Source organism: Mus caroli, unplaced genomic scaffold (assembly GCF_978045245.1).
Source record: "Mus caroli unplaced genomic scaffold, Mus_caroli_1 scaffold_18, whole genome shotgun sequence".
Classification (NCBI taxonomy): Eukaryota; Metazoa; Chordata; class Mammalia; order Rodentia; family Muridae; genus Mus; species Mus caroli.
Window position 1 is genome coordinate 71,169,615 of NW_028227273.1, and position 62,335 is coordinate 71,231,949.

Here is a 62,335-nt window from a genome sequence, read left to right on the forward strand (position 1 = left end):
TCTCTGCCAGATGTTGATATTGTGATTTTCCTGAGTCAGAAATAAGATTGCTATCTTGGAAGTATGCCAAAGGACTTCACATATGACAAACAGAACATTCCTGTTAAAAACTCTGTGGTTTGTGGAGAAGCTTGTGGCTTTCTAAGATGTGGAAATAAGCAGTGTATTTTTTTTTTTTTGGCACAGCATTAATGAATGCAGTTACAAACTATGCTCACAAACACATAGAAAATGAACACTTCTATGTAGAATTAAAACACGTCAATACAAAAGTGAAAAAATAAACTAAAACTGGAGAGATGTCATAGTAGCAATGGAGCAGCACAACTGAAAACTCCTCACAAAAAAGTAATCAGGGCCAAGAAGAGTAGACAGCAAAAAATAATCTTACTCAGGGTTGAAATATAAGGAATCAATGAAATAAAGAGTTGGATTTTTGACAAAATTAACAAGATAGATAAACCTGTAACCAAACTAACTAAAAGTTGAAGCGAGGGTATCCAAATTAACTAAATCAGAAATAAAAATGGGGATGTAATAACAGACACTCAGAAAAGCCAGAGAATCTTAAGACATACTTTAAAAGCCTCTACTCCACAGAATTGGAGAAATCAAGAGGAAATGGATAATTTTATCAATAGCTATCACATTCCAAATTTAAATCAATATCAGATAAATATATAGATATATTTAACCACCAGTGGAATTAAAACAGTCATTAATTATCTGCAAACTACAAAAAACCCAGTGCCAGATGGTTTTAGAGAAAATTCTAGAACTTTCAAAGAACAGTTAAAATTAATAGTCGCCAATTATTCCACAAAAGAGAAAAGGAAGGAACATCGCCTGTCTTAGGGTTTTACTGCTGTGAACAAACACCATGATCAATGCAAGGAAAACATTTATTTGGGGCTGGCTTACAGGTTCAGAGGTTCAGTCCATTATCATCAATGCAGGAGCATGGCAGGATCCTTGCAGGCATGATGCAGGCCGAGCTGAGAGTTCCATATCTTTATCTGAAGGCTGCTAGTGGAAGACTGACTTCCAGGAAGCTAGAAAGAGGGTCTTAAGCCCATGCCCACAGTGACACACCTGCTCTAACAAGGCCAAACCTCCTAATAATACGATTCCCTGGGTCAAGCAAATACAAACCATCACATCGCCTAATTCATTTTATTAGGCAACAGTTATCCTAATACCCAACCATAAAAACATACCAAAAAGAGTATTACAGATCAAATGTCCTTATGAGTATACATGGAAAATACTCATAAAATATTTGCAAAGAGAATCCAAGAACACATGGAAAAGATCAGCAAACATGATCAAGTAGCTTTGGCTCAGAGATGAACGGATCATTCAAGATAGAAAAATCAATAAATACAATCTACCACACAACAAACTGAAAACAAGGCATGATCATTTCATTACATGCTGAAAAGGCCTTCGACAATAATGAACATTCCTTCCCTATAAAAGTCCTATGCAGATAAAAGATATGAGGTAAATACATAAACATAATACAGGCATCTTGCAGCAGGCCTAGGATCAAGATCAAATTCGATGGAGAGAAACTCAAAGCAATTCCACTAAAATCAGGAACAAGCTGATGATATCCACTCTCTCCATATCTATTTAATAAAATAATTGAAGTCTTGGTTAAAGTAGTAAGATAACCATAGGAGATCAAGAAGATACATATTGGATTGGAAAGAAGAAGTCAATATCCTTATTTGTAAATGATAAGATTACTATCATTTATTTATTTATTTATTACATAAGTGATCCAAAAGTTTCCACCAGGGAACTTCATTCCCCAAAGTAGCTAAATAACAAATTAATGCACAATGAGATTTTTCTATATACAGAAGGACGAAGGGGGAAAAAAAAATCAGGAAAACAACACTTTTCACAATTGCCTCAAAAATATGTTGGTATTATCTGTATGCTCTTGAGGCTTCCTTTTTGTTTTTATTTTAATGCTAAATAGTGGCCCCAAGGCCAAGTTGCCCCTAGGAATCAGAGCACCTGCAGGCACCCAAGTGAAGCTCTTTAACCTTGCTTCCCAAGATAACCCCAACTGGCAAATCAACATGCTTACAGCCAATAACTGGCAGATGAGAGATAGGCTTGGGAGAGGGAAACAAAGAATAGCTGTGGGGAGGAAGAAAAAGGTGGAGACTGAGGAAAACTTATGGGCTAAGAGTCTTAGAATAATGGCCATGTTGGCTGGCTAATTGGAGTTAAAAGCAGCCCAGATAAAACATGGGAAAATATAACAGGATTAATAGCTGTGAAATAGACTTAATAATGTCATAGAGAATAGATAACTTCCCAGCTCTGGTGCTGATAATGCTTATTATAAAGATTATGAGTTCTTTTATCCAGGAAGTTTATCCAGGAAGTGAATAATCAAAGGCTGGGTAGAAACTAAGGTTGGGATTAAATATTTTGCACAACACTATGCAAGCAACTGAAAGACTTTCATGATAAAACCCCCAGTCTTTGAAGAAATAAATTGAAGAAGATATTTAAACTTGAAGGGATCTCCCGTGCTCATGAATCAGGAGGATTAACATAGTAAAAATGTCCATCCTACCCAAAGAAATTTATACATTCAACACATTCTTTATCCAAATTCCAGCCTGTATGTTATAGACAAGAGGGATAAAGTGATGTGCCAGGCACAAATGCCCTTTCCCTTGAAAATTCATGCAGCTCTATGTCCATTTTCTTTACCATCCTGATCCTGACCCTGAATCCCCTGTACATAGAATTGTATATGTTGTAAAATGTATGATATCATTTTATTTTTCTGGCTATCAAAATTTCTGTGCTATCACTATATTTTCTCTAATATGAACTGGGACTTATGCTGATGCTCTCTTTCGTAATATGATTGTTAGACTATTTACACAAAAATATTCTTGAAAAACTATTTGCATTTTCTATTCTCTTTGCTACTGTGGCCAGGACAATGCTGCTGAGTTTGACTTTATCCATGCTTTCCCCACTGCCCTGTTCTACTGGTTGCACTTTCTATAGTCACCTTTGTCCCCGGAGCTCCACAGCTCCCCTCTCACCATTCTCTCTCCCAAATCTTTTAATCCACATTTTCATATGATTAGTCCTTCTTATACTTCATGTATATTTTGAGTCAGGTTTTCGGAGGGAGCCAGACTTTTTATTTTTTTATTTTTTTAGTATTTTGTGTTGGGAATGGAAGAAAGGAAAACGGAATTTAGGGTGCTGGTTATATTTTGTTGTGCGGTTTTTAGCCCAGGAAGCTTGTATTCCAAGCTAACAAATGAGGCTGCCTATCTATTACCTGAGAGGTTTAGAACTATCAGATATTAGGATGATGCATGCCTGACAGCTGGAGCAGTGTGGCTGGAAGCCTGAGATGAAGTGGAAGGAACCAGAATCCCGAGGCGGGGGTAGGGGAGTCAGGGGGGGTGTCACTGGAACGACCCGGAAAGTGACAGCGAAAAGAAAGAAGGTGGGTGGATCCTACAAAAACAACTAGGTGTTGATACTCTTCAGAGGAGGTACGTCACCGGAACCAGGGTGTGGTGGGCGGGTCTAAGAGAGCTGCTCCAAAGACTGACAAAAGATTTCCTGCCCGGAGTGACAAGAAAATCCTCACGCCCCTTCCTACGTGAATGCTTTACGCGGCGCCTAACCGTGGGCTGGTTTCCCAGAGAGAACCGGTGTCCTAGATCTCTCTGGACCCCGGGAAACTCTCCTCAGACCCGGTTTCCTGGCAGTGGGCCTGGGAGAGTCAGCAGTGAGCAGCGCAGCGGTGGGCACCGCAGCCTGGCTTCCCTGGAACTTCCCAGGTCAGATGAGCTGCCGGGTGGGAGTGGAGAGGGGTGTGTGCAGCTGCTTAAGGAAGCAGCTCTCAATGATTCTATTGTGGATATCCTACAGTTGTGGGGCAGTTTGAGATCTTATGAACTGCAATTTATAGTGTTCTTTTCATTTATCCTACACTTACCCGAATAATCAGTCATAAAGTAACACGTTAAAAATCTGGTAAATTAGATCTGCTGTTTGCTTTCGTGTCAGTTATAAAGCTCCGGGACAATAAATTCATTCATGCTTTCTTACTCCCTTCTTTTACTCACTGGTTATTCAAGAGAATGCCTTTGGCTCCTGTTAACAGGTATCCACATAGATAACTTTGTGTACAATAATTATATGAGGAAATAGTGCAGTTTTTATTGAACCAGAAAATTTACTTCATTGAGCGAAACTGTTATTGCTGTAAACATTAACATTTATAGGCAGATTTTTTTTTTAGTGGCCATGATTTTTTCATCTGGGTTGTATGCAGTTTAGGATGTAAGTAAAGCATTCAGAAATGCGTCTTCATATGCTGAATTTTTAATGTTATACCTTAGTTCCAGGGAAGCCCAGTATTGCTGTGTGAGTGTATCAGACCACACCATTAAAGTAGAAAACCCTCTATAGATTAAAATAAAGTGTTAGGAAGCATCTTTTGAATAATTACGATCTTTCACCTTTATAGGAAATTTGTCTCCTTGGTTGAAGAAAAGCACTCTGCCCTTACATACGTGGTCAAACAATTGTTTGGGTTTTTTTGTTTGGTTGGTTTTTTAATTTCATGGTTTGTTAACATGTAGTGCTGTGACTGTGAACTTCTCGTAGGAGGAGTAGGAATGCCTAGACCCTGCTGACAGGGCTTTGTGCAGAGATCTCCCTTTGGACAAGTGCAGCAGTCTGGTTTCTGTGGGTGACAATAGTTTTCTTGCAGTCTCCCCAGCTCCTCCCCAGGATTCCTGGGAGAATGACTCTGCTTGTGTCTGAGCTGTGTGTGACTGAGTCTCACATCTTACATTCAAATCCTTACAGGAAAGGAGCCATTTTTAGTTGTGATATTTTCTCTTTCCTTCATATTTATCTTTTTGGAAGTGTCATGTATTTTCCTTCCATGAAAAGTTCTGGGGTGCTTTCTGAAGAATCTCTTTCCCACACACAGGTGTCACACTCCTCAGCCAGTTCTGCTCACCTGTGAGTTTGAACTAAGAGCCCTGGATGGTGAAGAGAAGAAGCTGTAGCAAAGGATCCAGGTATGGTAGAGGGATTAAGGAAAGAATGTTGAGGGGCTCAATTCACAGTAGAAAGAGAACATGAAATTGGTTTGGCCAGATTCTGTTTCATTCCAAATGTTTCTAGATAATTGTACTGAGAATAATGTCAGAATGTTCCCATGGTAGGTATTAGAAGACTCTCTTTGTGAGAATTAATACACAGAGGCAAACGTAATTTAATTTGGTTTTGTATGTGAGGGATGTTGTCCACCTCCCACTCACATCCACTGATCACATCATCTTACCAATATTAAATATTTTCATTATTATATCTTAATATACTGTTTAGTCAGAACAGTTGATGCCTCCGTTTTTCCTGCTCTTAGACTTTTAGAGCATTTTGCATTTCCTTTGTGTTCTGTATCTTTTATGCTTAATTTCTCCATTTCCTAATATAGTGCTCACAGAATGTTGATAATATTTGCTTGCTTAATATCTCTGCATAGTATTAAACTCTTGTCTATATTACCTTCCCATTGATATCTACTCTTATTAGTCTTCCTATCTATTCTCAATGCTTTGCACTGCTATAGTTTTAATATCTTTTGAAGTCACCCTTCCATTTGATGCTTTTGTCCTAGTTTTAAAAATCCTTTTTGGTTTCTCAATGTTTCAAAATGTCAGTATGTTTTTTGGTATTTTGAATCTTAAAAACATCCTTTAATATTTCTTCACATGCTTGCAGTGACTCAATATTCATGTCTTTTATGTGTTCCAGGTTCTTAGAGAAGACATTTTTTAAACTGTAATCTTTACTAGGCTTGAAGACTTTTATATTGTTGTTACTACATATTTAGACATATTGTCTAGGTAGTCTTGGCAGTTCTGAAACTCTTTGTAGATAGGCTTCTCTTGAACATAGAGATCTGCTACCCTAGTCTGTTGAGTGCTGCTGGAATAGAAGGCTTGCATCACCAACCCAAGGTGACTCCTTTCATGGCCACATTGGAGAGCGGTGCATGGCATTTGAGAATATTGTGCTTCTTCTGCTGTTATATGGCTGGTTTTCTATTGACATCCTACTCATTACTGCCTCTTTGTGCTATTCATGGTTGCCTTTCTCAAAGGTGGACTTTGTTTATTTGTTTATTTAGTTATTTTCTTTCTTTTATTCTATTTTCCCTTTTTTAAATTAGATATTTTATTTGTTTACATTTCAAATGTTATCCCCTTTACCTGTTTCCCCTCTGCAAACCCTGTATCCTATCCCCCTTACCCTGCTTCTATGAGGGTGCTTCCATACCCACCCACCCACCCACTCCTGCTTCACCGTCCTAGCATGCCTCTACATTGGGGCATCCAGCCTTCACAGGACCAAGGACCTTCCCTCCCATTGATGCTAACCAAGGCCCTTTCAGCTCCTTTAGTCCTTCCCCTAACTTCTGGGGTCCCTGCGCTCAGTTCAATGGTTGGCTGCAAGCATCCACATCTGTATTGGTCAAGATCTGGCAGAACCTGTCAGGAGACAGCTGTATTAGGCTCCTGTCAGCAAGCACTTCTTGGCATCTGCAGGCAGAATGGATCCCCAGGTGGGGCAGTCTCTGGATGGCTTTTCTTTCCGTCTCTGTTCCACTCTTTGTCCCTTCCACTCTTTTGTCCTTTAGACAGGAGTAATTCTGGGTGAAAATTTTGCAGGTGGGTAGGTGGCCCCATCCCTCAACAGGGGTGGGAGGGCATGACTAACCACTGGATATGGTCTCTACAGGTCAGCTAATGTCATCCCTGTGGGATCCTGGGAAGTCCTTGCTTTCCTGGCTTTTGGGTCTTTTTGGTGCTACTCCTAGTTCCCCATCCCCCATTGCTACATACCTCTATTCAATTTCCTCTACACTGGGGCATCCAGCCTTCACAGGTCCAAGGGCCTCCCCTCTCATTGATGCTAAACAAGGCCCTTTCAGCTCCTTCAGACCTTCCCCTAACTCCTGGGGTCCCTGTGCACAGTCTAATGGTTGGCTGCAAGCATCCACAGCTGTATTGGTCAGGATCTGGCAGAGAATGTCTGTACATCTCCTCCATCTCCTCCCATACCTGATTCTTCCCCTCTTTTCCCCTCCCCCTTCTCTTTTCCTCCCAAGTCCCTCCAACCTTCTACTTCCCTTGATCATATTGTTCCCCCTTCTAAGTAGAACTGAAGTATCCATTCTTTGGTCTTCCTTCCTCTTGAGCTTCATGTGTTCCATGTCTAGTGGGTATTCCATGATGCTCTTTGCCTAATTTGGTGACTGAATTACCTCACTCAACATGATACTTTCTAGATCCATCCATTTGCCTGCGAATTTCATGAAGTCATTGTTTTTTAATAGCTAAGTAGTACTCCATTGTGTAAATGTACCACATTTTCTGTATCCATTCCTCTGGTGAGGAGCATGTGGGCTGTTTCCTCTTCTGGCTATTATGAATATGGCTGCTATGACTACAGTGGAGCATGTGCCCTTATTACATGTTGGAGCATCTTCTGGGTATATGCTCAAGAGTGGTATAGCTGGGTCTTCTGGTAATAATACTGTGTCCAATTTTCTCAGAAACTGCCAGACTGATTTCCACAGTGGTTGTACCAGCTTGCAATCCCACGAGCAATGGAGGAGTGTTCCTCTTTCTCCACATCCTCGCCAGCAACTGCTGTCACCTGAGGTTTTGATCTTAGCCATTATGACTGGTGTGAGGTGGAATCTCAGAGTTGTTTTGATTTGCATTTCCACAATGACTAAGGATGCTGAACATTTCCTTAGGTGCTTCTATTAAGGAATAGTGACCATTGCTTCCTGTTATTTTTGTTGTTAGAGGTGGGACTATGTTTGTGTCGCTATCTTCTTTTGGGTTTGCTAAAAGAAGATTACTTTCTTGCTTTTTCTTGCACTAAGATTCCCTCCTTATGTTGGAATTTTCCATCTATTATCCTTTACAGTGCTGGATTTGTGGAAAGATACTGTGTAAATTTTTTTCTTTTGTCATGGAATCTATTGGTTTCTCCATCTATGGTAATTGAGTTTTGCTGGGTATAGTAGCCTGGGCTGGCATTTTTGTTCTCTTATGGTCTGTACAACATCTGCTCAGGATCTTCTAGCTTTCATAGTCTCTGGTGAGAAGTCTGGTGTAGTTCTGATAGCTCTGCCTTTATATGTTACTTGACCTTTTTCCCTTACTGCTTTTAACGTTCTTTCTTTGTTTTGTGCATTTAGTGTTTTGATTATTATGTGATGAGAGGAATTTCTATTTTGGTCCAATCTATTTGGAGTTCTGTAGGCTTCTCATGTGTTTATGGGCATCTCTTACTTTAGGTTAGGGAGGTTTTTGCTTATAATTTTGTTGCTATTTACTGGCCTTTTAAGTTGGGATTCTTCTCTCTCTTCTATACCTATTATCCTTAGGTTTCATCTTCTCATTGTGTCCTGGATTTCCTGAATGTTTGGATTAGGAGCTTTTTGCAGTTTGCATTTTCTTTGACTGTTGTGTCAATGTTTTCTATGGTATCTTCTGCACCTGAGATTCTCTCTTCTATCTTGCATTCTGTTGGTGATGCTTACATCTATGACTCCTGATCTCTTTCCTAGGTTTTCTATCTCCAGAGTTGTCTCCCTTTGTGATTTCTTTGTTGTTTTTATTTCCATTTTTACATCCTGGATGGTTTTGTTCAATTCCTTCACCTGTTTGGATGTGTTTTCCTGTAATTCTTTAAGGGATTTTTTTGTTTCCTCTTTAAGGATTTCTACCTGTTTACCTGTGTTCGCCTGTATTTCTTCAAGGGAGTTATATATGTCCTTCTTAAAGACCTCTATCATCACTCTGTGATTTAAAAATCGGAGTCTTGCTTTTCTGCTGTATTGGAGTATCCAGTGCTTGCTGTAGTGGGAGTACTGGGTTCTGATGATGCCAAGTAGCCTTGGTTTCTGTTGCTTATGTTCTTGTACTTGCCTCTCGTCATCTGGTTATCTGTGGTGTTAGCTGGTCTTGCTATCTCTGACTGTGGCTTGTGCCTCCTGCAAGCCTCTATGTCAGTACTCCTGGGAGACCAGCTCTCTCCATGTGGAATTTGGATATGGATAGCTGTGGCACAGGGTCAACTCCAGGGTATAGATGGAAACCAGAAGCATCCTATCCCTGGCTATTCCTTGGTTCCCGTGTCCTGAAGACTCTGAGTGAGTCCCTTTTGTGCCAGGAATTTGAGCAGAAGTAGTGATCTCACCTGTGCTATCAGGTGTGTCAGCACTCCTGGGAGACCAGCTCTCTCCTGGCTGGATTTGGGTATGGAGAGCTGTGGCACAGGGTCAGCTCTGGGGGTGCAGAAGGAAATCAGAAGGATCCTGTCCCTGGCTGTTCCTCCATTGCTATGTCCTGATGGCTCTGGACGGGTTCCTCTTGGGTCTGGACTTTGAGAAGAAGTGGTGGTCTCACCTGTTCTCTCAGGTGGCACACAGTCTCTACCAGAGAAGAGCCAGGTAGTCAAAGGAGTGTCCCATGAGCAAACTGCATTTAGAGGCACCCTTGAACAAGAGGTTAGGGTTTGTTTTTCTGTGTGTGCTGAAACTAGTGTTGGTCAATCTGGCTCTCAGCCAGACTGATCCTGAAGCAAATATCTCAGGGAACTGATCAGGGATGATTTAAAGAGCCTGGTAACAACAGTGAGATTCCAGGATTCCCTTCAGTTGACTCATTTTCCTCCCCCCGACTCCCACAGTTTCTGAGGTTTAGTCCATTATCATCATGGCAAAAAGTATGGTGGCATACAGGCTGACAGGGCATTTGAGGACAGCAAAGACTCTCAATGGTGGACTTTCAAGCTTACCTGTATCACCATCTATCTGCTTTCTAAACTTCTGTCATTGATTGCTTCATGAGCTTGAAAACATGTGTAATGCATGTTTTGTGAAATGCATTCATGTTCATCATATAGTTTTCTGGAATTTGATACCATTTGATCATTTGTTAATAGTCTTTGCTTTATAAGTTGATAGATTTTTCTTTTTCTCTTACCTGCTGAAATTGTGACCAACTATTTTGGAAGGAAATCTTTAAACAATTTCCTTGAGTCTTAGCAGGTTTTATTCTTTTTTATATTTTTAATAAAGTTGGTGGCATTGTAATGGGCCAGCTTAATAGGCATCGGTGGCTCTGAAGACATGAACCATTATGTCAGGTTTTTAAAATAACTGAGTAGTATTCCATTGTGTAAAGGTACCACATTTTCTTTATTCTTCTCTTGAGGGTCTTCTAGGTCCATTCTAATTCCTGTCTATTTTGCACAAAGTTGCAATGAACAAGCAAGGGCCCTTGGGGTAGGTTGGAGTGTTCTTTGGGGTAGATACCGTAGAGTGGTATGAGTGGATCTTGAAGTAGTTTGATTCCCATCAATTTGAGGAATGATCACAATGATTCTCTTAGTGGCTATACAAGTTTGCACTCCCAGCAGCAATGGAGGAATATTTCTGTTGCTCCACATCGCTCTCCAGCATGAGCTCTCATGTGAATCATTGATTTTAGCTATTCTGACAAGGATAAGATGGGCTCTCAAAGTAGTTTTGATTTGCATTTCCCTGAAGGATAAGGGTGTTGAAAATTTTTTAGATGTTTCTTGACTATCTTGAGGTTTCTCCATTTAAAATTTTCTGCTTATATTTGTAACCCATTTTAATTGGATTATTTGTTTATTTTTAACATCCAGTTTATTGAGTTATTTTATATTTTGGATATTAGGTCTCTATTGGATGTGGAATGTGTAAGATCTTTTCCCACACTGTAGGCTACTGCTTTGTCCAAATGATAGTGTCATTTGCATTATAGAAGCTTTTCGGTTTTCTGAGGTCCCATTTATTAGTTGTTCTGTGTGCCTGTGCTATTGATGGTTTTTTTTTTTTCTTTTCCTTTAAAGAAAGTCATCTCCTGTGACAATATGTTCACTTTTCTTTCCTACTCTATTTTCTGTTAGATTCATAGTGCTTGATTTTATACTGAGGTCCTTATTCCATTTGCACTTGAATTTTGTGCTAGGTGATAAGATTGGATCCACTTGCATTATTCTAGATGCAGACACCCAGTTAGACCAGCACTATTTGTTGAAGATGGTATCTTTTTTCAGTTTGTATTCCTGGATTCTTTGTCAAAAATTAGATGGCCATATGTATTTATGCCTAGGTCTTCAGTTCATTTTCATCGATCAACATGTCTGCTTTTCTGCCAATATTTTGAGGTTTTTGGACTAGTTTTGAAGAAAACTTGAAATTGGGAATGGTGAGAACACCAGAAGTTCTCTTATTCTTTATGATTGTTTGAGCTATTTTACAGGTTTTTTTTTTTTTGCTTATTTATATAAGTGTGAATTTACCAATTTAAAATCTGTGAAAAGTTGTGTTGGAATTTGGATGAGGAATTCCTTGAATCTGTAGATCTCTTGTTGTAGTCTTAGTATCTTAATCCTCTTGATCCACAAGCATGGAAGTCTTTCCAACTTTTAATATCTTCTTCAATTTTTTCAAAGTCTTGACACTTTTATTGTACAAGTTTTTCACTTGTTGCATAGAGTTACCATCAACATTTGTATATTATTTGAGGCCATTGTATAATGTGTTATTTTCTTGATTTTTATTTTTTAAATCAGTTTGTATCTCTTATATATGAAGGTTATTGATTTTTGTGCATTGATTTTCTTTCAGCTATCTGGGAGAAAGTTTTTATCAGTTGTAGAAGTTCCCTGGTGGAATTTTTTGGGTCACTTATATATACTGTCATATCATTTGCAAATAAGAATATTTTGACCTCTTCCTTTGTAATCCAGTATCTACTTGATCTCTTTCTGTTGTCTTATTGCTCTAGGTAAGAATAAATGTATTATTTTGAAGAGACATGGAGAGAGTGAACAGCCTAGTTTGTTCCTGATTTTAGTGAAATTGCTTTGAGTTCCTCTCTATTTAATTTGATCTTGATTCTAGGTTTGCTGTAAGCTGTCTTTATGATATTTAAGTATGTGCTTTGTATTTTTTTTTTCTACAGGATTTTATGGTGAAATGGTGTTACATTTTTCTAAGGCCTTTTCTGTATGTATTGATACAATCATGTCTTATTTTTTCCAGTTTGTTTTGCATGGTGAATTATATTTATTGATTTTTGTATACTGTAGTATTCTTTCATCTCTATTACAAAGCCTGGTTGGTCATGTTTGGTGTTCTTCCTGATGTGTTCTTAGATTCTCTTTGCAAGTATTTTGTGAGTATTTTTGCATGTATGTTCATTGAGGAAACTGGTCTGTAATTCCCCTTTTTAGTTGCATCTTTATGTGGTTTTTGTTGTGTCTGTATGTGGTTTGGTTATCAGGATAACGTGGCCTGTTAAAATATTCCACTGTTTCTTATGAAGTAATTTGAGGAGTATTAATTTTAACTCTTCTTTGTTCTTTGAAAGTAGTATAATTCTGGGCTAAAACCATCTCTTCCTTGGTGGTGGTGGTGGTGGTTGGGAGACTTTTAATGACCCCTATTTCGCTAGGGGTTAGATAATTCTATTTGCTTATATGATGTTGATATCACATTAGAATGTGGTACCTACTGATAAAATTATCCATTTCTTTTACATCTTTCATTTTGGTTGAGTAGAAGTTTTTCATATTTTACGATTCTCTGGATTTCCTCAGTTTCTGTTTTGTTTCTGATTTTGCTTATTTAGATGCTTTCTCTCAACCTTTTAGTTAGTTTGAATAAGGTTTTATCAATCTTGTTGACTATGTCAAAGAAGCAACTCTTTGTTTCATTGATTCCTGTATTGGTTTCTATATTTCTATTTCATTGATTGTAGCCTTGTCTTTGATTTTTTAAATTTATTTGTTTATTTATTTATTTATTTATTTATTATGCTATCTGTGCTCTTTGTTGGGCTTGATTGCTCTTTGTATGTAGAGGTTTTCAGGCCTGCTGCTTAGTTGCTAGGATGACATCTCTGCAGATTTAGTTTGTTCCTTTCTTGTCTTAACCCATTTGTAATGCACTAAGGTTGTTCACTTTCCATTTGTTTGTGAGCATGGCCTAACTGAATTCTTCAAGACAGCTCCAAATGCACTGCTTATTTCTGTACCTTAGATGGCCACAAACTTCTCCATAAACAACTACATTTTCAAAAGGGATTTTCGGTTTGGCATATTAGAGGGCCTTTAGCATTCTTCCCAGAAGACAAAATTATTCATGACTTAGCACTATCACAATATCACCATCTAGTGAGGAAAGCTACAGCACAGGATGAATTCAGCAGTAGGGTTGAATTGGCTGAGAGACCACTGACTTCCTGATATAGAGGTACAGTTTCCCACAATTAGACTCAGCTTAGGCCTAGGCTGTCGGGAAACATATGTGGATGCTGTACAGAGCATGTCCAAGGCAGCATAGCAGTTTGAGCTATGAGCTTGTATATGAGTGAGAGGGACCAGTCTTTATGGGGCAGGGATAGTACGAAGACTAGGAGTGTGAGGTGGGGGGAAACTAGTGGAATAGACTCTACAAAGGTAATTAAGGAAGAAAAAGCACCTGGTCTGAAAGGGTTTAAGGTACCAGGTATATGAACAGAGCTGTGATGGACTGCTGGAAAAGCAGAAGGTACTCTTAACCAGTGAACCATCTCTCTAGCCCCAACTGCACTTGAAAAGATATTACATAATCTGAACTGGAGAGAAATCTAAACGGTAGTGATAATGGCAAATCCTTTCTGCTACTCAAAAAATTTGTGGTGGAAAAAGACCAGAATTTATGTCATGTAATAAGCCATTGTGTACATTGTATATTGAAGGACTGCAGTGCCTAACTGCTGAGAATCCTTTGTAGCACTTTTGGAAAACTTTAGTCTTTGAAATACTGCCATACCTCACCTATATCACAAAAGTGTCACTAATATCTTTGGTCTTTTTTACCTCAGGAAAAATTTTGTCCCACAGCATATAATAAATGAGTAATTGTCAATTGCAGGGTCTGTTAATAGTCATGAATGTGGCTGTGGAATGCCCATAGGAGGAATGGGAGTATTTAGACTGTGCTCAGAGGATATTGTACATATATGTGATGCTGGAGAATTATAGCCACCTATTTTTGTGTAGCTAAGGATGCTCTTCTTATAGACTGTCTGATACATCCTTTGTATTTACTTGCTTTGTATATGTAAACTCTCTGTACTGTCTAATGATCCCCAGAAATGATGGGTATTCTGGTTTTCAACATAACCCTATCATGATGCTTTCTTTACCTGTGTGTGTGTGTGTGTGTGTGTGTGTGTGTGTGTGTGTGTGTCTGTCTGTGTATGTCTGTATGTGTGTGTCTGTGTGTGTGTATATGTGTGTTCTCTGGAAGTATGACAAGTGTTATATTCTGAATGTTCTCTCCATCTCTCTTATTTTCTCTTTAAGTAAAAGGCAGCAATACTTTGTAAGCATACTAGATACAGCAGTGATATGAACAATGGAGAGAGCTCAGGTGGTATGCTGGTACAAGCCATGTGAAGCAGGCCAATCAAGAAGACCTCTCCAAGACCTGTGTGTCATCTACCGCCTCTAGGATCCTTACAGAGCATTTTCAGTAGTTTTACACTACAGGATAGTTAGGGAATCATTTGTAGAATTCTCTTTGTCTACTGGCACTGTAATGTCTTAGAAATTCAGATGAATTCTGAAGAATTTTTTTCTTAATATTGAAGTCTAAGTCATACACCAAACCTGTTCCACTGTGAAGCAGAAGAAAGAATCCAGTAAGGGGGAGAGAAAATCTATAGCAGTGAGATCATTGAATATTTTGGAGAAACGGAAGTAAGATTAGTGAGGATTTTAAGTGAGAGTGGAAATGAGATGGAGAGGGGAATGGAAGAGACGTCCCAGTAGTAAATAGCACTTGCTTGTCTTAAAAACGTGGATTATTTCTCAGCACCTCATGATTTTTTAAGTTCCAGGAAATCTGATGACTTCTTTCGAGCTCAGTAGGCACCATGCACAAACACAGAGCTTGTACATACCTGGTGTATAACACTACTACCCATACACTAAAATAAAAATGTAACAAAAGTTTTTGAAAGCAATGAGACTAAATGGGACATGAGATTGATTTTGCCCCATTTGATTTATAAAGAAATGGTTCTAGAATATTCTACCATATGTCATCTCCTGATTAACCTATTACACTCAATCCTGCCTTCCGTGGTAATGATTAGTAATAGTAGAAGACATAATTTATTTGACTATGCATGTGTATGATGCTATTCCATTAGTATCACTTTTTTGTGTACTTAGCAATAATGGCTAAATTTCATTATCTTCATTTAAGCATTATTGCCTCAAAGTTTGTTTGCTGATCTTTTGACTGTGAAGACTTCAGTAGTTTCTTTATATTCTTTTCCTTTTGTGGTCATTTTCCCCTGATATAATGACAGCAGGACCTCGATAAGAATTATTTAATATCTCTGAAGACTTTTAAACTGTCTATATTGTCTTCTCACTGATTTCTGCTGTGTTTTAAAAAAATAATTTCCATTATAATGATTTTAGTTGCTTTGGAAATCACAGTTTAATGTTTGGCGGGACTTGAATGATCTGTGCTTTCTCAAAATTCCAAATGTAGTTAGGATTACTTTGTTAAAAAACAAATTGCTTTGAATCTTTAGAAAACAGAAATCTTCTTGTTGATTGTGTACCTGTGTTTGAATGAGAACATGTTACCCTGTGTCACTGATCACCTGTCACGTGTGTAAGTTCTGTTTTGATTTCCTGCTACTGATGAATGCTGTTGATCAATGAGTATTAATCAATAAATGCAAGATTGTACAGTAAGAAGCCATTTAATGCAAAACCACCTGTGATATTTGAAACTTACTTGAATTCCTTGCTTGTTTCATTGTAGAAGCTATACACTGACCTGCATGGTAACTGCAGGAAGTTGGATCCCCACTGACTCTGCCCCTCACTTCTTTCTATTACTTTGTCTGAAAGATTAGTTACTATAGAACCTTGAGTAAAGAGATCAGGCAGAACGGCAATCTAATGCACATTAGTTGAGAATTTTGTTCGTTACTAAAAATGTGTGGCATGAAGATTCCAGACAAAAGATTGGTTTCAGGATGAAGCACAAGATAGATGCCAGCTCCAATGAGTGCTGCTCACTGACCACCTGTAACAGGTGCCCTGAGTGTCACATATTGTTCATCAGCATCTCTCATTTCATTATGTTTCTTGTAAAATGAAATTTATGTGGTTATTGACCAAATGTAGAGACAAATGCATTGAACAGGTGAAAGAATTTCCCACATATGATTAGAAGGGTGAATATGTGGGCTGTTAACTCTTTGGAGCAGCATCAGGGAGCCTGGTATCAGGAGGGCACCTGTGAGACCCTTCAATCCTAGACCCAATCCTGATTCAATGAATAGTTTTCATACAGATAATGCAGAAGACAGGTGCAGAAATGAAATTGGTTCTACTCCTTTCATGTCCTTTTTCTGTTGTTAAATTTAGCTAAATTTATACATTTAACTAAATATACATATCTGAGCATGGTTGGGAGGCTGCTTACTTGTTCCTTGAAACCCTTAAATGACTCCACCTCTGAAGGAGATACCCCTTCTCTGTCTGCTATGAACTGCCTATAACACTCAATTAAGTCCCAACCTCAGGGCCCCTCTCAGCCTTGATGAAATGCTGATGGACTCAATCTTTTGAGACTCTTTGCTAATGAACATAGAGGAATAAAGTTCAGAAGTTTTTTCACTGCATATTCTCCATCCTCTGGCTCTAGGTCTTCCATTTTCCCACTGTCATTTAGAATGTTCTTTTGTCCTGTGCTGGATATCAGTATATAAACTCTGCTGTCATTGAAATTAGAGAGCTACCTGCTTCTGCCACAACAGTGCAGGCATTAAAAGCCTGAGCAGTCATTCCCAACTCTCCCTCACTCTTCCTCTCCTCCTGCCTTCCCCAGCTTCAGCCTACAGCCTTTTTGCTATAATGCCACACTTACTTCTCATACAAAACAGCTATTAGCATAGTTGCAGAGATTCCTCCGCCATGGTAGATTGCATTTTTTTGGGGCGGGCAAGTGAGGACTGGACAAACATTTACACATCCTTCTAGGCTAGCACCCACAACACAGCAATTAACAACTGAGAACACAATAATACACTTTCAGAGCCAGTTGATAAGATGCATGGGTTATCCCAACATTCTCCTATTTGTTGAATATGACTGTCCTCTTGCACTGAAATTCCTGAAGCATTGATATAATGGTATGGTTTCATTCACTGTAGTACGCTGCCTTGTCTAAAGTCTAAAATTTCTGAGTCTTACTATTTTTGTATCACTTGTCAAATTTGTGAGTTGAATAAATACTTCCTGAACATTTCTCAGTATTTCACAATGATCTTCATGCATCCACATGAGCTTGTATACATTGCCTTGTTCCAAAATTATGTCTTTAAAGTTTCATGATATTTGTATGGATTGGCTCACATGAAATTAAGCTGAAGGTATTTCTTTTCTTTTTCTTTTTTTTATTAGATATTTTCTTTATTTACATTTCAAATGTTATCTCCTTTCCTAGTTTTCCCTCTGAAAATCTCCTATGCCCTCCCCCACTCCCCTTGTCCCCCAACCCACCTACTCCCGCTTCCTGGCCCTGGCATTCCCCTATGGGGCATAGAACCCTCACAGGACCAAAAGGGCCTCTCCTCCTATTGATGGCTGACTAGGCCATATTCTGCTACATATGCAACTAGAGCCATGAGTCCCACCATGTGTTTTCTTTGATTGGTGATTTAGTCCCAGGGAGCTCTTGGGGTACTGGTTAGTTCATATTATTGTTCCTCTTACAGGGCTGCAAACCCCTCTAGCTCCTTGGGTACTTTGTCTATCTCCTTCATTGCAGACCCAATGGATGGCTGTGAGCATTCACTTCTGTATTTGTCAGGCACTGGCAGAGCCTCTCAGGAGACAGCTTTATCAGGCTCCTGTCAGCTAGCTCTTGTTGGCATCCTCAGTAGTGTCTGGGTTTGGTGGTTGTTTATGGGATGGATCCCTAGGGAGCATAGTCTCTGGATGGTCATTCCTTCAGTTTCTGCTCAAAACATTGTCTCTGTAACTCCTTCCATGAGTATTTTGTTCCGGAAGATCCAGCAATACCACTCCTGGGCATATACCCAGAAGATCCTCCAACTTGTAATAAGGGCACATGCTCCACTATGTTTATAACAGCCTTATTTATAATAGCCAGAAGCTGGAAAGAACCCAGATGTCCCTCAACAGAGGAATGGAAACAGAAAATGTGGTACACAATGGAGTACTACACAGCTATTAAAAACAATGAATTATGAAATTCTTAGGCAAATGGATGGATCTGGTGGATATCATCCTGATTGAGGTAACCCAATCACAAAAGAACACACATGATATGCACTCACTGATAAGTGGATATTAGCCCAGAAACTCAGAATACCCAAGATACAATTTGCAAAACACATGAAACTCAAGAAGAAGGAAGACCAAAGTGTGGATATTTCGATTCGTCTTAGAAGGCTGAAGGTATTTCTTAAAACATTTGCTTGAGTTTTATTTCATGATGAATTTTCTGATATATCTATAATACTAGCATTGTTTAAAGAATTTAACCATGATTTCAAACAGAATTTTTATTGAGGGACGTTTAGAGTGGAATTTCTGATGTAAAATAAGCCATAAGGACACCATAAAGTGTTCAGTATTTGCCCATGGGCAGCAGTGTTCTGAGGTTCAGTGGAACATGACTGCATAATTGGATATAAACCTTTGTTCTGAGGCATGTGTAGACATAGCCCAGTTTGGGTGATGTCTCATTGACAGTTTTGTAGACACAGTTTCATTCATCTCCTTGTGGTGCTTTCGCTCTCTCTCTCTCTCTCTCTCTCTCTCTCTCTCTCTCTCTCTCTCTCTCTCTCCCTCCCTCCCTCCCTCCCTCCCTCCGTCCTCCTCCTTGAATGCAGCAGAGGATGCAGGCTCTTTTTCAAGGTTCCCTAAGCCTATGAATTCTCTTGTTTTGAGTCCTTTTTACAAGACCAGGTACTACTATGGCAGTAAGCCTGGAACAGTGAAAACCAACAATCTTCCCTAATTTAATTAACTCCTATTTTCTCTAATACCAATTTTCTGGTGTACATGAAATTTGGAAGAAATAAATGGGGTCACCACATGTTGCATGAGGGTCATTTCCTGGGAGATGCAAAGTGCATACGTATGTACTCATCCAAAATGGGAACTGAGAATAGAACCAAATATGGATGCCATTAAGTCCATCTTGTTAAACTAATGAGCTTTGTTGGAGTTAGTTAACAGTATTATGGGGAAGGAGCCATGTACAACAATGAAAGGGACTCAAAGATAATTACTATCATGAAACTCTAACCCAGCATTGAATATAGCTTATGCATAGTGGACACCAGGAGCACACTGCACACCTACAGTCATACCCACAGTTTCTAAGCAGCATGATGGTGTGAGTTTCTTCATGGGAGTTAAATACAGTGAATCCTGTCAGATTGAGGAATTTTCTTGATAGTATTTTTAGTGGTTTAGTAGGATTGCTTCAAGTTTCTCTCCATTTAGTTTGATGTTGGCTACTGGTTTGCTGTATATTACTTTTACTATTAGGAATGAGCCTTGAATTCCTGATCTTTCCAAGACTTTTAACATGAAGAGATGGTGAATTTTGTCAAATGCTTTTCAGCATCTAATGAGATAGATAATCATGTGTTTTTTGTCTTTGAGTTTGTTTATATAGTGGATTATGATGATGTTTTTCCGTATATTGAACCATCCCTGCATCCCTGGGATGAAGCCTACCTGATCATGATGGATGATTGTTTTGATCTGTTCTTGAATTCAGTTCTCAAGAATTTTTATTGAGTATTTTTACATCGATGTTCATATGGGCTATTGGTCTGAAGTTCTCTGTTGGGTCTTTGTGTGGTTTAGGTATCAGAGTAATTCTGACTTCTTAGAATGAATTGGGTAGAGTTCCTTCTGTTTCTATTTTGTGGAATAGTTTGAAGAGTATTGGTATTAGGTCTTCTTTGAAGGTCTGAAAGAATTCTACACTAAAACCATCTGGCCCTGGGCTTTTTTTTTTTTTTTTTTGGTTGGGAGACTACTAATGACTGCTTCTGTCTCTTTAGGGGATATGGGACTGTTTAGATGGTTTATCTGACTCTGCCTTAACTTTTTCATTTGTCCATTTCATCCAGATTTTTCAGTTTTGTTGAGTATAGGCTATTGTAGTAGGATCTTATGATTTTTTTTTAATTTCCTCAGTTTCTGTTGTTATATCTCCCTTTTCATTTCTGATATTTTTAAATTTGGATACTTTCTCTGTGCCCTCTGATTAGTCTGGCTAAGGGTTTATCTATCTTGTTGATTTTCTTAATGAACCAGCTCATAGTTTTGGTGATTCTTTGTATAGTTCTTTGTGTTTCTATTTGGTTGATTTCAGCCCTGTATTTGACTATTTCCTGCTATCTATGCCTTTTGGTGTATTTGCTTCATTTTGTTCTAGAGCTTTCAGGTGTGTTCTTAAACTGCTAGCGTATGCTCTTTCCAGTTTCTTTATGGAGTCATTCGCAGCTATGAGTTTTCCTCTTCTCACTGCTTTCATTTCGTCTACTAAGTTTGGGTATGTTGTACCTTCGTTTTCATTAAATTCTAAAAAGTCTTTAATTTCTTTACTTCTTCCTTGACCAAGTTATCATTGAGTAGACCATTGATCAGCTTCCATGTGTATGTGGGCTTTTTGTTGTTTTTGTTGCTATTGAAGACCAGCCTTAATCTGTAGTGATCTGATAGGAGGCATGGGATTATTCCAATCTTCTTATATCTGTTGAGGTTTGATTTGTGACAGATTATATGGTCAATTTTGGAGAAGGTACCATGAGATGCTAAGAAGAACATATATTCTTTTGATTTAGGATGGGATGTTCTATAGATACCTGTTAAATCCATTTGGTCCATAACTTCTGTTAGTTTCCCTGTGTCTCTGTTTAGTTTGTGTTTCTGTGATATGTCCATTGATGAGAGTGGGGTGTTGAAGTCCCCCACACTTATTGTGTGAGGTGCCATGTATGCTTTTAGCTTTAGTAAAGTTTCTTTTATGAATGTGGTTGCCCTTGCATTTGGAGCATAGATTTGCAGAACTGAGAGTTCTTCTTGGTAGATTTTTCCTTTGGTGATTATGATGTTTCCTTTCTTATCTTTTTTTGATGACGTTTTGTTGAAAGTCAATTTTATTTAATATTAGAATGCCTACCCCACCTTGCTTCTTCAGACCATTTGCTTGGAAAATTGTTTTCCAGCCTTTAGTCTGAAGTATTGTTTGTCTTTGACACTGTGGTGCATTTCCTGTATGCAGGAAAATGCTGGGTCCTGTTTATGTATCCAGTCTGTTAGTCTATGCCTTTTAGTTGGGTAACTGATGTTAAGAGATAATAAGGAAAAGTGATTGTTGCTTTCTTGAAAGATTACTTTCTTGCTTTTTCTAGGGTGTTGTTTCCCTGCTTGTGTTGAAGTTTTCCATCTATTATCCATTGGAGGGCTAGATTTGTGAAAAGATATTGTGTAAATTTGGTTTTGTCATGGAATATATTGGTTTCTCCATCTATGGTAATTGAGTTTTTTTGGGTATAGTAGCCTGGGCTGGCATTTGTGTTCTCTCAGTGTCTGTATAACATCTGTCCAGGCTCTTAGGGTCTATATGTGATCTGCCTGGTATCTTCTAGGTTCCATGGTTTCTGGTGAGAAGTCTGGTATAATACTGATAGTTCTGCCTTTATATGTTACTTGAATTTTTTCCCTTACTGCTTTTAATATTATTTCTGTTTTGATTATTTTGTGACAGGAGGAATTTCTTTTCTGGTCCAATCTATTTGGAGTTTTGTAGACCTCTTGTGTGTTGATGGACTTCTCTATGTTTAGGTTAGGGAATTTTTCTTCTATAATTTTGTTGAAGATTTTTACTGGCCCTTTAAGTTGGGAATCTTCAATCTCTTCTATATCTGTTATCCTTAGGTTTGGTCTTCTCATTGTGTCCTGGATTTCCTGGATGTTTTGGGTTAGGAGTTTTTTGCATTTTGCATTTCTTTGACTGTTGTGTCAATGTTTTCTATGGTATCTTCTGCACCTGAGATTCTCTCTTCTATCTTGCATTCTGTTGGTGATGCTTGCATCATTACTACTGATCTCTTTCCTAGGTTTTCTATCTCCAGGGTTGTCTTTCTTTGTGATTTCTTTATTGTTTCTATTTCCATTTTTACATCCTGGATGGTTTTGTTCAATTCCTTCACCTGTTTGGTTGTGTTTTCCTGTAATTCTTAAAGGGATTTTTGTGTTTCCTTTTTTATGGTCTTCTACCTGTTTACCTGTGTTCTCTTGTATTTCTTTAAGGGAGTTATTTATGCCCTTCTTAAATTCCTCTATCATCATCATGATGTGTGATTTTAAATCAGAGGCTTGCTTTTCTTGTGTGAGAGGGTAACCAGCATTTGCTTTGGTAGAAGAACTAGGTTCTGATGATCCCAAGTAGCCTTGGTTCCTGTTCCTTGCCTTTCACCATCTGGTTATCTAGGGTATTAGCTAGTCTTGCTGTCTCTGACTGTGACTTGTCTGTCCTGTAAGCTTGTATGTCAGTACTCCTGGTAGAACAATTCTCTCCGAGAAGAATTTAGGTATGGAAAGCTGTGGTGCAGGGTCAGCTCTAGGGTGCAGACAGAGCCCAGAAGGAACCTGTCTCCAGCTAACCTTTGGGTCCTGTGTCCTGATGGTTCTGTGCGGGACCCTCTTGGATCAGGGATTTGAAGAGAAGTGGTTTTCTTACCTGTGCTCACAGGTGTGTAGGCACTCCTGTGAAACCAGCTCTCTCCTGGCAGTATTTGTGTATATAGCTCTGTGGCACAGGATTAGCTCTGGGCGCAGATGGGAAACTGGAATATTTCTGTCCTAGGCAGCTCCTTAGTTGCTGTGTCCTGAGGGTTCTGGGTGGGTTCCTCTGAGCAGCAGTGGTGATCCTACCTGTGCTTATAGGCCTGTCCATACTCCTGGGAGGCTCAATCCCTCCTGGCGCTATTTTGGTATGAAGCCCTGTGGCAGAGGGTCTGCCCCAGATGCTGATGAAAATTGGAAGGCCATAGATTCTAATTTTTTGTCTTTTAAATTTTTTTGTGGTTTGGATATTAAGTTGACTGTGGCTTCATTAAATGAATTTGACAGTGTTCCTTCTGTTTCTATTTTGTAAAATAATTTGAGTAGTATTGAATAAAACTTCTTAAAAAGTAATAGAACTATGTACTAAGACTGTCTGGCTTTTGGTTTGTTTGTTTGAGATACTTTTAGTGACTATTTCTATTTCATCAGGAATAAAGTCCACTTTAAATTGTTTATCTGATCTAGATTTAACTTTTATATATTGTATCTATTGAAGAAATTATCCATTTTATTTAGATTTTCCAATTTTGTGGAGTACAAGTTTTTAAGTGACGACCTAATGATTTCTTGGTTTCCTCATTATTTATTTTTATGCCTCCTGTTACATTTCTGATTTTGTTAATTGGGTTATTCTATCTCCATTTTCTTGTTAGTTTGGATACTGGTTTATCCTGTTGATTTTCTCAAATAATGAACTCTTTTATTGATTCTTTGAATTGTCTTTTCTCTTTCTATTTTATTGATTTTGGGCCTCAATTGATTGTTCCTTGCAACCTATTCCTCTTGTGTGTAATTGCTTCTTTTTTTTTTAATAGAGCTTATAGGTGTGCTGTTAAGTTGCTATTATAAGATATCTACAACTTCTTGATGTATCCACTGTCTGCTATGAACTGTCCTCTTACCACCACTTACATTCTGTCTCATAAATTTGGGTGTATTGTGTATTTTCATTGAATTCTAGAAGACTTTATTTTTAAATATCTGCCTTAGAAACATGAAAATACAGAACCATTCTATATAGGATCTCTAGTGTTATGAGACAAAGTGGTCCCAATTAGATTATAGGGAATGGTACTTTTAGAAGATGTGATGTTGTTGAAATAGGTTTGGCTTGTTCAAAGCAATTTTTCAATGCAGGTGGCTTTGAAATGTCATGAGCTCAGGCCAAGCCTAGTGGCTTACTGTCTCTTCCTCCTGCTTATTGATCCAAATATCAAACTCTCAGCCACCTGTCCAGTTTTGCATCTGCCTGCATACCACCATGCTTCCTTCCATGTTAGTAATTGACTAAACCTCTGAATATGTAAGGCAATTCCACTTAAATGTTTTCTTTTATCAGAGTTCCCATGGACACGGAGTCTCTTCACAGCAGTCAACTCTAACTAAGACAACATTCATCAAGGAGCTACTTTCCCAGAACACAGTATTGCTTCAACATCTATTTATCTTGCCTTCTGCATGGCACACAGTTAAGGTATGTATCAGAAAGTTTTTGTTAATTCTGATCATCCACAAAAGGATATTTCATCAACAACAAGAAGTCTCTGCTGAGAGTGTCATTCTGGAGAATTGTTAGTTTACCAATAGTAACAAATATAACCAGAAATTGGTTATTGGATATTTTCAGTAATGTAATAATCTCTATTAGCTTTATTTGTATTCATTTTCCAGTGAATGTTCACATATGTGGTAAATATGGGCAAGTCTTAAATCGAAGGCCCAAAGCATTTTGCCCATCAGTGTGTGAATACCCAAGAGAAGTCTTACACACATAATGATCTTGGGAATGATTTATGAATCCTCACCATGTATACTTTTTTTTAACACAAATGATACTACAGAAAATTGTAATAAATGATGACATATTAACTATAAATATTATTCTATTGACACATTAAGCATGAACAGTCATAAAAGGTTTGTATATTGGAGAAGGACTTTATGAATATAAAGACTGACAAGTGTTTTAATTTGTATTCAAACATCAAAGTCCAATAATAAACCCACTCCAGACAACAGTGCACAAAAGAAGAGACTGATAACTACTTTGATACTAAGTACAACTTATGATAAAAACAAATCTATATTGGAAAAAAAACCTACCAATGCAGGAAATTCAACAACAATGGACTGCCTTCCAGAGAGAACGTGACAGGGATAAGCTCCCAGCCTTCTCCAAAGCTGAAAGCCAACTACAATTAAATGTTTTCCTTTATGAGATGAGTAGTGGTCATGGAGTCTCTTCACATATACTCTTCTTTTAGCTGCCTATGAGACAGTCTTCTGTTTGCCTTCAGAACAAGATGTAGAACTCTCAGCTCCTCCAGCACCATGCCTGGCTGGATGCTGTTATGCTTCCTGCCATGATGATAATGGACTAAACCTTTGAACCTATATGACTACACCTATTAAATATCCTTTATAAAAGTTGCCTTGTTCTTGGCGTCTTTTCACAGCAATGAAAACCCTGAGTCATACATGTACCAGTGCATCAGTCATAGATTTCCTTCTTGAGCTTATAATTTTTCCAGTCATTGACTTTTGGCCAGCTTCCAATGCAAGCTATGGATTTCCTTTGTGGGATGACCTCAGTTAAACCAGAAATGCTTCAGTTACTTACAAAATAGTCTTGGAACTATTGTGTTGGTGGACACGCCTTACCTAATAGGTTGATTTTGCAGCAATAGGTGTCAGCATCTATGGACATCCAATGTTGATTCTTTTTGTGCAGTAGCCTTTCGATTAGTTAGAATGCTATACTAGCATCTCCAAGACATTTTTAGACAAAACATAGCTGCTGACTTCTCAGCATATTCCCTAGGGATGTATAAAACCAAGTGATTCAACCAAGTCTTCAAATTTTGTAATCACAGTTTTAGGATGTTGGCTACTATCTTGATTATGCTGAGGTGTGTTCCTTCTGTTCTCATATTCCTCAGCACTTTCACAGTGAGCCTATGTGATAATTGCCCAAGGCCTTTCATGGATATGTTGACATGGTTATGTGTCTCACTCACTGACTGTATAATTTGTGCTTGAGTTCCCTGGTTTGCAGGTTTTGAAACAGTCTTGCATCCTTGACATGAAATCAACTTGAGTTCCCTTTCTATATCCATTAGAGAGAATCTCTTTGTCAATATACATCTTTGCAACTGGTCTATAATTGTTTTCTTTGTAAATAATTTTTTGCTTATCTACTTTCTGTATCAAGGTAAAGCCAGATTTCTGTTTGTCTACCTAATATGCCTTTCCATTCTGTATTCTGCAGTATTCACTTTGCAAGATTATTACAGGTTTTTCTAAAAGAATTGAAGAATTCATTGCTGAGTATGTCCAATCCTTAGACACTGTCAGTGGAAATACTGTGTCAGCACTTCTTCACTGCTTGGCCTAGTTTTATAGCATAATTGTTTGGTTTTCACTTGTTTCTTGGAAATCATCTTTTCATTTTCAATTGTCAATAATTATGTATGACTTTTGTCACCCATCTTCTATTTTCCATTGTCATAATAAACTACTGGGTTAGTGGCATAGAAAGAGACTATCCAAGTATCAGTTAAATGTCTGGAAAATTATCTGACATGAGAGAAATATACATCAATATAATACATAAAAAGAGTTGCATGTATACTAATATCATGGTTATGACAACATTGTGTAGTAATAGTATTTCAACACTCAGAATGAGTCCTTGTTTTTGAGACATGCATAAACATATGTATATATGTATGTATATATTCATATATTTTTATTGTAGTCTGTGAGCATATATAGATATATAGATATATAGATATGTATATGTATATATATATATATATATATATATGACATGAGTCCCATGTTGCACATTCTTCCTTTCATTGGAACTACAAGGGTTATTATCTTAGAGGAAGTCCATAACAGCCAGGGACTGAAGGATCTCACTGGAGTCATATTTATTACTTATTTGGAACCTGAGAACTTCCTGAAATAATACCAAGAGACAGACATATGCATGTTCAGTAAGATGTTTCCAATGGTGATAGGATTTTGACAGATTTGATGTAATGAGTGAATCATTCCAAGGGCATACTCTGAGATGATTCACTTTATATCTATGCACAACCTTTTATGTTTAGCAGCCATCAGAGAAGTTCTACCATGCCCAACTCTTGATGACTTTGCCTTGACATTACCTAGAACAGTTATTCTCAACTTGTGGGTCATGATCTCTTGTGGGTCAATTGACCCTTTTACAGGGATCCCCTAACAGTACTATAAAACATATTTCTGATGGTTTTAGGAACTCTTGTATCGGTCTGCAGGTGGGTCTGCCACATCAACTTATTTGATCCTGCTACTGTTTTGAAAGGTTATAGAATTAAAAATGTGGAGAACCATTTAGAACAATTAGCATAAGGACATCCCATTCAAAGACAGATATTGGATTCTAGTGTGATGGCTAATGAAACTCTATTTACTTTTAGGCATCCATCTTAGTGCCCACCAGCTATTTGTCCCTGATTCTGGTCTTTGAATGATAAGTTCCCAATAATAACCCTGAGTACTAGTGTTTTGCAACAAGTATACATATGTTTTGAGCCTGTTACCCACTGAGGTATGAAAAAGGCCTGAGACTGTAGTCATTTTCCTTGCCATATTAAATATATTGTTTCATGCTCTTTTGTCTGTAAGAATTTTGACAAGTTTTCTGGTATTATTTTCATTTTTGTGTCTTTTCATATGGATTAGCATTGTCTATAATGGAGTTATATTAATTTTGGCTTTTAATTTTTGAAACCTTGTTGTGAAATTTCAATAAGGATTCCAGTCTATATTCCTGAGTCAGAAACTTAAAGAAGAACAAGAAAAAAGATGAATGCTTCTCTGGTAAGTACTCCCCCAGTCAGTGTCCTGTCCACATTTCTTTGAAAATTACTTTTATTATTTAAACCATTCAAGACTTTAGTTCTCTCGCTCTGGCAAACCTATCTAAAGTGTTTTCTGTGATTTATCTTTGTTCTCCTCCAATAATAAAAATTAAGTCTTTTCATCTTTTACTTATATGGAATAAGCGCAGCCTTGTCCCATTGTATTTTCACTGGATTTAACACTGTGAGGACATACATTTACAAAGACTGAAGACCTGTAGTTCTGAAAGAGAATAAATGTATTGTAAATGATGTTCAAAGAGTGTATTGATCACTAATTTCTACATTGGATGGACTTGTGTCCTTTAATATTAATGAGAAAGTACAGTTTCATGTGCCACATAAAGTATATTTCAGGATTAGTTAAGTTTCCAGAAACTACCTTGTGACTGTGGATTTGCACAGATCTAGACACTGATATCACTGAGCAATACAGGAAGAGCAGAAATTATGGAAAAGTAGAATTAGAATACACTCACTATTTTGAATCCGAATAGTAAATATATCAGTTCACTAGTGGCAGAGATGATGTAAGGAATATGTGGCTTTCTTTTCGTATAAAACATATGTGTTTCAGAGGAGATGCAGATTACAGTATTCTGGTATATCTTTTTGGCATTTTATGTCTCATCGTGATCATTGGCGTTCACACATGAAATCATAGAAGAGATTCTGCCCAGTCTCAGGATGGTGAGTTTGTCGATGAACAGATGAGTATTTGCTTTTTCTTTTGTTTCATTTCATTTTTTAGAAATATTGTAAACACAACTATCTCTACATTTGTGTGTAGCAACACGTGGAATGTATTAGTAAGAACTTCCTGGAGAGTATTACCTTGGTACCAAAGCCACCAAATTTCCCCCTTCATTTGTTCTCTTCTATTATTTACCATGAAGAATGTTCCATCCACACTGTTTTTCCTCTACCCCAAGCTATGTATTATGTGGGTTAAAAACTCTGAAATGTTGAGGACTTGTTTCCTGACAATAATTTTTTTCAATATGTAAGTGTTAATTTGCATAGTTTTGTACTCTGAATGATACATTTTGCCTCTGAATCCCTAAGTGCAGCATTAAGTCTTTGGAAATGAAATCAGGCATGGTAATCAGCTGCAATGGGTGTAGAAAGAAAAGAAAAGAACAGAAAGTTAAAATTGTAAGATTCAGATTTTCAGTTAACTCAACCTCATAAACAATAGTGTTTTAAAATTTCCTGAAGAATTACTATAATTCCCTCTCAATTTAAAAAGTCAACTTGGTCTAAGAAAATGGTTCTACTTCATCTGAATGCACCATCTCTTACACCATTTGCAGATACATATCCAATTATTCTGAAGTGAAAGACCACATGAAATTTATGAAATCGTTATTATATATATTATATATGTCAACTCTGAGAAAACTAAATAATTTAAATGCTAGTAGGCTTTCTTCTATTTACTTTATGGTTTTAAATATACTCTCATAAAATAACCTTTACAAAGAACTTGATTCTGTATGTCATTTGAAATGAGGAATGTGTTCTCTGCTAATATACTTCTTTTATGTTTAAAGAAAAAACTGTGATTCTTAAATCATCCAACAGTTCTGCATTTTATATTCAAACTTTTTGTTATAGAAAAGGTACTGCATTGTACTTAGGCCTTAGGAAGTCAGCTGAGGATTTTAGGATTGTGTCAAGTGAGTCTCAGCTGCAGACAGGATTTATATAGTGTCCATAGTTCAGCAAGGCTGAAAGTTGTAATATTTAGAAGCCCAGTGTTACTCATTGTAACTTCACCATATGTGATATGACACTGGGATTCTATTTGATAGCAGCCCATACTTTACAAAGGTACATTCCTGCAACTGTGCCTCAAATGTGTATGTTGTATCCTGTAAAGATTTACTGACTATGATTCTATTATGTCATCCTGTTTCAGAGACATAGAAAATACAATAAAGAATAGGACTATCTTAGATAGGATCTTTTCATACAATTAAATTTCAGTTTTCTTTTATTTATGTTGGTACATTTCCCTGAATGTATGCATGTGTGCTGTGTATTCCTCCAGCCTGTAGAGCTCAGAAGAGATCATTGGATTTCAAAAATTGGAATGAAAAATCTGTTGTGAAGTTTCAGGCAGGATCTGGGAAACAACTTTGGATTATAGACTCTAAACTGCAGACACATTTTCAAATAATGTGATGATGGCAAGTCCTTCATCTGCTGATAAAGTCTTAGAAAACATCAGAAAATTCATGAAGAGGAGAGACCTTATAAATGTAAGCAATATAGTATGTAATTGTATACATTGTATTTACAAAAGCAGCAGTCCTTACCTTTGGACGCATTTTCTACAGCACTTCTAAAAGACATTTGTCCTTGACTTTTTGCCATATTTCATCTTTGTCAGAAAATATCTCATATCCTTAGGGCTTTTTTTTTAACCTAGGAAAACACTTTTGTCTGGCACTATATGATAAACAGATAGTTTTTGATTATAGGGTCTGTTAACCTTCAAGGATGTGGCTGTGGACTTCTCAGAGGAGGAATGGGAATGTCTTGACCATGCTCAGAGGAGATTGTACTTGAATGTGACACTGGAGAATTACAGAAATCTATTTTTTGTGGGTAAGAATACTCTTCATGTAGAATTCCTGCGTCATTCTTTAAATTTTCCAATTGTGCGTTTACATAAACTTTCTGTCTAGAGACTCCCCAAATAAGGGAAATTCTGGTTACCAACATAAATTTTTCATTGTTTTTCCTTTACATTTCTTTCCATTCTTTGGAAGAGGAACCAGTGTTATATTCTGTGTGCTCTTTCTAAACCTCTTATCTATTTTAATCAGCTGTTCCAATTGGTTAATTTTAATTTTACTCTTGCATTAAAGTCTTCACTTTATTATGAATTTTAAAATTGCAGAGGCTTTTAAGTAGAGGAATTGCTAGGGGTTGTGAGAATTTTGTTGTTATTTATTTACTTTTCAACATGTGATCTCTATAGTTAAGACTGACACAGTATGGTCTTTATATTGTGAATCCCATGCCAGTGTGGATTACATAATGAATTTCTAGCTGACCAAAGATACACAATGTTACTCTGCTATAAAACGTAAATAAGAGAATTGAGAAACATTGTTTATATAATTCTACAGAGAGCTCTTTTCTGTAATTTTCAATCACCCTTTCATCCTACCTTTTACAAAGTACAGTATTTAGGAATTATTAGTTTATTGCTGTACGCTGTCATTTCTGATAGATGAGGTTTCAGGGTCTTTAGATCATCCTTGTAATGGCTGTGAAACAAGAAAGGCCTTTCTTGAAAGCTTTATCCTTGATAATTAGTAATTCACATTAGTAAACATCAGCAAACATGGAACATTGTCTTACTTATCCATTAATCCCTGTCATCTGTACACTTTTTCAGAGAATCATCACATATGTCATAAATATGAGAATGTTCAAGACACACAGCATATTGTTGATGAGCATGTGAATATCCATGAGAAGTCTTATAAATGTCATAAGCTTGGCAAAATCATTCATAAATCCAATGAATGTACACTTTATAAAACTAACCTTGAGGATACATCTATTAAATCATCAAAACTAAACAGACATGAAACCGGAAACACCAGAGAACCTTGCCAATCTAAAAACTGTATAAACTGTTTAAATTTGTGTTCTGGCATTAATTTAAATCAAGCAATTCACATAGGAAAGAAAAAACACAATGATACAGCAATTGATAAGGTTTTTCACTCTAAACAAAAGCTCATGCTGAAACAAACCAATAGTGGAAAGAAACCTTACAAATGTAGAGAATGTGACAAATGCTTCACCAAGAAATGTGATCTTGGTATTCATCAGAGAATTCACACAGGGGAGAAACCTTACAAATGTAGTGAATGTATTAAATCTTTTACCCAGAAATGCAATCTTAGAAGACATCAGAGACTTCATACAGGAGAGAAACCTTACAAATGTAGTGAATGTGACCAATGCTTTACCCACCAGTGTAGTCTTGTTATTCATCAGAGAATTCATACAGGAGAGAAAGCTTACAAATGTAGTGAATGTGACAAATGCTTTACTCGCAAAAGTGACCTTAGAAGTCATCAGAGAATTCACACAGGAGAGAAACCTTATAAATGTAGTAAATGTGACAAACATTTTACCACTAAAGGTGAACTTAAAAGTCATCAGAGAATTCATATAGGAGAGAAACCTTACAAATGTAGTGAATGTGGGAAATATTTTACCCAAAAAGGGAGTCTTATTATTCATCAGAGAATTCATACAGGAGAGAAACCTTACAAATGTAGTGAATGTGACAAATGCTTTACCCAAAAATGCAGTCTTATTTTTCATCAGAGAATTCATACAGGAGAGAATCCTCATAAATGTAGTGAATGTGACAAATGCTTTACCCTCAAAAGTGATCTTAGAGTTCATCAGAGAATTCACACAGGAGAGAAACCTTACAAATGTAATGAATGTGACACGTCTTTTATCAAGAAATCCAATCTTAGAAGACATCAGAGAATTCATACAGGAGAGAAACCTTACAAATGTAACGAATGTGAAAAATCCTTTACCCACAAATGCAGTCTTAGTATTCATCAGAGAAGTCATACGGGAGAAAGACCTTTCAAGTGTAGTGAATGTGACAAACGCTTTACCAACAAAGGCTACCTTGTAAGTCATCAGAGGAATCATACAGGAGAGAAACCTTACAAATGTGATGAATGTGACAAATGCTTTACCCACAAATGCAGTCTTAGTATTCATCAGAGATCTCATACAGAAGAGAAGCCTTACATATGTAGTGAATGTGGTAAATTCTTTAGCCACAAAAGTAGTCTTCACACTCATCAGAGAATACATACAGTAAATTTACAAATGAAGTGAATGAGACAAATTCTATACCAAGAATATACCAGAGCATACATATTGGAGAGAAACCTCACAAACTTAATGTAAGATGAAAGGTCTTTACCTGTATTGCAGGTCCAAGAAAATATCTGAACATTTATAGTGGGAAAAAGTTTCCAACAGACAAAAAAAATGACATGTGATTTATCCAAGCAATATTCTTTGCAATACTTGAGGCTCCACACAGAGAATTATCATGAAAACAAGAAACTTGTGAAAGTCTTTATGTTCAAATCTTACAAGCTATGCTGAGAGAAACACTGAAAATGTGACACTGAATGAAATTTTTCATTGTAACTCTTTAATTGTTTACCCTCAAATATTTCATAATGAAGACAAAATAAGAAAGCCCAAAGAACGTGGACTTGTGTAACAGTTTCATGGATACTGAACTAATCCATTACAAAGGGAAACTGATTAAGGTGGATAATAACACCTCTCAAAATAAGTAATAAAGCCAATACCATTCTGTATATTTATCTCAAATGGAAAAACTCAGATATGTTATTGTAGACTGCTGTCTGTATGCAGGAGAGGTCAGGCAAGAGATAAGACTAGACCCTGTGATTTGGCAGTGGAAAAGGAAGGTGGACTGAGAGTTCTAGAGTGGGGACAGAGATGGACAGGGAGGGAGAGGGGAGGACAGAGATGAAGAGACAAGATGCAGCTTATCAGAGAGGAAGATGAACCTGATCCACATGGCTTGAAAGTGTTACAGGTAGCTATGGATATCATAGAAGAGCTATAGAATAATATAGGCAATTTGCTCCATCTAGGAGTGTAGCTTGTATATATATCAAATGAGTTTTGAGTTCTTTGTGTGTGGGCATTTGGTGGGGTTGAGAATTTATTGATAAATCTGAGTGATAAATAACAAGCCTTTAGTGTTTTGACTTTATTGGGTTATGGGGATTTGTGACAGCTAGCGACAGAGGGCAGGTGGCTGGGAAGATACAAGCATTTCAGAGGCAGGTGGACCAAAACAGGGATGACTGCAACTTACAGCTCCCAACAAGGGAGGGGAGACTGCATTACTGGAGTATAGCCGGCATTAGCATGGATTGTTTTTTAATAATTATATTCTACAGATGGTGATCCACGTGGGAGGTGAGAATCTACTATTAATTTAGGAATTCTCAGATTGATCACCCAGGGAAGCCCATCTTGAAGGAGGGGAGAGGTGGTTTCTCAGCGAGAGGAGGAGTCACATGGTGGCTCAAGCACTGAACCTTAAACAAACTTGGGGCAGACTTGGTTCACAGGCTCTGAGGTCCCCTGCTGTGAAAAGAGACAAGATGACTGCTCTGAGACAGAAAGCCAGAGAGTTAAAGATGCCTGCTTCCTAGAAGCAGGTAATCGTAGGAAATAAGTTTAAAGTTTGGTTTATTTGTTTTTAAAGCTAGATAAAAATACAGATTTTGCCCATATCACGTGTGGAATTCCGCATGTGGTTCGGAAGTAGTACAGGGAAAAATATATTGGCTCCAGGCAGAGAGCAAATTGGTTGAAACTGTCTGCTTCCTCGAGGCTGATATTCGTAGAAGTGTGATTTATTTACTTCAAATATGGTATAATAAAGTCTGCAGGAAAACTCATTCTTCAAATGTGGGCTCTGTGGGGTTTTTTGGGTTATATATCCTGACACAACAAATTAAGGAAAAGGCCTGAGAATAGGTTTATACAGCAAGCAAAAATGTTTCTTAGGATAATAGAGAGATTGCATGAAAACAAATGTTTTAAGGAAGCTTTAAAGTCATTCAAGGTAACTCATATTCTTTGAACGTGGGCTCCACGGGAATTTTGGCTTAATATGATTTTGAGTTTTGTGGTTGTTTTATTACTCCTCAGAGAGAGTGGTCAAGCTAAAAGTTTTCCTGGTTCCTGGCTAAAGGGCAAGGTGATTGATTTGGGAGAAAGGCGTTGTCTTTGTGTTTTAGAAAAGGTGATTAGACTCTACATACCTTCCAGAGTTATAAGCATCAGATATGATAGAGGGAGGCCCACTGAAGAACTAGATTCAAGAGAATCAAACAAAAAATTTAAACATTCGTTGTGCCATCCTTCACATGGCACAAATGAAGACTTATGATTGGTTATTATTAAAATTGGCTCATAAAAAGACTGTATTTCACATGCTCAAATTGCAGAATTTCATTCTACCTAGTCTGTACATCCTAAAGCAACCGATACAGATATCTTGATGATACTTAAATTTTGTTTTGAGATTTGTATATTGCAGAAGGTACAACTTTGGTGAGATTCATCATCAGACATGGTGGACTAACCTGTTTGACCTCCTGATGTCATGGATTTTCAGGTGGATCCAGTCAGAATGCAGACATCAGAGACTAATAACAGTTGTTGGTATGGCATTCTTAAGGCCCGACCAACTCCCCCATTTTCCCTATCCTTCCCCTGCTCTTTAATGATATCTTAATATCCATATTCAGCGGGAAATAGTTATGAAGAGTTGTCATCCCAATTCCCTTGGCTTGGGTGTCTGGAGGTGGTTATTCTAAGGTTGTCTTTCTGGAGAATTTAGAGATAATCATAATTTAACTGGGAGGAAATAGCTAGAATTGATTGTGTAGCCATTACCTCATTTGGTAAAAATCTTTATAATTGTGACTAAGTTGAGGTTATAATTTCTTACATTGGTACAGAATTTATTTTGATACAGAATTAAGGTTTTCATTGGTATAAATCTCTCCTATTGATATATAAATGTTAAGACTATAATGCTTAGACTTAGCCCTTTTATAATTGCCTTTACAAACTGATTTTAGATGATTAAGCATACAAGCTAAGGGCCAGATAGCAAATTCATAGCTCTGAGTTAATTGTTAGGGTGTTTTCAAGATATTTTAATTAGAAATAGCTGAGAGTAGTTAAAGGACAACAATCCACATTACTTTGCATAGATATAGTTTTCAATAATGTCAGAAATCCACAGAATGTGACATTTAATGTTATTTAATCATTTGTTGTTGAGACATATCTGCTTGTGACAGCATGCCATTCTTGGTTTCAAAGAAGAAACTGAGCATCTATGTGAGGTTGTACATTGTGGCAAGGTAGCCACTGGTCATAAATTGCCTATTCATCTACAGACAAATTACTGTCCAAAAAGGGGCACACTATATGGAATAGTCGACTGATTATCTTTGCCAAGACAGGATAAACCAATCCTTCATAATTCTGCATTCCAAAGGTCTATCAGATGACCCTGCGCCAAACAGCCATAATTTGATGCTCCAATGTGTTGAAAAACAGAATTGTATAGGAAGGCAGTGGTCTCTACTGTTTATTTCAGTTTTTGAAGCTGTGTTAGGCTTCCTATATTTTCAGGTAAATATTTTGTCACTCTCAGAATTCTGGCAGGATTGAAGACTGATTGTAGTCTCATGGCCAACCCAAGCTGTTTAGCACTGAGAAAGATGATATAGACTTGTGAGGATGGTTTTTAGATAGTATACAAGCTAAACCAGGACACAAAGGTGTGGAATTATAAGCCTTTTTAAGTTAGGATAAATAGATGGCAGAGTGCTTTATTTAGTTGACAAAAATGATGGACTGGGCATTAGGTGTGTCATATACTTCATAAATTAGAGGGTGGTAATAGTTGTGCTCAATTTTTATTTGTGAGAAAAGAGCCACTTAATTGGACAGAAAGGGGGGAATTGTAGACTGCTGTCTGTATGCAGAGGAGGGCAGGCAAGATAAGGCTAGAGCATTGAAGAGACTTGGCAGTAGAAAAGGAAGGCAGGCTGAGAGTTTTAGAGTGGGGCAGAGATATAAAAGGAGGGAGAAGGGAGGACAGAGATGAAGAGACAAGATGCAGCTTATCAGAGAGGAAGATGAACCTGATCCACATGGCTTGAAAGCGTCACAGGTAGCTATGGATATCATAGAAGAGCTATAGAATAATATAGGCAATTTGCTCCATCTAGGAGTGTAGCTTGTATATATATCAAGTGAGTTTTGAGTTCTTTGTGTGTGGGCATTTGGTGGGGTTGAGAATTTATTGATATAAATCTGAGTGGTAAATACCGAGCCTCTGCTGTTTTGACTTTATTGGGTTATGAGGATTTGTGACAGCTAGCCACAGAAGGCAGATGGCTGGAAAGATACAAGCATTTCAGAGGCAGGTGAACCTAAACAGGGAAGACTGTGACTTACGGCTCCCAGGGAGACTGTGACTGGAGCATAGCCAGCATTAGCATGGATTGTTTTTTAATAATTACACACAACATATTGTACTTCTTGAAAATGGATTTGATAATTTGAACCACCAAGATAGGATGTTCTTTATCCTGTAAATATGCCTCCAGATATGCAGTTTCCTAATAATGTCCAGGATTCACATCTTGTGCCATATGATGTTTTCACATTTCAGAATTTCTACTTTCTTTAAAACTCTTTGGCTCTAGTCAACAACTCCTTGTCCATAGTCCTGTATATAACTCCAATAAAGCTCACTATTTCAACAAACTGGAATTGATTGCTTTCTGTTTCCACTTGGGATAGGTGTGTGTGTGTGTGTGTGTGTGTGTGTGTGTGTGTGTGTGTGTGTGTGTGTGTAGAATAATTAATCATCTCGTAGAAAATGTCCCTCTCATGTGGGTTGCTTAGTACCATAGGAAAACATCTATTTCCAGTGGTCTTAGGACTGAAACACCATTCCTTTGTATCCAGGTTGAGTCTGCCTCCATTAGAATACTTTGAATTATGTGATGCTGCTATTGCACTAAGAACATTTGAATCATTGTATTAGAGAGACTGCATTTGTATTAACTAAAAGAGGGAAGATTGTGTTTAATGTTCCAGGCTTACTTCCATTATAGTACTAGGTTAATTAAAATGGCTCCATACAAACAGAAGGTAGAGTATTTGCGAGCCTGAGAGATCAGGCTGTTCTCTTTCTTGAAATCAAGAATGGATGAGAGAAATGTCCACCAAAGAATAAATGAAAATATGGCTATAAAGTTGTCAGTGACAGACATTATCCACAGGGTTGTGTCCCTGCATGGCTCTTAACTCATACTAAAACCCTTTATTCAACCAAACTTCAATAACCCTCAAAGCAGTGGTACCTATACTACATATCATTGTGGTATCCTCCTGTTCTGTTGTACCTTAACACTCCACTCTATATACCCCAAGGAATAAATTTCATTTGAGTTATGTTTGTTAATTTACAGAACAGTAATACTATGCATATACTAGAACATTCATCCTGGAAAAAATCCTCAGTAATTGCCTTTACTAAGGTATTGTCTTCATCTTAATATCATGTGTGAGTCCATCTTTACAAATAATGAGACTGAAGTTTTAATGAACTAGCCTATGAACAATAGATGAGGTACATGTTTATGTACAGTTTAGAAATCCCTAAAGTGTTCCGGAAAATCATTTTGAAGTAGTGAAAAAAAGAGGAGAAAGTCTTTACTCCAAGCCAAAGCATTATATTTGAACATTGATACTAAATTCAGAAAGATTTAGAAAATTTACACTGTAGACAAAGTGGTATGTTACAGTGAATAAATCCATATCATTACATAATTTGACACTGATTTAAAAAATTACAAAAGTCATTTAACTCATGAGAAATCACTGGGTAAGAGTATTATGTTGCCCTCAGTATTGAGAGTTTATTAAAACATTAAAACATGATCTCCCAGCACTTGGGAGGCAGAGGCAGGCAGATTTCTGAGTTCAAGGCCAGCCTGCTCTACAAAGTGAGTTCCAGTACAGCCAGGGCTATACAGAGAAACCCTGTCTCAAAAACAAAAACAAACAAACAAACAAAATCTCATGTTTTAGTAGCATCTTGAATACACAGAGACCCCTTCTTTCTAATGATAACAAAACAATTCTATGAGTTTCTGCATCTGGGATATTGAAGTTCACACGAGACAGTTGAAACTTTGGTGTCTGGAATGACACTTAACAACCTGGAAATTGCAACCAGCTGGACAGTCTCGGGTCATTCCAACTTTACATATTCAATGGATCTATGCCCCACTACTTGATGACCTTAAGATCATTATCACAAATCATCATAGATTTCAAGCATCATGGTAAGTTTCAAAGGTGCACAATGAAAGACATCTGACTTGGTGTCCTCCACACAATATTCTTATTTTGTAACCACTGATACACATACTCATTTATGGTGCAGCAAGCATGATGAGGATCCACAAATGTGTTGAGTTATGTGGAAGAGGTCATGTGCAGACTGGGAAAGATTAAATTCAATGGGACAGAGACAATCAACATATCTGAGGATGGATGGCCAATTAAAGGGAGTCTCTGAAATTGGAACATTCAGGCATATTTGTGGAAGAGCATAATAAAAGTCAGATTACAGTAGCCTGATGAGTATTCCTAGAGGAACTTCCAATTGCTACATTTATAGGAACCCACCAGGATTTACACTGTACCTTGCAAGTGATAGGGAAGCTGCAGATCTTCCTGTGGGACAGCCTGGGGAAGGGAGGCATTCAGAGTAGGTAGGAGGTGGCATTACTTGGTTGGAACAGTTTTGTGATAGATGAAATCAGAATAGTGATTGAGGGCCTGAAAGCTCCTTTATCTGAGCAATCTGGAAGCCACTTGGTATAGAACCAGCAGTAGAGGACACTAGTTTGGATCTCACAGTGATGTGAAAACTTTCATCTGCAGTTGTTGTGTGTGTTGACCTTGGGGCAATTATCAGTCACCAGAGTAGTAAAGGGAACCACAATGCAAAGGCCATGGTAACTCCCAAGTCAAAGTAGCTGCTGGGCAATGTGACAGACAGGAATGAGGCCAAAATGAGATTGGTTTCTTCACCCAGGAGAGCAAACCAGTGAGAGAACAGATTGTTGAAACCAACCATGATAATCACCGTGAACCATCAGTGTTTGTTTTGTTTAAGGTTCTTTTGTGGTTTCTTTGTTTGTTTGGTTGGTTGGTTTTGTTTTTAACTTTATTTAAATAAGTATATTTGCTTTATATCCTAATTCCTGACCCCCTCTTTGTCACCCTGTACCACCTTCCCCTTCTGTAAGCAGGTAGGGACCCTTCTGGTTAGTCCCCCTACCCTGGAACTTCAAGTCTCTGCCAGGCTAGGTGCTTCCTCTGCCACTGAGGCCAGATATGGCAGCCCAGCCAGAAGAACATACCCCATGTGCAAGCAACAGCTTTTGTGATATCCTGCATTCCAGTTGTTCAGGAAGTATATGAAGAACAATATACACATCTGCTTCATACATTAGGCCTAGGTCCAACCTGTGTACATTTATTTTTGGTTCAGACTGAGAGCCTCAAGGGTCCAGGATAGTTGATCTGTTTAATCTTACTTGGAATAAAAAAGTTATGAGAGGATGGTGGTAACTGGGAGGAAGGGTGATATGTAGGGGTGATGGGTAGTTTAGGATCAGGTGTGGGCAGGAGATATGGCTAAATGGCCATGTAAATGAATAGAAATCTCCAACTGATAGGGTCATGAAGTAGGGGGCATCTCCAGGACAAGACAGAGACCTGGGATAAGGGAGTCACCTAAGAATCAATGGAGGTGATCCTTAGCTATGACTCACTTTATTGGAGATATGAAGAGGACACCTTCAGTATCCAGGCAGGAACCCCAGTGGAGCTATCGAGACACCAACACATGTAAAAATTTTTCAAACCAAATTTTATCCTGTCTACAAGAAATTTAGGCATGGTGAAAGGAGCCGAGACCGATTGAATGGTAAACCACTATCCAGCTCAAATTTAGACCCATGCCATGGGCAAGAAACAATCCTAACAATATTTATGATATTCTGTTAGGCTTGCAGACAGGTCCAAGTTGTTCTTTTGTTTGTTTGTTTGTTTAGATCTATTTATTTATTTATTTATTTATTTATTTATTTAATTTTTTATTTATTCTATGTAAGTACACTGTAGCTGTCTTCAGACACCCCAGAAGAGGGAGTCAGATCTCATTATGGATGGTTGTGAGCCACCATGTGGTTGCTGGGATTTGAACTCAGGACCTTCGGAAGAGCAGTCGGGTGCTCTTACCCGCTGAGCCATCTCACCAGTCCCCCAAGTTGTTCTTGAGCAGCTCCACCAAGCAGCTGACTCAGACAGATACAGCCACAGCCAAACTGGATGAAGCTTGGGGAATTTTGGAAGAATAGGAGTAAGGATTTCAGGCCTAAAGAGGATAGGAACTCCACAGGAAGTCTAACAGTGTCAACTAACCTGGACATGTAGGCCTCTCAGAGTCTGAACCACTAACCAAAGTACATACATACATAGGCTAGAACTAGGCCTCCTACCACATATGTAGCAGATGTTTATCTTGGTCTTTATGTGGGTCCTGAACAATTGGATTCCATTCCCCCCAATAAAATGACATAGGGTAAAAGAATGGATGTGAAAACAGGAGCCCATGTCTCTTGAACAAGAGGGGAATATGAACGCTGTGCCACAAGGCTATGCTTCCAATGTCAAGGAATTACTGCAAATTAACAGCAAGTAAGCTTTTATGTGAGTTCAGGACATCCCTAAAGGTCAGTTATCCACCACTGTATAAGACCTGTTGAAAAAATGCCAGTTCAGGCCTTTAATCCAACACTCAGAGGCAGAGGCAGGTGGATCTTTGAGTTAGAGGTCAGATCTCAGCTTTATCTACATAGCAGGCTCAGGCCAGCTGTGGCTCTATAATGAGACCATGCTCAAAAATAAAATAACTAATTATTATAGTTAGTTTTTCATTGAAAGATACTTCATATAGGAGGCTTGTTTTCAGGTGCTTTAGAGAATGTGGAGTTGGAGAGATGGCTCTGCAGGTAAAGGTTTGTCAGCAAGCTTGATGACCTGAGTTTAAATCTCTAGAATCCACAAGAAGGAAGAGAATCTGGACCCCTCATATGTGCTAAGACATACAGAGAAATGAAATACAAAATCTTAAAAAACTAGTAGTGTATTTCAGAATTAAAAAATAAAATTTTAAGTCCTTTTATTTTTCAGAAATTTAAAGTTGCTTGGTTTGAATAATTGTATATCAGTAAGAATTTAAGATTGTTTCATTTGAATTACTGTATACTGAGAAGAATTTAAGTTTGTTTTGTTTTTATTTCACATTAATAGAAATTAAAGGGTTTTTAAATTTTGTATGCTGATAAGAACTAAAGGTTGTTTTGTTTGAATTATTGTATGTTAATAGAAATCTAAGGTTGTTTTGTTAGACTATATTGTACATTAACTGTTTATTTAAAGAATGATATGATGTTCAAATTTTATGGTTCTTATATTCATTTTGATTGCATATAGATTGTAAATATTAGGGGGAAAGATGTTTTTTAAATAAGGGAAATATGAAGTGGAAATTTCTAAATATGTCAGGTGATACAGATTGATATGGTGTTTAGGTTATACAAACTTAGTTGGTGATGCCAATTCATGTGGCTTTTTGATGAGGCAAGACCTGAGGGAGTTGTATGATGTTTGGAGTAAGTATAAATAGGACTCATCTGACAGTGCTAGCACACTTACACATCTAGCATTGCAACACTTGGTTGGTCTTGAGTATTCATCATCACTGACCGTCACTCGGTTGAGAGAAGCACACTAGAGAACTCCTGGCATCCTGACTGAACACAGTCACTGCCACTGACTCAGAAGACAGCTGGCAGCTTCTTCTAGTCACTGCTGTTGATTCATGCTTGGTATTCTGACACTACTGAACTGGAATGTTTAGCTACCATAACCAATGGATATTGAAATTGCCCCCAAATAATTGCTTCTAAACAAATCTACATCTATTTATCCTATTTACTATCTTACCTACTTTTGGATACTGGGCTACAAGGTGGGTGGAAACATTTAAGAACCCTTATTAAAAGTGGGTTTTACAAAAATCTAAGCCTACATGCACCAGAGATGAATAGATTTCAGGTGTCAACAAATCCATAAGCATGTGATAACTCCTGTAATATTGAATGCCAAAGAGGGGAACAATACTACAATCAGTATCTCTTCACATAAACATCAATTTTATAATAAGAGCAAGCCATATTCCTTCAGGTGCCTGTACACTCTAAATAGTTAAATGTTTACTATTAGGATTCAAGTCAGTTAATCTTTAAGTATACTTCTTAAATGGATCCGTGATGTCAGCAAAAAGTTCATGATTCCATGTCCACTAAATGAACCTGGTTCTGGAAGGTCATCCCTGAAATGTAACCTGTGTGGTAAAGTAGGCCTTCTTTCCTCTTGAATATATAAGGACTCAAGACCATCCTCTCTAGCAACTGGGAATCAATATATTCTTGTATTATCTCCTATAAAGAAAGAAATTCAGAAATTCAGGTCTTAGGTTCATGAATATTTGCCTTCACAGAATGCTACAATTGAGTCAAAGTTGTGCTACATTGGAAACAAGATTTAAAGACTTTTTCTTGATAATCGCAATGAAGAAATACATAGGAAGCAGTTTAGAAGATATCAACAGAAAGCAGAGAATTAAAGACCAAATGATTTCCAAATGAAACAATTTTCAAAGAATTTTGGACATAAAATTGCCTGGGTTGCATTTATCAGAGAAATAGGTAACTTTCACTGTTGCTCTATCAGAGTTTCTGTCTTAGGAACAATACCAGAACTCTACTTGATAGTTCACACCAAGGTGTCAAAACTATGAAACTAAAATTGATACAAGTCTGATAAGGGAAAAAAAAATCCTCATATAAACGCCCCAAACCCAAATAATAGCATATGACTTCCCATCATTCCCACATACAGTAAAGTATGGAAGGATATATTGAAAGTGGTGAAAGAAAGGACCTGACAACTATGTTACTGCATTAAGAACAACTGGCTCAAAATTTCATGAAGACAAAAGAGAGCGTGAAGAAAGTTATGAAATAACATGGACAATTTATGAGAGCATCCTGGCAGATCATAATTAGAGCAAAGTATATACAGAAGAATCAAAGAGAAATTATACTTGCAAAGAAAAATCACAGACAAGTTTCAAGGATGGAAGTAAACACAGATTTTTTTCCTAAGATACACAGAAACAGAATACAAGTTGATTTATGCAATAGATGCAAAAACTGTTTTTACACATAGAAACATATCAAATTATTTCACCACATATATAGGCTCAGTGAGAGAAAGAATATGACCATGTCAATTGATTCACCAAAAGCCTAAGGGAAAAATAATACCTTTTTCCGATATAAAAGCTCTCATTGGGAAAACAGAAAAAAAAAATCCCACCATAACAAAGATGAGACAAATAAATAAGTCTAACAGTTTACAAAATTAGAAAAGTGGAAAAAATTCCATGCCTAACAAATTCATGAGTGTCAACCCCGACAACACTAATGCAACAAAGAGGATGAATGAATGCCCCACTGGGGTTTCAGAGCAATTTTTAACAGTTACAATAAAAAATGTCACAAGAAATGCTTTCTCAAATATACTGCAACAATTCAAAACTTACAAATGTATCAGATGTGGTAGTATAATGTATTTAGTACTAGCACATAAGAATCAGGTGCAGGCTCTGAGAGGGAAGCTAGAATGATCTACATAGCATGTTTCAGTATTCAAGATCAGAAAGGGCAACATATTAAGACTTTTCATGTTAGTTTTAAATTATTCACTTTACATCTGCTCAATGTCCCATCACAGTATTTGCCAAAATTGACCATATAGTTGGTCACAAAGCAAGCCTCAACACATACACGAAAATTTAAATTATGCCTTGTGTCTCATCAGACAGACCACAATGGATTAAAGCTTGACGTCAACAGTAATAGAACCACTGGAAAGCGTACACTCTAGTGGAAACTGAACAACTCTCTACTCAATGGTTTCTGGGTCAGGGAAAAAATAAAGAAGTTAAAGACTTTCTGGTATTCAATAAAAATGTAGGCTCTACACTCGTCAGCTACCCACAACACCCGCCACAGGATACCCACAACACCCGCCACAGGATCTTAAGACTTCTGGTGCCGGGCGTGGTGGCGCACGCCTTTAATCCCAGCACTCGGGAGGCAGAGGCAGGCGGATTTCTGAGTTCGAGGCCAGCCTGGTCTACAAAGTGAGTGCCAGGACAGCCAGGGCTACACAGAGAAACCCTGTCTCGAAAAACCAAAAAAAAAAAAAAAAAAGATTTCTGGTGAGTAGAGCACAGCTTCTGCTCCAATCCAATTGCGCGGGACCTGAGACTGCATTAGTTAGGGAAGCAGAAACCGGCCTGAGTAGGGCCACAGGCCTCATCCAGCCGGATCAGCACCAGGGGAGCGGGAGCGCAGGGTTGCCTGACACCCGCCAGCTACCCACGACCCCCGCCTCAGGATTTTGGGACTGCTGGTGAGTGGAACACAGCTTCTGCTCCAGTCCAATCACACGGGAACTGAGACTGCTCTGGTTGGGGAGAGAGAAATCCGGCCTACATAGGGCCACAACCCTCTTCCGGTCAGAAAAGCACTGGGGCAGCTGGGGCGCAGGGTCTGCTGACACTCGCCAGCTACCCACAACACCCGCCACAGGATCTTAAGACTTCTAGTGAGTGGAGCACAGCTTCTGCTCCAATCCAATTGCGCGGGACCTGAGACTGCATTAGATAGGGAAGCAGAAACCGGCCTGAGTAGGACCACAGGCCTCATCCAGCCGGATCAACACCGGGGTAGCAGGAGCGCAGGGTTGCCTGACACCCGCCAGCTACCCACGACCCCCTCCGCAGGATTTTGGGACTGCTGGTGAGTGGAACACAGCTTCTGCTCCAATCCAATTGCGCGGGACCTGAGACTGCATTAGTTAGGGAAGCAGAAACCGGCCTGAGTAGGGCCACAGGCCTCATCCGGCCGGATCAGTGCTGGGGTAGCGGGAGCGCAGGGTTGCCTGACACCCGCCAGCTACCCACGACCCCCCGCCGCAGGATTTTGGGACTGCTGGTGAGTGGAACACATCTTCTGCTCCAGTCCAATCACACGGGAACTGAGACTGCTCTGGTTGGGGAGAGAGAAATCCGGCCTACATAGGGCCACAACCCTCTTCCAGTCAGAAAAACACAGGGGCAGCTGGGGCGCAGGGTCGGCTGACACTCTCCAGCTACCCACAACACCCGCCACAGGATCTTAAGACTTCTGGTGAGTGGAGCACAGCTTCTGCTCCAATCCAATTGCACGGGACCTGAGACTGCATTAGTTAGGGAAGCAGAAAACCGGCCTGAGTAGGACCACAGGCCTCTTCCGGCTGGACCAGCACCGGGGTACCATCAGCTACCCACGACCCCCGCCGCAGGATTTAGAGACTGCTGGTGAGTGGAACACAGCTTCTGCTCCAATCTTTAAACAGTGACAACGATAACAACTAACCCCAGAGATTACCAGATGGCGAAAGGTAAACGTAATAATCTTACTAACAGAAACCAAGACCACTCACCATCATCAGAACCCAGCACCCCCACTTCGCCCAGTCCAGGGCACCCCAACACACCGGAAAAGCTAGACACGGATTTAAAAGCATATCTCCTGATGATGATAGAGGACTTCAAGAAGGACTTTAATAACACACTTAAAGAAATACAGGAGAACACTGCTAAACAGGCAGAAGACAATAAAGAGGAAGCACAAAAATCCCTTAAAGAATTGCAGGAGAACACTGCTAAAGAGTTACAAATCCTTAAAGAAAAATAGGATAACATAATCAAACAGGTAGAAGTCCTTACAGAAAAACAGGAAAACACATCCAAACAGATGATGGAAATGAACAAAACCATACTAGACCTAAAAAGGGAAGTAGACACAATAAAGAAAACCCAAAATGAGGCAACACTGGAGATAGAAACCCTAGGAAAGAAATCTGGAACCATAGATACGAGCATCAGCAACAGAATACAAGAGATGGAAGAGAGAATCTCAGGTGCAGAAGATTCCATAGAGAACATCGGCACAACAATCAAGGAAAATGTAAAATGCAAAAAGATCCTAACTCTAAACATCCAAGAAATACAGGACACAATGAGAAGACCAAACCTACGGATAATAGGAGTGGATGAGAATGAAGATTTTCAACTCAAAGGACCAGCAAACATCTTCAACAAAATTATAGAAGAAAACTTCCCAAATCTAAAGAAAGAGATGCCCATGAACATACAAGAAGCCTACAGAACTCCAAATAGACTGGACCAGAAAAGAAATACCTCCCGACACATTATAATCAGAACAACAAATGCTCTTAATAAAGATAGAATACTAAAAGCAGTAAGAGAAAAAGGCCAAGTAACATATAAAGGCAAGCCTATCAGAATTACACCAGATTTTTCACCAGAGACTATGAAAGCCAGAAGATCCTGGACGGATGTTATACAGACACTAAAAGAACACAAATTCCAGCCCAGGCTACTATACCCAGCCAAACTCTCAATTAACATAGATGGAGAAACCAAAGTATTCCACGAGAAAACCAAATTCACACATTATCTCTCCACGAATCCAGCCCTTCAAAGGATAATAACAGAAAAAAACCAATACAAGGACAGGAACCACGCCCTAGAAACAACAAGAAGGTAATCCCTCAACAAACCTAAAAGAAGACAGCCACAAGAACAAAATGCCAACTTTTTTTTTTAATATTTTTATTACATATTTTCCTCAATTACATTTCCAATACTATCCCAAAAGTCCCCCATAGCGCCCCCCACTTCCCTACCCACCCATTCCCATTCTTTTGGCCCTGGCATTCCCCTATATTGGGGCATATAAAGTTTGCAAGTCCAATGGGCCTCTCTTTCCATTGATGGCCGACTAGGCCATCTTTCGATACATATGCAGCTAGAGACAAGAGCTCCAGGGTTCTGGTTAGTACATCATGTTGTTCCAACAATAGGGTTGCAGATCCCTTTAGCTCCTTGGGTACTTTCTCTAGCTTCTCCATTGGGAGCCCTGTGATACATCCAATAGCTGACTGTGAACATCCACTCCTGTGTTTGCTAGGCCCCGGCATCATCTCACAAGAGACAGCTATATTTGGGTCCTTTCAGCAAAATCTTGCTAGTGTATGCAATGGTGTCAGCATTTAGAAGCTGATTATGGGATAGATCCCTGGATACGGCAGTCTCTAAATGGTCCATCCTTTCCTCACAGCTACGAACTTTGTCTCTGTAACTCCTTCCCTGGGTGTTTTGTTCCCAATTCTAAGAAGGTGCACAGTGTCCACACTTTGGTCTTCATTCTTCTTGAGTTTCATGCGTTTAGCAAATTGTATCTTATATCTTGGGTATCCTAAGTTTTGGGCTAATATCCACTTATCAGTGAATACATATTGTGTGAGTTCTTTTGTGATTGTGTTACTTCATTCAAGATGATGCCCTCCAGGTCCATCCATTTGGCTAGGAATTTCATAAATTCATTCTTTTTAATAGCTGAGTAGTACTCCATTGTGTAAATGTACCATAATTTCTGTATCCATTCCTCTGTTGAGGGACATCTGGGTTCTTTCCAGCTTCTGGCTATTATAAATAGGGCTGCTATGAACATAGTGGAGCATGTGTCCTTTTTACCGGTTGGGACATCTTCTGGATATATGCCCAGGAGAGGTATTGCTGGATCCTCCGGTAGTACTATGTCCAATTTTCTGAGGAACTGCCAGACTGATTTCCAGAGTGGTTGTACAAGCTTGCAATCCCACCAACAATGGAGGAGTGTTCCTCTTTCTCCACATCCTCGCCAGCATCTGCTGTCACCTGAATTTTTGATCTTAGCCATTCTGACTGGTGTGAGGTGGAATCTCAGGGTTGTTTTGAGTTGCATTTCCCTGATGATTAAGGATGTTGAACATTTTTTCAGGTGTTTCTCTGCCATTCGGTATTCCTCAGGTGAGAATTCTTTGTTCAGTTCTGAGCCCCATTTTTTAATGGGGTTATTTGACGTTCTGGAGTCCACCTTCTTGAGTTCTTTATATATATTGGATATTAGTCCCTTATCTGATTTAGGGTAGGTGAAGATCCTTTCCCAATCTGTTGGTGGTTTTTTTGTCTTATTGATGGTGTCTTTAGCCTTGCAGAAGCTTTGTAGTTTCATGAGGTCCCACTTGTCAATTCTCGATCTTACAGCACAAGCCATTACTGTTCTATTCAGGAATTTTTCCCCTGTGCCCATATCTTCAAGGCTTTTCCCCACTTTCTCCTCTATAAGTTTCAGTGTCTCTGGTTTTATGTGAAGTTCCTTGATCCACTTAGACTTGACCTTAGTACAAGGAGATAGGAATGGATCGATTCGCATTCTTCTACATGTTAACAACCAGTTGTGCCAGCACCATTTGTTGAAAATGCTGTCTTTCTTCCACTGGATGTTTTTAGCTCCCTTGTCGAAGATCAAGTGACCGTAGGTGTGTGGGTTCATTTCTGGGTCTTCAATTCTATTCCATTGGTCTATTTGTCTGTCACTATACCAGTACCATGCAGTTTTTATCACAATTGCTCTGTAGTAGAGCTTTAGGTCCGGCATGGTGATTCCACCAGAGGTTCTTTTATCCTTGAGAAGAGTTTTTGCTATCCTAGGTTTTTTGTTATTCCAGATGAATTTGCAGATTGCACTTTCTAATTCGTTGAAGAATTGATTTGGAATTTTGATGGGGATTGCATTGAATCTGTAGATTGCTTTTGGCAAGATAGCCATTTTTACAATGTTGATCCTGCCAATCCATGAGCATGGGAGATCTTTCCATCTTCTGAGATCTTCTATAATTTCTTTCTTCAGAGACTTGAAGTTTTTATTATACAGATCTTTCACTTCCTTAGTTAGAGTCACGCCAAGATATTTTATATTATTTGTGACTATTGAGAAGGGTGTTGTTTCCCTAATTTCTTTCTCAGCCTGTTTATTCTTTGTGTAGAGAGAGGCCATTGACTTGTTTGAGTTAATTTTATATCCAGCTACTTCACCGAAGCTGTTTATCAGGCTTAGGAGTTCTCTGGTGGAATTTTTAGGGTCACTTATATATACTATCATATCATCTGCAAAGAGTGATATTTTGACTTCATCTTTTCCAATTTGTATCCCTTTGATCTCCTTTTGTTGTCGAATTGCTCTGGCTAGGACTTCAAGTACAATGTTGAATAGGTATGGAGAAAGTGGACAGCCTTGTCTAGTCCCTGATTTTAGAGGGATTGCTTCAAGCTTCTGACCATTTACTTTGATGTTGGCTACTGGTTTGCTGTAGATTGCTTTTATCATGTTTAGGTATGGGCCTTGAATTTCTGATCTTTCCAAGACTTTTATCATGAATGGGTGTTGGATCTTGTCAAATGCTTTTTCCGCATCTAACGAGATGACCATGTGGTTTTTGTCTTTGAGTTTGTTTATATAGTGGATTACGTTGATGGATTTCCGTATATTGAACCATCCCTGCATCCCTGGGATGAAACCTACTTGGTCAGGATGGATGATTGTTTTGATGTGTTCTTGGATTCGGTTAGCAAGAACTTTATTGAGGATTTTTGCATCAATATTCATAAGGGATATTGGTCTGAAGTTTTCTATCTTTGTTGGGTCTTTTGGTGGTTTAGGTATCAGAGTAATTGTGGCTTCATAGAATGAGTTGGGTAGAGTACCTTCTGTTTCTATTTTGTGGAATAGTTTGTGAAGAACTGGGATTAGATCTTCTTTGAAGGTCTGATAGAACTCTGCACTAAACCCATCTGGTCCTGGACTTTTTTTAGTTGGGAGACTATTAATGACTGCTTCTATTTCTTTGGGGGATATAGGGCTGTTTAGATCATTAACCTGATCTTGATTCAACTTTGGTACCTGGTATCTGTCTAGGAACTTCTCCATTTCATCCAGGTTCTCCAGTTTTGTTGAGTATAGCCTTTGGTAGAAGGATCTGATGGTGTTTTGGATGTCTTCAGGATCTGTTGTTATGTCTCCTTTTTCATTTCTGATTTTGTTAATTAGGATCCTTTCCCTGTGCCCTCTAGTGAGTCTGGCTAAGGGTTTATCTATCTTGTTGATTTTCTCAAAGAACCAGCTCCTTGACTGGTTGATTCTTTGAATAGTTTTTCTTGTTTCCACTTGGTTGATTTCACCCCTGAGTTTGATTATTTCCTGCCGTCTACTCCTCTTGGGTGAATTTGCTTCCTTTTGTTCTAGTGCTTTTAGGTGTGTTGTCAAGCTGCTAATGTGTGCTCTCTCTAGTTTCCTTTTGGAGGCACTCAGAGCTATGAGTTTTCCTCTTAGAAATGCTTTCATTGCGTCCCATAAGTTTGGGTATGTTGTGGCTTCATTTTCATTGAACTCTAAAAAGTCCTTAATTTCTTTCTTTATTCCTTCCTTGACCAAGGTATCATTGAGAAGAGTGTTGTTCAGTTTCCACGTGAAGATTGGCTTTCTATTATTTATTTTGTTATTGAAGATCAGCCTTAGTCCATGGTGATCTGATAGGATGCATGGGACAATTTCAATATTTTTGTATCTGTTGAGGCCTGCTTTGTGACCAATTATGTGGTCAATTTTGGAGAAGGTACCATGAGGTGCTGAGAAGAAGGTATATCCTTTTGTTTTAGGATAGAATGTTCTGTAGATATCTGCCAGATCCATTTGATTCATAATTTCTCTTAGTTTCGCTGTGTCCCTGTTTAGTTTCTGTTTCAATGATCTGTCCATTGGTGAAAGTGGTGTGTTGAAGTCTCCCACTATTATTGTATGAGGTGCAATGTGTGCTTTGAGCTTTACTAAAGTTTCTTTAATGAATGTGGCTGCCTTTGTATTTGGAGCATAGATATTCAGGATTGATAGTTCCTCTTGGAGGATTTTACCTTTGATGAGTATGAAGTGTCCCTCCCTGTCTTTTTTAATGACTTTGGGTTGGAAGTCAATCTTATCAGATATTAGAATGGCTACTCCAGCTTGTTTCTTCATGCCATTTGCTTGGAAAATTGTTTTCCAGGCCTTTCATTTTGTGGTAGTGTCTATCCTTTTCTCTGAGATGAGTTTCCTGTAAGCAGCAAAATGTTGGGTCTTGTTTGTGTAGCCAGTTTGTTAGTCTATGTCTTTTTATCGGGGAGTTGAGTCCATTGATATTAAGAGATATTAAGGAAAAGTAATTGTTGTTTCCTGTTATTTTTGTTGTTAAAGTTGGTATTTTGTGAAGCAGAAACCGGCCTGAGTAGGACCACAGGCCTCATCCGGCTGGATCAGCGCCGGGGTAGCGGGAGTGCAGGGTTGCCTGACACCCACCAGCTACCCACGACCCCCGCCGCAGGATTTTGGGACTGCTGGTGAGTGGAACACAGCTTCTGCTCCAATCCAATTGCGCGGGACCTGAGACTGCATTAGTTAGGGAAGCAGAAACTGGCCTGAGTAGGGCCACAGGCCTCATCCGGCTGGATCAGCGCCGGGGTAGCGGGAGCGCAGGGTTGCCTGACACCCGCCAGCTACCCACGACCCCCGCCGCAGGATTTTGGGACTGCTGGTGAGTGGAACACAGCTTCTGCTCCAATACAATTGCGCGGGACCTGAGACTGCATTAGTTAGGGAAGCAGAAACTGGCCTGAGTAGGGCCACAGGCCTCATCCGGCCGGATCAGTGCCGGGGTAGCGGGAGCGCAGGGTTGCCTGACACCCGCCAGCTACCCACGACCCCCGCCGCAGGATTTTGGGACTGCTGGTGAGTGGAACACAGCTTCTGCTCCAGTCCAATCACGCGGGACCTGAGACTGCTCTGGTTGGGGAGAGAGAAATCCGGCCTACATAGGGCCACAACCCTCTTCCGGTCAGAAAAGCACAGGGGCAGCTGGGGCGCAGGGTCGACTGACACTCGTCAGCTACACACAACACCCGCCACAGGATCTTAAGACTTCTGGTGAGTGGAGCACAGCTTCTGCTCCAATCCAATTGCGCAGGACCTGAGACTGCATTAGTTAGGGAAGCAGAAACCAGCCTGAGTAGGGCCACAGGCCTCATCCGGCCAGATCAGCGCCAGGGTAGCGGGAGAGCAGGGTTGCCTGACACCCGCCAGCTACACACGACCCCCGCCACATGATTTTGGGACTGCTGGTGAGTGGAACACAGCTTCTGCTCCAATCTTTAAACAGTGACAACGATAACAACTAACCCCAGAGATTACCAGATGGCGAAAGGTAAACGTAATAATCTTACTAACAGAAACCAAGACCACTCACCATCATCAGAACCCAGCACCCCCACTTCGCCCAGTCCAGGGCACCCCAACACACCGGAAAAGCTAGACACGGATTTAAAAGCATATCTCCTGATGATGATAGAGGACTTCAAGAAGGACTTTAATAACAGACTTAAAGAAATGCAGGAGAACACTGCTAAACAGGCAGAAGACAATAAAGAGGAAGCACAAAAATCCCTTAAAGAATTGCAGGAGAACACTGCTAAAGAGTTACAAATCCTTAAAGAAAAACAGGATAACATAATCAAACAGGGAGAAGTCCTTACAGAAAAACAGGAAAACACAACCAAACAGATGATGGAAATGAAGAAAACCATACTAGACCTAAAAAGGGAAGTAGACACAATAAAGAAAACCCAAAATGAGGCAACACTGGAGATAGAAACCCTAGGAAAGAAATCTGGAACCATAGATACGAGCATCAGCAATAGAATACAAGAGATGGAAGAGAGAATCTCAGGTGCAGAAGATTCCATAGAGAACATCGGCACAACAATCAAGGAAAATGTAAAATGCAAAAAGATCCTAACTCAAAACATCCAAGAAATACAGGACGCAATGAGAAGACCAAACCTATGGATAATAGGAGTGGATGAGAATGAAGATTTTCAACTCAAAGGACCAGCAAACATCTTCAACAAAATTATAGAAGAAAACTTCCCAAATCTAAAGAAAGAGATGCCCATGAACATACAAGAAGCCTACAGAACTCCAAATAGACTGGACCAGAAAAGAAATACCTCCCGACACATTATAATCAGAACAACAAATGCTCTTAATAAAGATAGAATACTAAAAGCAGTAAGAGAAAAAGGCCAAGTAACATATAAAGGCAAGCCTATCAGAATTACACCAGATTTTTCACCAGAGACTATGAAAGCCAGAAGATCCTGGACGGACGTTATACAGACACTAAAAGAACACAAATTCCAGCCCAGGCTACTATACCCAGCCAAACTCTCAATTAACATAGATGGAGAAACCAAAGTATTCCACGAGAAAACCAAATTCACACATTATCTCTCCACGAATCCAGCCCTTCAAAGGATAATAATAGAAAAAAACCAATACAAGGACAGGAACCACGCCCTAGAAACAACAAGAAGGTAATCCCTCAACAAACCTAAAAGAAGACAGCCACAAGAACAAAATGCCAACTTTAACAACAATAATAACAGGAAACAACAATTACTTTTCCTTAATATCTCTTAATATCAATGGACTCAACTCCCCGATAAAAAGACATAGACTAACAAACTGGCTACACAAACAAGACCCAACATTTTGCTGCTTACAGGAAACTCATCTCAGAGAAAAGGATAGACACTACCTCAGAATGAAAGGCTGGAAAACAATTTTCCAAGCAAATGGCATGAAGAAACAAGCTGGAGTAGCCATTCTAATATCTGATAAGATTGACTTCCAACCCAAAGTCATTAAAAAAGACAGGGAGGGACACTTCATACTCATCAAAGGAAAAATCCTCCAAGAAACTATCAATCCTGAATATCTATGCTCCAAATACAAAGGCAGCCACATTCAATAAAGAAACTTTAGTAAAGCTCAAAGCACACATTGCACCTCATACAATAATAGTGGGAGACTTCAACACACCACTTTCACCAATGGACAGATCATGGAAACAGAAACTAAACAGGGACACAGTGAAACTAACAGAAATTATGAATCAAATGGATCTGGCAGATATCTACAGAACATTCTATCCTAAAACAAAAGGATATACCTTCTTCTCAGCACCTCATGGTACCTTCTCCAAAATTGACCACATATTTGGTCACAAAACAGGCCTCAACAGATACAAAAATATTGAAATTGTCCCATGCATCCTATCAGATCACCATGGACTAAGGCTGATCTTCAATAACAAAATAAATAATAGAAAGCCAACCTTCACGTGGAAACTGAACAACACTCTTCTCAATGATACCTTGGTCAAGGAAGGAATAAAGAAAGAAATTAAGGACTTTTTAGAGTTCTCTCAATAGAAGGTGTTTATATGAGGCCAGTGGAATTCACAGCAGTGTCATGAAATTCATCAGCAGTCTAGAGATGAGGGTGAAATCCAGCAAGATCAAACGCTCCAGTGAAGTTACCACATGCAGCCAACTCTCATCAGAGAAAAACGTGCAGAACCTACAGGTTCTTTTGATGTTCAATTGGAAACCACTGCACTGCAGTGAGTCTGATAGTGAGAATGTCACTCAAAGTGTTTGGCTTCAATGCCCTTCACTTATGAACAGCACAGGAGAGTTATGTGTGACTTAGGACACAATTAACACATAGCTCTTAATATCCAAATCCTGTTTAGTAATCATGAACTATTTAGAGTGGGAACATGCCAATTCTATGTCACACCTCATTAAGGGGGCTTTGAGATCTGGGGCTTGTCATTACATGACAGAATAAGAAAACTGTGGTGCTTGATGCAATTCACTTTCCTTCCATAGTAGGCTTCTCTGTAGATGGAATACTGGATCATAGCATTTTCCTATAGTATAAAATCTTGCACAATTAGGGAGGATCCTCTCAAAAATTTCTACCGTGTTCCTAACTACATCATCAGTATGATAAACCTTCTGCTTCCACATTACAAAGTCCAAAGAATGTTCTCCAGCTCTGGGCTCCATGAACACAAACAACTTTATTTACCCTACATAGGTATCATCCCTAACTCTTCCAATGCTGATATGAGCTGTCACCTGTCCTGTCACATATCCAGACTCCACCTTTAGTCTCACACTAGGAGTGACAATTCTGTGCTCTTTCCTGTACTGTTATCTTGACTTCTTATACAATACCTCTTGTTTTCTCTCTCTTCTCTTTCTTTCTTTCTTTCTTTCTTTCTTTCTTTCTTTCTTTCTTTCTTTCTTTTCTTTTTCTTTTTCTTTTTTTTTTTATGTGTATGAGCCCTGCACATAGGTCTGTGCACCTCTTATTGCAGTGCCTCCAATGACCAGAAGAGAACACCTAATCCTCTGAAACCTGAGTTACAGGACGGTATTAGTATCCATGCATAAAGGGAACAATCTGGAACCTGCAAGGGCAACAACTGCTCAAACTGATGAGCCTCCTCTCCAGCCCCTTGTTTACTGTTCCTTAGCTACTGTAGAGACTTAAATCAAGGAACAGTGGCACAGAATTCATGGAGCAATGAGGACAATTTTGTTCTTAAGAGTGTCAGGGTGAGTACAAGTTCATAAAAGACAGTCCCATAGATGTGGCTGACAAAAACATGCTCAGAAGTTTTGGAAGGAAGAGGTGCTGGTTATAAAAGACATTTGTCTATAACTATGTGCCTGAGGCCTTATAAGCATAAGAACAAGCCAATCTGAAATAGTATATAGGAAGATATTTTTTAAAAGTTTGTATAGCGAGAAAAGCACCGGGGCAGCTGGGGCGCAGGGTCGGCTGACACTCGCCAGCTACCCACAACACCCGACACAGGATCTTAAGACTTCTGGTGAGTGGAGCACAGCTTCTGCTCCAATCCAATTGCGCGCGGGACCTGAGACTGCATTAGTTAGGGAAGCAGAAACCGGCCTGAGTAGGGCCACAGGCCACTTCCAGCCGGATCAGCGCCGGGGTTGCTGGAGCACAGGGTTGCCTGACACCCGCCAACTACCCACGACCCCAGCCGCAGGATTTTGAGACTGCTGGTGAGTGGAACACAGCTTCTGCTCCAATCTTTAAACAGTGACAACGATAACAACTAACCCCAGAGATTACCAGATGGCGAAAGGTAAACGTAATAATCTTACTAACAGAAACCAAGACCACTCACCATCATCAGAACCCAGCACCCCCACTTCGCCCAGTCCAGGGCACCCCAACACACCGGAAAAGCTAGACACGGATCTAAAAGCATATCTCATGATGATGGTAGAGGACTTCAAGAAGGACTTTAATAACACACTTAAAGAAATACAGGAGAACACTGCTAAACAGGCAGAAGACATTAAAGAGGAAGCACAAAAATCCCTTAAAGAATTGCAGGAGAACACTGCTAAAGAGTTACAAATCCTTAAAGAAAAACAGGATAACATAATCAAACAGGGAGAAGTCCTTACAGAAAAACAGGAAAACACAACCAAACAGATGATGGAAATGAAGAAAACCATACTAGACCTAAAAAGGGAAGTAGACACAATAAAGAAAACCCAAAATGAGGCAACACTGGAGATAGAAACCCTAGGAAAGAAATCTGGAACCATAGATACGAGCATCAGCAATAGAATACAAGAGATGGAAGAGAGAATCTCAGGTGCAGAAGATTCCATAGAGAACATCGGCACAACAATCAAGGAAAATGTAAAATGCAAAAAGATCCTAACTCAAAACATCCAAGAAATACAGGACACAATGAGAAGACCAAACCTATGGATAATAGGAGTGGATGAGAATGAAGATTTTCAACTCAAAGGACCAGCAAACATCTTCAACAAAATTATAGAAGAAAACTTCCCAAATCTAAAGAAAGAGATGCCCATGAACATACAAGAAGCCTACAGAACTCCAAATAGACTGGACCAGAAAAGAAATACCTCCCGACACATTATAATCAGAACAACAAATGCTCTTAATAAAGATAGAATACTAAAAGCAGTAAGAGAAAAAGGCCAAGTAACATATAAAGGCAAGCCTATCAGAATTACACCAGATTTTTCACCAGAGACTATGAAAGCCAGAAGATCCTGGATGGATGTTATACAGACACTAAAAGAACACAAATTCCAGCCCAGGCTACTATACCCAGCCAAACTCTCAATTAACATAGATGGAGAAACCAAAGTATTCCACGAGAAAACCAAATTCACACATTATCTCTCCACGAATCCAGCCCTTCAAAGGATAATAACAGAAAAAAACCAATACAAGGACAGGAACCACGCCCTAGAAACAACAAGAAGGTAATCCCTCAACAAACCTAAAAGAAGACAGCCACAAGAACAAAATGCCAACTTTAACAACAATAATAACAGGAAACAACAATTACTTTTCCTTAATACCTCTTAATATCAATGGACTCAACTCCCCGATAAAAAGACATAGACTAACAAACTGGCTACACAAACAAGACCCAACATTTTGCTGCTTACAGGAAACTCATCTCAGAGAAAAGGATAGACACTACCTCAGAATGAAAGGCTGGAAAACAATTTTCCAAGCAAATGGCATGAAGAAACAAGCTGGAGTAGCCATTCTAATATCTGATAAGATTGACTTCCAACCCAAAGTCATTAAAAAAGACAGGGAGGGACACTTCATACTCATCAAAGGTAAAATCCTCCAAGAGGAACTATCAATCCTGAATATCTATGCTCCAAATACAAAGGCAGCCACATTCATTAAAGAAACTTTAGTAAATCTCAAAGCACACATTGCACCTCATACAATAATAGTGGGAGACTTCAACACACCACTTTCACCAATGGACAGATCATGGAAACAGAAACTAAACAGGGACACAGAGAAACTAAGAGAAATTATGAATCAAATGGATCTGGCAGATATCTACAGAACATTCTATCCTAAAACAAAAGGATATACCTTCTTCTCAGCACCTCATGGTACCTTCTCCAAAATTGACCACATAATTGGTCACAAAACAGGCCTAAACAGATACAAAAATATTGAAATTGTCCCATGCATCCTATCAGATCACCATGGACTAAGGCTGATCTTCAATAACAAAATAAATAATAGAAAGCCAACCTTCACGTGGAAACTGAACAACACTCTTCTCAATGATACCTTGGTCAAGGAAGGAATAAAGAAAGAAATTAAGGACTTTTTAGAGTTCAATGAAAATGAAGCCACAACATACCCAAACTTATGGGACGCAATGAAAGCATTTCTAAGAGGAAAACTCATAGCTCTGAGTGCCTCCAAAAGGAAACTAGAGAGAGCACACATTAGCAGCTTGACAACACACCTAAAAGCACTAGAACAAAAGGAAGCAAATTCACCCAAGAGGAGTAGACGGCAGGAAATAATCAAACTCAGGGGTGAAATCAACCAAGTGGAAACAAGAAAAACTATTCAAAGAATCAACCAGTCAAGGAGCTGGTTCTTTGAGAAAATCAACAAGATAGATAAACCCTTAGCCAGACTCACTAGAGGGCACAGGGAAAGGATCCTAATTAACAAAATCAGAAATGAAAAAGGAGACATAACAACAGATCCTGAAGACATCCAAAACACCATCAGATCCTTCTACCAAAGGCTATACTCAACAAAACTGGAGAACCTGGATGAAATGGAGAAGTTCCTAGACAGATACCAGGTACCAAAGTTGAATCAAGATCAGGTTAATGATCTAAACAGCCCTATATCCCCCAAAGAAATAGAAGCAGTCATTAATAGTCTCCCAACTAAAAAAAGTCCAGGACCAGATGGGTTTAGTGCAGAGTTCTATCAGACCTTCAAAGAAGATCTAATCCCAGTTCTTCACAAACTATTCCACAAAATAGAAACAGAAGGTACTCTACCCAACTCATTCTATGAAGCCACAATTACTCTGATACCTAAACCACCAAAAGACCCAACAAAGATAGAAAACTTCAGACCAATATCCCTTATGAATATTGATGCAAAAATCCTCAATAAAGTTCTTGCTAACCGAATCCAAGAACACATCAAAACAATCATCCATCCTGACCAAGTAGGTTTCATCCCAGGGATGCAGGGATGGTTCAATATACGGAAATCCATCAACGTAATCCACTATATAAACAAACTCAAAGACAAAAACCACATGGTCATCTCGTTAGATGCGGAAAAAGCATTTGACAAGATCCAACACCCATTCATGATAAAAGTCTTGGAAAGATCAGAAATTCAAGGCCCATACCTAAACATGATAAAAGCAATCTACAGCAAACCAGTAGCCAACATCAAAGTAAATGGTCAGAAGCTTGAAGCAATCCCTCTAAAATCAGGGACTAGACAAGGCTGTCCACTTTCTCCATACCTATTCAACATTGTACTTGAAGTCCTAGCCAGAGCAATTCGACAACAAAAGGAGATCAAAGGGATACAAATTGGAAAAGATGAAGTCAAAATATCACTCTTTGCAGATGATATGATAGTATATATAAGTGACCCTAAAAATTCCACCAGAGAACTCCTAAGCCTGATAAACAGCTTCGGTGAAGTAGCTGGATATAAAATTAACTCAAACAAGTCAATGGCCTCTCTCTACACAAAGAATAAACAGGCTGAGAAAGAAATTAGGGAAACAACACCCTTCTCAATAGTCACAAATAATATAAAATATCTTGGCGTGACTCTAACTAAGGAAGTGAAAGATCTGTATAATAAAAACTTCAAGTCTCTGAAGAAAGAAATTATAGAAGATCTCAGAAGATGGAAAGATCTCCCATGCTCATGGATTGGCAGGATCAACATTGTAAAAATGGCTATCTTGCCAAAAGCAATCTACAGATTCAATGCAATCCCCATCAAAATTCCAAATCAATTCTTCAACGAATTAGAAAGTGCAATCTGCAAATTCATCTGGAATAACAAAAAACCTAGGATAGCAAAAACTCTTCTCAAGGATAAAAGAACCTCTGGTGGAATCACCATGCCGGACCTAAAGCTCTACTACAGAGCAATTGTGATAAAAACTGCATGGTACTGGTATAGTGACAGACAAATAGACCAATGGAATAGAATTGAAGACCCAGAAATGAACCCACACACCTACGGTCACTTGATCTTCGACAAGGGAGCTAAAAACATCCAGTGGAAGAAAGACAGCATTTTCAACAAATGGTGCTGGCACAACTGGTTGTTAACATGTAGAAGAATGCGAATCGATCCATTCCTATCTCCTTGTACTAAGGTCAAGTCTAAGTGGATCAAGGAACTTCACATAAAACCAGAGACACTGAAACTTATAGAGGAGAAAGTGGGGAAAAGCCTTGAAGATATGGGCACAGGGGAAAAATTCCTGAATAGAACAGTAATGGCTTGTGCTGTAAGATCGAGAATTGACAAGTGGGACCTCATGAAACTACAAAGCTTCTGCAAGGCTAAAGACACCATCAATAAGACAAAAAAACCACCAACAGATTGGGAAAGGATCTTCACCTACCCTAAATCAGATAAGGGACTAATATCCAATATATATAAAGAACTCAAGAAGGTGGACTCCAGAACGTCAAATAACCCCATTAAAAAATGGGGCTCAGAACTGAACAAAGAATTCTCACCTGAGGAATACCGAATGGCAGAGAAACACCTGAAAAAATGTTCAACATCCTTAATCATCAGGGAAATGCAACTCAAAACAACCCTGAGATTCCACCTCACACCAGTCAGAATGGCTAAGATCAAAAATTCAGGTGACAGCAGTTGCTGGCGAGGATGTGGAGAAAGAGGAACACTCCTCCATTGTTGGTGGGATTGCAAGCTTGTACAACCACTCTGGAAATCAGTCTGGCGGTTCCTCAGAAAATTGGACATAGTACTACCGGAGGATCCAGCAATACCTCTCCTGGGCATATATCCAGAAGATGTCCCAACCGGTAAAAAGGACACATGCTCCACTATGTTCATAGCAGCCCTATTTATAATAGCCAGAAGCTGGAAAGAACCCAGATGTCCCTCAACAGAGGAATGGATACAGAAATTATGGTACATTTACACAATGGAGTACTACTCAGCTATTAAAAAGAATGAATTTATGAAATTCCTAGCCAAATGGATGGACCTGGAGGGCATCATCTTGAGTGAAGTAACACAATCACAAAAGAACTCACACAATATGTATTCACTGATAAGTGGATATTAGCCCAAAACTTAGGATACCCAAGATATAAGATACAATTTGCTAAACGCATGAAACTCAAGAAGAATGAAGACCAAAGTGTGGACACTGTGCACCTTCTTAGAATTGGGAACAAAACACCCAGGGAAGGAGTTACAGAGACAAAGTTCATAGCTGTGAGGAAAGGATGGACCATTTAGAGACTGCTGTATCCAGGGATCCGTCCCATAATCAGCTTCTAAACGCTGACACCATTGCATACACTAGCAAGATTTTGCTGAAAGGACCCAAATATAGCTGTCTCTTGTGAGATGATGCCGGGGCCTAGCAAACACAGGAGTGGATGTTCACAGTCAGCTATTGGATGTATCACAGGGCTCCCAATGGAGAAGCTAGAGAAAGTACCCAAGGAGCTAAAGGGATCTGCAACCCTATTGTTGGAACAACATGATGTACTAACCAGAACC

The 62,335-nt window shown here is 38.8% G+C and overlaps 1 protein-coding gene across 1 annotated transcript; it reads left to right on the top strand.

Moving 5' to 3' along the window:
• The first annotated feature begins 3,585 nt into the window (after positions 1-3,585).
• On the top strand, positions 3,586-37,347 carry LOC115029053 (uncharacterized). The gene is given in 8 exon segments (XM_029471263.2): positions 3,586-3,839; positions 5,003-5,093; positions 24,395-24,529; positions 27,858-28,655; positions 30,019-30,229; positions 30,452-30,578; positions 31,378-32,844; positions 32,847-37,347. Coding segments are annotated over 4 exon segments (1,764 nt in total). The 5' UTR covers positions 3,586-3,839; positions 5,003-5,093; positions 24,395-24,529; positions 27,858-28,655; positions 30,019-30,151; the 3' UTR covers positions 32,939-37,347.
• The last annotated feature ends 24,988 nt before the right edge of the window (positions 37,348-62,335 follow it).